Source organism: Telmatherina bonti, assembly GCF_933228915.1.
Source record: "Telmatherina bonti genome assembly, chromosome: 7".
In the NCBI taxonomy this organism is placed as follows: Eukaryota; Metazoa; Chordata; class Actinopteri; order Atheriniformes; family Telmatherinidae; genus Telmatherina; species Telmatherina bonti.
The window spans coordinates 23240442-23312530 of record NC_136625.1 but is presented as its reverse complement, the minus strand read 5'-3'; the positions used below and the strand labels follow the sequence as shown (position 1 = coordinate 23312530).

The 72089-nt window shown below is 38.3% G+C and overlaps 1 protein-coding gene and 4 long non-coding RNA genes across 5 annotated transcripts; all 5 read right to left on the bottom strand.

Moving 5' to 3' along the window:
* Positions 1 to 855: 855 nt before the first annotated feature.
* On the bottom strand, positions 856 to 2687 carry LOC306758478 (uncharacterized protein; the record flags this gene model as incomplete). The annotated part of the gene is made up of 5 exons (XM_079243805.1): positions 856 to 1306; positions 1389 to 1492; positions 1704 to 1822; positions 1913 to 2047; positions 2411 to 2687. The coding sequence occupies 5 exons, from the start codon at positions 2685 to 2687 to the stop codon at positions 856 to 858; spliced, it is 1086 nt and encodes a 361-aa protein (XP_079099931.1).
* A 15289-nt stretch (positions 2688 to 17976) lies between these two features.
* LOC306758195 lies at positions 17977 to 18944 on the bottom strand. Its single transcript, XR_013771368.1, has 3 exons — positions 18683 to 18944; positions 18171 to 18305; positions 17977 to 18080 (listed from the first exon to the last, which is right to left on the bottom strand). It is a non-coding gene; the product is annotated as an uncharacterized lncRNA (long non-coding RNA).
* Positions 18945 to 34092: 15148 nt separating this feature from the next.
* LOC306758099 lies at positions 34093 to 35062 on the bottom strand. The gene is made up of 3 exons (XR_013771366.1): positions 34801 to 35062; positions 34287 to 34421; positions 34093 to 34196 (listed from the first exon to the last, which is right to left on the bottom strand). It is a non-coding gene; the product is annotated as an uncharacterized lncRNA (long non-coding RNA).
* Positions 35063 to 50273: 15211 nt separating this feature from the next.
* Positions 50274 to 51243, bottom strand: LOC306758714. The gene is made up of 3 exons (XR_013771392.1): positions 50982 to 51243; positions 50468 to 50602; positions 50274 to 50377 (listed from the first exon to the last, which is right to left on the bottom strand). It is a non-coding gene; the product is annotated as an uncharacterized lncRNA (long non-coding RNA).
* A 15287-nt stretch (positions 51244 to 66530) lies between these two features.
* Positions 66531 to 67482, bottom strand: LOC306758197. Its single transcript, XR_013771370.1, has 3 exons — positions 67221 to 67482; positions 66725 to 66859; positions 66531 to 66634 (listed from the first exon to the last, which is right to left on the bottom strand). It is a non-coding gene; the product is annotated as an uncharacterized lncRNA (long non-coding RNA).
* Positions 67483 to 72089: the final 4607 nt, after the last annotated feature.

The window sequence follows — 72089 nt, the reverse complement described above, 5'->3', positions numbered from 1 at the left end:
ATACCGTCCTTCTACAGTGTAATCCCACCCCTCACCTTCTGCATAGTCTGACAATTTAGCAGCCAATAAAATTATAGGGGGTGTCAAACCGCTGACACACTGAAATTAGATTGTGCTCAAACACTACACCATTAAAACCACTTCTGTTGTACAGAGGTTTTTGTGCTTTTCATAACAGTTAAAAACTTAATGACTTAGACATTTTAAGAACCATTTATTTTAAGCTTTAACTAAGCTAGATATGCAAATGAGCAGTCACCACCAGTTTCTTTCAAAACATTTATTGTTTCAGTTTGACTAGCCTTGGCGAGACGTGTGTGGAAAAAGCACATGTTCATAAGAAAGAAAAGGCAGGTGTTCAGGTGGATAAAAAGGCAGGGGAGTATCTGGAGCCTGGGCAACTGCAGATGGAGGCACTGTTGGCTTTGTTTCCAATCCATGATGCCATGGATAATGCACTTTAGGAACATCATAAGGATACACAGGCATCATGTTTGGATAATGGGGTCCAAAAGACCACGGAAAGTATGAAAGAGGCATCTGTGGAAAAGTTACAGTTTTTGGTTCTTGAGTGGTAGTTGGTTCAGTTGTTGTGGGGGAGGGGGGGACAAAAGGATAAGAAAACTGAGCATAAGGGGGATAATTTGGATATTCAGGCAGGTTTGCGGCATGATCAGTTGTTGCAGGATAGGAATGAGGAAACTGGATTTGAAAAGGGGTTTGCATGAGGCAAGTGATAAACTGGTGGCAAAACCTGAATCTGGGGATCCTGGCTTGCTTGAGGGGCAGATTGAACCTGGGCATCCTGATTTACCTTTGGGGCCATTTGAACCTGGTCATCATAGTGTTTATGATTCAAATGCAGCCAGAGGTGTTCAAGGGGATTAGGATGCCAGTGATGCTCCTGGGGCTTGTGGTGCCAGTGATGCTCCTGGGGCTTGTGGTGCCAGTGATGACCCAGGGGCTTGTGGTGCCAGTGATGACCCAGGGGCTTGTGGTGCCAGTGATGACCCAGGGGCTTGTGGTGCCAGTGATGACCCAGGGGCTTGTGGTGCCAGTGATGACCCAGGGGCTTGTGGTGCCAGTGATGACCCAGGGGCTTGTGGTGCCAGTGATGACCCAGGGGCTTGTGGTGCCAGTGATGACCCAGGGGCTTGTGGTGCCAGTGATGACCCAGGGGCTTGTGGTGCCTGTGATGACCCAGGGGCTCATGATGCTTATGGGGCTCATGATGCTTATGGGGCTCATGATGCTTATGGGGCTCATGATGCTTATGGGGCTCATGATGCTTATGGGGCTCATGATGCTTATGGGGCTCATGATGCTTATGGGGCTCATGATGCTTATGAGGCTCATGAGGCTCATGATGCTTAAAGGGCCAGTGGTGCTTATGAGGCAAATAGTGCTTTTGAGGCTCATCTGTTTCAGGTTTGGGACACAAGAGGGACACTGGATTCCCATGCCACTTCAGTGGTAGTACATAGCTTCCACCCTGTAAGATGAAAGCAAATTAGAGCAAGGTATCACAATCTTGTCATAAGTGTCACCCAGTTAGTAGTAAGCTTAACTACACTAAAAGGTTAGCAGTCAACTAGAGCAACGCTGGCATCTTGTAGCCAAAAATCAGTTATCAGGGCCAACAAGGTTTTTACCCTAAATGGATTACAAAGTCAACACTTTAATTGTATATCAGCAAATATTACCTGTTGAACCACATGGCAGCCATCATATGGAACCGTCATAATAAATACCAGGGAGTTACCATGCATGTTATAGCCACATTTTGGGGGGACCAAGGACACAGGCAGATGTGATTTGTCCTCTAAGGGCAATAAGAGATTTGCACCATAATGCTAGCCTTGGCATAAACATATCATTTTGAAATGCAACAGTCACTGAAGCTCAAAAATACCTTGTTCCACTGTAAGATGAGAAGCTTCAGGTCCAAGGTACCTAAACTTCATGTGATCTCCTAAACAGTGCAGAGATGTTCCCATGTGGTTCCATTTGTCTTTTGACGACACATAATCTTTTAAATTGGACCAGCCTGTTGCAGGGGACAAAAAAAAAAAAAAAAAAAAGCTCAACTTAAACCAAAATAGCCTTTTTTTGGTGAATGAGAGAGAAAGAAAAAAAAAAAGAAAAAAGTGTAACCAAACTCAATAGAAACCTCGAAGTAGCTTGAGGGGGACGCTCGACAAACTGAAACAGAACCTAAAGGATAACGGCAGCATTATCTGCCATTGAAAAGCTTTCCTATTGGCAAAGTGAAAGCAATTAGACAAATGGTGTATATTCTACTTTCCAACAGTTTGTGTTGCAATATTAAAATAGCAGTAGCTTTGCTTACTTGATGTATAAGAATTGGCATACTACTACAAAGCAAATAAACGGGATGAGGTGGACATGCCTGGGAAGTCCGCTTGATAAGCCGTTTCCTCTTCAGTAGCATTGGAGGAGGCTTTCCCGGTCCCTTCCGTTCCCCCTGAGCCTTTTCGCAGAACGTCTCTGAACACGATTTGTCCTTCTTGAACGCCCGCCGGAGTGGCGACAGCAGCATCTGCCGGTGGTTTTTGTTTCTCTGTTTTCTTTAGTCGAAGGCAGTCTGTTGTTTGCACTAAATGACATGTCAGAATCACGACTGCAGCCAAACAGACAGAGGCACTTTTCCTTTTTTCTTTACGCATCATTCAATAGTGCGTAACTCCTGAAAACACAGAGCTGGAATAACGTGTTTCGTCTCAACTATTTCTATTGACACGTTTTCCGACAGCAAGTGCGTCTGACGCTGCAACGCCCAATCAAATAACAGCACAGAAGGTGGTCTTTAATTATTTAAAATGGGTTACACCTGATGGAATGGAACAAACGCCCTGAGGCTGCGCATTAGTGATTGATTAATATTACTTGAGCTTGTAAAACCACTGGATGTTTCATATCTTACAAGTAAATAACCAGACATTTTTCTTTGACCTAGATAACAGTAAAATGCATGATTGCTCTGCCATCTGTTGGAGAAATGGTAATATGGCAGTGAATGACAAACTTATAACTGCAATGCTTATTCTCTTGATTATAATCAACACTGTCGTGTCATCAATGTTTTCTTAAACTTATACTGAAAAAGTAATATGATATATTAAAAAATAGATATAGCTGTAAAAAAAATCCTTGCTGCACGCTTTAATCTAATTCTGTTTAAATCTAAAAAGAAATGATGAGACTATTAATCAAGATTTAAACATGCATGGCAACTTATCTAAACAGGTAAACTAACCTTACAAGTGGTTTGTAAGCAGCTGGGTTACATATAGAACTCTTATGTTTCCACATTCAAGTTTGTGTATTTATTTATTTTATTTATTTTTTTTTTTATCACTGATCCCTTCAATGAAATCTGGATAAGTTGACAATTTATTTAGGCTATTTATGTACATGTCTATTTAACAGGAAGAAATACATAAAAATTGCATCAGAAAATTATAGAGTACGTGTACAGGTTTCTATTCAAGGCTAATTTATCTGTAATTTATCTAAAAAATTATTAAGAAATATTCTAAACTCAACCATAACATAACATTCCTAATAAAATCTTATTCCCCCCCCCCAAAAAAAACAAACAAAAAAGTCCACGTTTTAACTTGTTTTCTTTTAACACTTTTTGTAGGGTTTGTGTATATCATAACCTGTCAGAACATGACAATATGTTTATATGTAAGAACTGCTTCTTCTTCTCCAAGGATACTGACAACACAAGGAAGTTAGAATCAGTACTACACAGTTCACTGCCATTGTGGTGAGTACATGTCCTTGAGTTTTTCATTCTTGTACTGTTTTAGTAGTATATTACTCTCAAATTATTTTTTAAAGCTCACAGTGATGTTTGAAAGTTTCAAGCAGATGTTTCTTTTTACCCATTTAGATCTTTGTCACCAATTTTCCTGATGTTATGATTTTATTATGATTAGGAAACTAAAGACTTCTTTTCTTCTGATTTGAGTGTGTGATCATAATAAAGCATGCTCTTATCTGCTTTTAACAAAATAGAGTGGAAAACAGCAGTGACTATCAGTTATTCAACCGTGGAAAAATAACCACAGATATTGGTGTGACTACAATGGAAAGGAATAAGAAAATGATGACATCCTTCTCTTCCAGTCAGTCTGATCCACACATCTTTAAAAGTGACCAGAGTACTTAACTGTAAATTCATCATTTGAGCAGATCTTTTGTTTCCAATTTTAGTTGCTGCTGAATCATTAGAACAGAGTCTGCTGTTAGACTCCGATGAGCAAGTAAGAAATGTAAAAAGAAAATCGATCTATGAAAATGATACATTAGATCCCTAATATTTCAACTGAACTTTGCATTCTTCCCTGTGTTTGGTAAGAGGAACCAGGAGGGATCTCTGCAACCTGTAAATGACAAATCCATTTGCTGTACCGGTCCTGCAGGGGTTCTGAGAAACAACTGGGAGTCTGAATTCTGTAGGCTGAACTTGACAGCCACTCTTGTAGAGGTACTGAGATTAAATGTCTGTCTCTTGTGGTATAATTTCATCTAGGACACATCCATAGTTCTGCCACAGTATCACTGACCAATCCAACGTAACTGTTGTCCATAACAGCATCTACCAGAAAACCAAGTAGAATGCGAGTACTGTGGGAAAAAGACCAGCGATATACTGAATTTCACATTGTCACAGGAGCCTAAGGTGAGATACATCTACTTAAACAGTATCACTAGATGTACCTATCACACGTCTCACCATCTTGTATCCTCTTGATTCTGGACACATCCATAGTTCTGCTGTGCCCAGCAACAGGTCCTGCGTCAGATGCTGGTGAAGCTGAGATGTTTATTGGAGGGCACAAGCTACACAACAGTATGTGATCAGAAATCAAAGGAAGAGAAACCAGCCAAGGAGATGAAGCTACACGTCCGTGGCAGGAAGATGGAACACCGCAATAAGTTTATCAATGAATTACCAAATGGACTAAGGTACACACTGAAAGGACTGCATCACTCTGGATACAACCGTAAGCTGTAACATTAATCTAAGAAACTTTATTTTGCAGAGCACAAACAAAAATGAAAGTTTACAAAGATAACTCTGTTCCAGATGTAGAAAAGACCTGTGAGTAACATACACACAAACAGCCTCTTTCCGTGCTTCTCATGATGACAAAAACTGTTTTTACTTTGTCTTTGTGACTGATTATTATATGCTGGTGTTTAGATACCCCATCATTAAAGGTCCTCCGCTTCAGACTCTCTGCTGCTCCAGAAAAAGAGTGTTGGACAGTGCTGCAGGGCAACACTTCTGAAAAATACTTGAAAAATAAAGAGGAGGAAGAACATGTGTCAGTGCCTTGTTGTGATCACAGTCTAGCTCACTTTGGCTTATGTCGCCATCAGGTACACGCAAATCATCAAATTTGTTTAATTATTTATATGTAAACGTGTTTTCTTGCAAACAGAAATCACATTAATTTCTGTCATCTCATTTAATGTTCATAGTTTATGCATATGAAAACCACCAAGATTAGTTTTGTGTAAGAATAAATACTGATACCAGGTGGTCACGGTGTGCAGCAATATCAGTACCAACACAAGATTTTTGTCAATGTAAACTGTCCAGTTCCCATGATGCCATGCATCTTAGGGTTCTACTAGCTCAGGGTTACTTATTTAGGTCCTACGAGAGCTGCAGTTCAGCAGGTTTTTCACATCTCCCTTCTCTAACACTCTTGACTTAATGAGTTATTGTGCAGAACTTGATTGACTGTTAGATCAATTTCATTTAATTCAGGTGTGTTGAAGCAGGAATACCTTGAAAACTTGCTGAATTTTGGAAACCCCGAGTAACTATACTTTAGCTAAAAGTGGGGACAGGCAGCCAAATAGAGGGGAACACTCAGCATTCGTAGGTTAAGCTCTAAAATATTTTAATACTAAACCTTGAAAAACCCTGCAAAGCAGCCTACAAAAATAAGATTTGCTTTTCTGATTTCATAAAACCTTCTGGTGATAACCAATTAACATTTTTTCAATTGATTATCCTTTTTCTTTTTTAGGGATTTGGGCTTCTCCAGAAATGTTACTCCAATGGCAAGAAATTTATTACCATTTTTCCTGATGGCTCTGCTCAGGTCTTGTATCCCTTCACATGGAAACAATTATTAACAGATTCTAATAATGTGATGCCTCACTTTTCACATAAAGACCAGAATACCAAAGAGAAATGATAAAATAGGTCCTTCTAATCCTAACAAAAATCAGTCTAAAAGAAATGACTGTTCATGTCAAGTGCATGTGAAATGCATGCAACATTCATTCTGCAGTGGTTGTTTGTTTCCTTACCATGGTTACAGTTATCCCTCAGGCATTTTGGCCCTTGTTGTTGTGGTCACTGAGCAAAATGTAAGAGTCTGCATTGTGTTTGAGGACAGCAGTTCTTCCAGTAAACCAGTTAGAGCTGTGTTTCAGTCTGATGGCAGGGCGACGTGTTACCACAGCAATGGAAACATATGGTAATTAGCATTCATCATGATTTGCTTTTAAGTGCAGTCGTGATAAATACAATAAAAAGTAGCAATTTTTATTCATTTGTTTTAAAGCTGTTACCCAGACCACTTAATGGTTTCAATATGAGGAAGAAAAGGGATTGAAACGTAAGCAACTCATATATTATTTTTGTGCTCATACTGCAGGCTGACCTTAAACCGATCAGGTGGTCAGTGTTTGACAGATGTAGGTACCAGAACTTGTCAGTGGAGCTGGAGCAATGTCAACCATATTCCCTCTACCTTCCACCCCATCTTCCTGTCCCTTAACAAAATGGTTGGAATCCGAGTTTTGGGAAACAAAGAAGTGTTTGTGTCCTTCTTGGCAAAAGGTCAACAGGCAAAGTTCAATGTGGGTGCCTGCTGTACTCAGGTAAATATCCAGCATGGTTCCTCTTTTTAAACAGTAACATTTTAACCACAGTGAAAGTAATTATACACCAACTCAAAGCTTATAGTTTATCATTTATGGCCAAAATAGCACATAACGTAAAAACATATTCCTATGATTTCATACCAGATTTAAGCACTGCACTGGTTCATTTGACCATCAAAATACAACAAAGGTTTGCTTTGTTAAAGGAGGAATGTGAAATTCCTGGTTCAGCATCATCAGTTCAAAAGGAAGACATAGTAGTACTGGTAGCCAAGATCAGGATCCACATGGCAATCCAGCATCTCCACAAGTGTTTGAGGATGCCATTCCACCCACGGCTGTTCAAGAGCACACTTGCTCCCCATCTCCGTGCTGCTGCCCAGAGACTTCTGGAGGACCAAGCTGATGTGATAATGACTGATGATGATAGAGTCTTCATCTACGAGTATTTAAAGGATTGTTAATGTGCGGTAAATGAACTCAAAGTGCTTTATACTACACGGCACATTTAGCCATTCACACACATACCCCAAATGACACATATTGGTGAAACATCTTGCCGAAGAACACTTAGATGTGTAGTCAGGGTAAGCGTGGAACTGATCCTCGACCTTTGTGATATAATAGGTAAAACCCCTATGATTACACTGAAGAGGATTAATATCCTATACAAGTAGTTTTTGACATCAATTTAAATCTTATCATTTTACTGGGATTTGGTCAGGCTGAATTAAAACTACTGCATTAAAGAATAGTTCAAAAGTGATGTGTAATCTATATAACTTCTCTGTGTTCTACAATGAAAAATATTTACATCTATTAATCTTTTTTCAGCACATATTTAATGAATAAAGAACTAGATTTTCTTTCAACTGTCAGAGAATTAATGCAAGTTTTGTGTTTTCATGCCATGCTTTAATCTGACCAAAGACAAAACAGAACAGTGATTTTATAACATATTCAGAGGCTACAAAAGGGGCTTAGGCCTTTTTAATGCACGTTAGATGTGGTGCAGTACTGCAGTTGTGCTCATGCCTAACATGGTTTGCCTCAACTAAACAAATAGTGTAAAAGCCTATTGAACCCCTTATTACATTAGCTTGAGCAGATGGCCCATTGCCATACCAGATTATGTTTATTCCCAAATCATTTGGCCTAGAAGGACATTAATAAAAGTCATATCTAGGAATTTTACATCTCATACCTAAATTACAATGACTAAGTAGCAAATAAATAGTTAAATAAAATATATTTATAGCTAAAGCAAAATAAACTTATATTTAATCTGATCGGCACACATTGTAAACTTGATATTTCAAAAATCTGTACAATACATATATTTTTTCAAATCTAGAAACAAAATGAAAAACCATCAAATTGCCTGTTGATAATACAAGATGGAAAAAAGATGGTGTGTGGCTGCAGGGAAAATCCCAACACTTATAGGACTGCAGCTCTCAAGGACCAGAGTTGGTCACCAGGTCACCCCTGGTCTAGATGTAAAAACTTTTCCTGAGGAATGTGTAAATTACACTTTTCAGCCACATTGCAATGGTGCATACCAACAGCCAGCAGTTTGCTTTGCTTAAAAGCCAGGTGTCTTCTGACCTTCAGGACAGGGTACTAAAGGCAAATTACTTGTCTTAATACTAAAACTGTTGAGACTTGGGCCTTGTAGCTGATAGCATGGATTATGGACCACCGGAAAAACGGACCTCAGCATGCCTAACAGGAGGTCTGTCATTTTTAAAAAGCAGCATGGAAGTGCTGCAGGAGAATGTGCATTTGTTCACATCACATTTCCAATATAACTTGCTAGATGCTACTGTGAAACAATTAGTGAATAGGAACTGATCCAGGACTTGTCGAATGTGCCCCCACTATTTTTTTTTTTTTTAAACTATGTAAAGGACTGTGTTGCTGTGTAACATAAAAAGTGCTTTATAAATAACATTTGATTAAATCTTATTAAAAAAAATCTGCTCAACACCACAAAGGAAATGGTGAATTTTAACAGATGTGGGACTGCCAGAGACCCTGTGGCAATCAAAGGTGACAGTAGACCAAGTTACTGTGTATAACCCGATAGGTAAAGCTTCGTTTCAGAAGCCATCTGCGCGCACCGCCCTAAAAAGCAGATGTGTATCTATTTATGTTGCAACTTTGTGGAATTGACTAAGTGATGATTTTAAATTATTATTAATTCTGCTATGCATTGCTGGTAATCTAGCTCCAAATCATCTCTCTAAAAAGGCCATTAAATAAAACCCCTGGTGAAAGGGCCCACCATCTGTTTTGGGTATGTTTGGTTCTTTTATCATAATTGGTAGGTTGCATTTTTAAAGTAAATTTTTTCTAAATAAATGCCAGAGAGTGATGTGGGAAACAGGCCTGTCAAGCATTTGTGGCAGCATTTGCTGTGCAAGATGCTCGTAAAAATTATATTCATTGAAGGCCTTTTGAACATCAGGGGTAAGAAGGGCAAATAGTCTGAGTAAAATGTGATGATCTGTGTGAGGTTTCCATAGATTTGATTTTGTGGAAATAAGGGAAGTTGGTGCTAGGATCACATACATACAGCGGTAATGTAGGTAACCCAGGATAATGCCGAATACGAGACTATTTCAGATGTCTCTTGAAACGATGAAGATTCTACACGTTGTGAAGTAAACGAACTTAGGAGGGGTGAAGAACAGTCTCTGTGGTTGTCTAAACATGTGTTTTATCTGCACTATAGTGTCAAGTCCTGATAAAGGTGGCTGCAGTCTCCCGCCAGCTCATTGGTAATACATATCTTCCATTCTGGAACAAATTATACAACCATCAGAGCTTGTTCTACAATACTAAAACAAATTTTCAATTACAAAGTCAAAGAGCATATACCTCTTGTTTCACATTACAGCCATAATAAGGCACAACAAAAACAAGGCCTGGAGCATTCAGCCTCACTGAATAGCCATAAGCTTCAGGCACCTGGCTTAGAGGCAAAGGGTGGGTTTTTCCTAAAAAGAAAAGGACAAAAAGAGAGAATGACAGCGACTTGACAACCTTTTTTCCAAATAAAGCTTAGGTTAAAGCAGGTATTTGTCATACGCACATCCAGCTGTATTTCAGCTGCGCTGTCTCCTTCAACTACCAGCTTCATCGTGTTGTGGTCACAGTGAAGTAAAAAGTTCAAATGTCTCCACATTGCTTCCTCAGCCATTTCATCAGCCATGTCTTGAGGGAAAAAAAGGGAGGGAGCCAAACCCATTTTCAATATACACACTGTGCCACATTGTTGTGCAGTAATCCATTACTTTCTAAGACAGAGACTCCGACAGGAAATCAAATTCTTTTCCATTAATTAGCGTGTTTCCCTTCAATACTACTGAGGTTGCGGCCTTACTAGTAACTTTTTTTGTTTAACTACTTTGGTCAATACATGCAAAATAAAACAAGTTAAACTCAAAGCTATAGAGCACAGGACCAACATTGCCACTATAGGTTGGCATTTCTTTTGTCTGTTTTTACCTTCCATCACAGAACTACAAAATTCAAGGCAACAGAAAAGAGCTCAATATGATTGATGCTGAGCGTTTTAGTCACAACTTTTAACATTGTATATGTGAAAGAACCAGGTGAGTCAGCTGAAACCAATCAGATCAACAGCTTTCAGCTGTATTGATGACAACATGGGAGCTTGTGGAACTTTGATGTCTGATTCTATCATCTTCCCTATGCATTATAAATACATTTTTAGGATTGTTGTAATAATTTGATTGCAAAATAAGCTCTTAATCGATTTTTGTTAGTTTTTGCTTTCTGCTTATGAGTTGGACACTAGGATGTAATACCATGAAATTCACATGGCTGTGCTTTCCTGAAGAAGCATGCTGGCTCACTGTCATGCTGCAAATGGCTAATATGCACGCCCCAGTGTAAACTCATACATGTAGCAGCCTGTATTTACCACAGCACTGATGACAACTTTTCCTTCTCCTATCCTGTTAAATGAAATATTACTATTGATCACTGGGCTCTTGATGCTACAAAGCAGCCAAGTGTACAAGTCAGTGTGTATTTTCATGACTATCATTATTGTGAAAACTTGAATATTTAGAGACAAACCCAAAGACATTTCTAAGCTTAAGATTTTTATTCTAATTCATTTGTTCATTCATTCATTTGTTCGTTAATTCATTAATTCATTCAGTCATTTTCTTAACCGCTTTGTCCAGTTAAGGTTCACAAGGAACTGGAGCTTATTCTAGCACAGAACAGGTCACCAGTCTATCACAAAGCTAAATTTATTCTAAATTCACAGTTTAAAATGTCAAAGAAAATAAAATCACTTCATTTGATCACAACAATTTCAGATTTTATCTGCATTATAAAGTTATTATGGACAAAGCCACCGATTCCCAGTCCCTCAGAGTGAAAAGGGCTTTCTCAACTAGTGATCAAACCTACAGTCATATCCTGATTTTGTGGAGACCCACAGGGATTTTGGACAGATAAGAACATTTAACCCCCCCCCCCCCCCCCCCCCCCCCCCCCCCACTCATTTTTGTGCCAAAAAAAATGCTTAATTGTGATTGTTCATTCTAATATGTGTTTAACTTGATGATTTATTTAGTAGTTTCAGAGATACAAAACATACACTTATAATTACTACAGATGTTCTTGGAGGTCACTTTAATATGAGCAATCTACACAGGCACCTTAAGGTGGCTTAGGGGATCCTTGAGACTGAAACAAGGAAGTGTTCAGTAAGCCGCGTAGTTCATTGCATACAGCCACCTATTGAAATGCCTGTCATTTATGTCACAGAAATAAAGTAGATGTAATGTTTCTTTACACTCACACACACTTGGGAGTTGTTTGTGTTCAAGTGTGCAACAATTTACAGGACTGAAATAGAACATCCGATGGTATTTAGAGCTAACTCTAATTTGACAACAATTGAAATTATATTCAGTGGCTTTGAAATAACAGTTATTCAGACTTACTGTTGTTTGTTGAAACAATAAAATTGTTTAATTGAAAAAATTTCAAGAACTTATCAAGTCTGAAGATTACTTTCACGGGTCCAGTCTGTATCTACAATCAGGGTATTCCTGACCCTAATACTAGCCTAGGGAGAACTCGAGCAGGAATTTCCAAAACCTTCACACTTTTCACACCTTCTTTTAGTTTGGTTTCTGTTCATACTGCACTGAATAAAAAACAAACTGCCTGGACAACGTCCAATAGTTAAAACAACTGCTCACTATGGCACAATACTCCCACAAAAACACAGTTTTGCAGCTAGAAATTAGCCAACATAGATTAAGCTATATATACAGGAAGATGTTTTAATGCAGGTGGGTCACGTTTTTTTTTTTTTTCTTTCTCCTTCTTTGCTCTTAATTTTTATCGACATGACAGGTATTTTACTTCCCAAGTGCTGGAGTCCCCTTTGATGTAAAGCTTTGCAGGAGTAGCTGTTTCCAAACCTTGCGGTTATTGCGAGAAAAGTTCTCATTATCCTGACTTCGCAGCCATTTATGTATATCAGAAAAGAATGGATCTGAAAACCGGAATAGTTGATGATACTATGTCTATACAACATTCTCAGAATCAAAATAATCAAACCCCAAAGTGGCAAAATAACAGATAATGGTTCAGTGTGATATTACACAAGTTAAAAAAAACTTTAGATCAAGTTCAGCCTAAAAAAAAAAATACCTTCAAATATATTTTTGTGTTTTCCTCTTTTCCTTATTATTGTAAATTAAATTAATGACAAAACAACACCAATCACATGAAATATAAAAACTCAACTCAGTTCAACTCAACTTTATTTATAAAGCCCTTTAAAACAACCAGAGTTGAAACAAAGAACGAATAAATAAAAATAATGTTAAGAAAAGGAAGGGATGGGAGTTAAGATTACATAATGTCTTTACATGTGGATCAGGTCAGTTATAAATGTTTACTTGCCTAATCTTCTAATAAGCGGATGAGGCATGGTAGACGATCTTTAGGTATTTAGCAGCACGGCAACCAGTGGTGTAATCCAGGGTATACACAGGTATACAGAGTATACCCACTTCTTTTTCAGTCAGCATTGAGTATACCCACTTCTAAACTCCCTGTGATGCTGCTTTCTACAATTACAAACCCAGTACAGTACTAATACCCACATGTATTTGTGTCACCCAGCAGCTCTGCTAAGGTTAGCCTTAACCAGTTAGCCATCAGCTGCATTAACTTTAGCCTAAAGATAAACATAATAAAGATATATGTATATTTGTCTATGAGAACTGTCTCACCAGTCTGTGTTCACGTACTGGTTTAATCATTTCATAACTCTTCCTCTCTGAAACTGAAGAGCAGAACTGATGTGACAAGGAGCAGATATACTGATGGATTTTTGGGGTAAACTAAAGAGAGTAGTTTTTATTTGTCACTTTTTCTGAAAGTATTTTTCTGGGCTACTTTTTTTTTTTTAAGTCAAAAAATTGAGAGTATACACACTTCTTGAGGGTCCACTACACCACTGACTGCAACTTACAACAGTCTAGTGCTACCTGACTTCCAACAACTAACTTTTTTTTATTTACAGAGTTTCTTATGCCCATTTCTGAATTTTGCATGCTGGATAATGAAGTCCCTATATTACTAAACTCATACCATCACAATACATAAATGGGTCATGGGTGTGGATCAGTAAAACTGGACCTGTGCAGTACTCTGGTCTTGTGGTTTTTAATTTTACTCTGTTAAATACATGCTGTTGGCTTTACTTTTCCTCCTACCAAACAATAATCTGCATCACTTCCTTTGTTTCCTTGATGCTTCATAACATTTGCATGCATCGCTACCTTATTTCCATTATAATTTATTCACAAAAGAAAAGTGATATTTCAACAAACAATAATTGTAATTTGCAGGTGTTTCCACAGTGCTTAGCACATTAGCCTCAAGTCTTGTAAAATTTTGTTACTCTTGTGAGATTTTACAAAAGTTTCAGCTCATGCAAGGTAGATGTCGCGTTATTCTGGGATTTTCTACTTGCTGTGGAGAATTTGCTACGGCTTGTTGAAGCTTTCTCATTTTCTTCTAAAATTGAAATTTGCTGTTTGTTCCACACCTTGCAATCTTTACCGAAGATGAACTGATAATGATCCCCATGTCATGTCCAGGGACATGTAAATGTCAGAAGTGTTTCTCTTGCACTTTTGCGGAATGTTTATATATAAAAAATATCTGAAAAACCACCTCATGAGAGCATATAAACTTTCTTTTTAGCAATATTTATCACCTTTTTAAAAATGTATTTCCATTAGCATTGTTTTTTTTTTTGTTTTTTTTTTTGCAATATTTAGTTTTTGCACAATTTTAGGTGTAATGGAAACACACCTGTCTTTCTGGTTGCTGGATTGTCCATTTGCAAGTGAACCAACTCCCAGCTTTCAAGTAGACCAGAGTCCACAGAGTGGCCAGGTGCTCAAACAAATCCTATTATACCTGGAAGCAGACAAAGGTCAGTTTACAGCATGCCAAAACAGCAGCAGTGTGAATACAGATTTCCGTTTCTTTTCAGCACAGGTCAGGTTGACCTGTTGTATAGATCATTGCACTCTTACACACAGTAATTTTATAGTTAGTTGAACCAGTATGAGGGATGATAGAAAGTATGCTGAATGGATCTTGTGGACAGAAGTTGGTAGCTGCAGACCTCCATATGGCCACACTGTTAGCTCAAACCCAGATTCTCTATGAGCCAAAGTCTCTGCAGGCCTTTCCATTCTTCTGCAATGGACAACATCCTCAAACTCAACAGCAGCCATAATCAGTCAGAAAAACTAATTTCTCCACGAGCCTCACCCTCTTCTCACCCCATATGTCTTAACCCTCTATGGCATGGTGTTGCCCTCAGGCAACAAACCACTATTTTGGCCCACACACCGCCCCTCTAATTTTTTTAAAATCAAAACATCACATAAAAAGTCTCATAAGTTTGAGACCAATGAAATTTGAGCTGGGTGTGGCTTTGACCTTTTGTCTTGGGGTGAAACAGTCCTTTCTGGGAACACAGTCGACTTGGACACACTGCCAGAAGAAGGTAAGATAAATCTAACTTTTTAACATGTTTAAATTTAAACAACTTTGTATGAATAATTTCTGTGATGTGCATAAATAAGTGAAGAAGCATATTTGATTCATTAAAGATACTTTTTGTCTAAATTTATTGACTAAAATGGCAGTTTGTCATTCGTTGCCTCAGGGCAACATTGTGCAGTTAGACCACTTTTGTGTGAACTATAGTTATAGTGGGATGCATAGTTATCAACATAATCAATTTTTTGCTTTACTGTCTACTATTACTCACAGGAAATGGAAGCACGAATATTTTATGGATATAAAGAACATGATGAAGAAGAGTGGACTCCAGAATCAGGTTTGAGGGAGAGTTAGGAAATCAGGATTCAGTCAGTAGACTAACATACTTTATGGAATGAACATGTGCATGTATGTATGTGCGTACATGCATCAGTGGGTGAAGAGAGGTCTATGAAATGAAAAATACTTTATTAATCCCCACAGGGAAATTCAATACACACACACATATATGTATATATATATACACATACATATATATATATAGACAACATAGTCTGGAGCGTAAGAAAGGTCGTCCCAGTTCCACAATTGCTGCGGAGAACGAGGAAAAGAAGTGAAGAAGACCCACTACACCTATTCCGGTCTATGATGTGCGTCTGGATGCCACAGCCCACTGGATGGTAATGGATGAGAAAGGGAGATGCAAGCTACCAGGATGAATAGATACACCTAAAGCCAAGTGCCAAAAATGTGATGGCCACCTCTGTTTCACATCCACCAGCAACTACTTCAAGAAGTTTCATACAGAGTGACACAGACTGCTTTGTATAAAAGATAAACACAGTACCACAAAGAGCACACATACAGAAACAAACACACACTGCAGCTAATCTCTGATGCACTAATTGATCATTTGTGGCAATTTGTTTAAATAAAACTTGTTGCAATTGAAATAAAATTTTCTAAAGGATTACTTTTTTGTTCTTCATTCCAATAATATAAAAAACCTTGCCGTTTTAGTACCCTCATAGCATGTTGTTGCCCTGAGGCAACAAACCAAAATCTGGTGGTTGGGGGGGCCACAGATTTTCTGACTGATATATAAGGACTCCAAGCTCCCAAACTAGGGTGGAATATTTTTTTCCTCATAAAATAAAAAGTCATGCCATAGAGGGTTAACATACCGTCCTTCTACAGTGTAATCCCACCCCTCACCTTCGGCATAGTCTGACAATTTAGCAGCCAATAAAATGATAGGGGGTGTCAAACCGCTGACACACTGAAATTAGATTGTGCTCAAACACTACACCATTAAAACCACTTCTGTTGTACAGAGGTTTTTGTGCTTTTCATAACAGTTAAAAACTTAATGACTTAGACATTTTAAGAACCATTTATTTTAAGCTTTAACTAAGCTAGATATGCAAATGAGCAGTCACCACCAGTTTCTTTCAAAACATTTATTGTTTCAGTTTGACTAGCCTTGGCGAGACGTGTGTGGAAAAAGCACATGTTCATAAGAAAGAAAAGGCAGGTGTTCAGGTGGATAAAAAGGCAGGGGAGTATCTGGAGCCTGGGCAACTGCAGATGGAGGCACTGTTGGCTTTGTTTCCAATCCATGATGCCATGGATAATGCACTTTAGGAACATCATAAGGATACACAGGCATCATGTTTGGATAATGGGGTCCAAAAGACCACGGAAAGTATGAAAGAGGCATCTGTGGAAAAGTTACAGTTTTTGGTTCTTGAGTGGTAGTTGGTTCAGTTGTTGTGGGGGAGGGGGGGACAAAAGGATAAGAAAACTGAGCATAAGGGGGATAATTTGGATATTCAGGCAGGTTTGCGGCATGATCAGTTGTTGCAGGATAGGAATGAGGAAACTGGATTTGAAAAGGGGTTTGCATGAGGCAAGTGATAAACTGGTGGCAAAACCTGAATCTGGGGATCCTGGGGTGCTGGTTGAGACACCTGAACCTGGGCATCCTGGCTTGCTTGAGGGGCAGATTGAACCTGGGCATCCTGATTTACCTTTGGGGCCATTTGAACCTGGTCATCATAGTGTTTATGATTCAAATGCAGCCAGAGGTGTTCAAGGGGATTAGGATGCCAGTGATGCTCCTGGGGCTTGTGGTGCCAGTGATGCTCCTGGGGCTTGTGGTGCCAGTGATGACCCAGGGGCTCGTGGTGCCAGTGATGACCCAGGGGCTCGTGGTGCCAGTGATGACCCAGGGGCTCGTGGTGCCAGTGATGACCCAGGGGCTCGTGGTGCCAGTGATGACCCAGGGGCTCGTGGTGCCAGTGATGACCCAGGGGCTCGTGGTGCCAGTGATGACCCAGGGGCTCATGATGCTTATGGGGCTCATGATGCTTATGAGGCTCATGATGCTTATGAGGCTCATGATGCTTATGAGGCTCATGATGCTTATGAGGCTCATGATGCTTATGAGGCTCATGATGCTTATGAGGCTCATGATGCTTATGAGGCTCATGATGCTTATGAGGCTCATGATGCTTATGAGGCTCATGATGCTTATGAGGCTCATGATGCTTATGAGGCTCATGATGCTTATGAGGCTCATGATGCTTATGAGGCTTAAAGGGCCAGTGGTGCTTATGAGGCAAATAGTGCTTTTGAGGCTCATCTGTTTCAGGTTTGGGACACAAGAGGGACACTGGATTCCCATGCCACTTCAGTGGTAGTACATAGCTTCCACCCTGTAAGATGAAAGCAAATTAGAGCAAGGTATCACAATCTTGTCATAAGTGTCACCCAGTTAGTAGTAAGCTTAACTACACTAAAAGGTTAGCAGTCAACTAGAGCAACGCTGGCATCTTGTAGCCAAAAATCAGTTATCAGGGCCAACAAGGTTTTTACCCTAAATGGATTACAAAGTCAACACTTTAATTGTATATCAGCAAATATTACCTGTTGAACCACATGGCAGCCATCATATGGAACCGTCATAATAAATACCAGGGAGTTACCATGCATGTTATAGCCACATTTTGGGGGGACCAAGGACACAGGCAGATGTGATTTGTCCTCTAAGGGCAATAAGAGATTTGCACCATAATGCTAGCCTTGGCATAAACATATCATTTTGAAATGCAACAGTCACTGAAGCTCAAAAATACCTTGTTCCACTGTAAGATGAGAAGCTTCAGGTCCAAGGTACCTAAACTTCATGTGATCTCCTAAACAGTGCAGAGATGTTCCCATGTGGTTCCATTTGTCTTTTGACGACACATAATCTTTTAAATTGGACCAGCCTGTTGCAGGGGACAAAAAAAAAAAAAAAAAAAAAAAAAAAGCTCAACTTAAACCAAAATAGCCTTTTTTTGGTGAATGAGAGAGAAAGAAAAAAAAAAGAAAAGAAAAAAAAAGTGTAACCAAACTCAATAGAAACCTCGAAGTAGCTTGAGGGGGACGCTCGACAAACTGAAACAGAACCTAAAGGATAACGGCAGCATTATCTGCCATTGAAAAGCTTTCCTATTGGCAAAGTGAAAGCAATTAGACAAATGGTGTATATTCTACTTTCCAACAGTTTGTGTTGCAATATTAAAATAGCAGTAGCTTTGCTTACTTGATGTATAAGAATTGGCATACTACTACAAAGCAAATAAACGGGATGAGGTGGACATGCCTGGGAAGTCCGCTTGATAAGCCGTTTCCTCTTCAGTAGCATTGGAGGAGGCTTTCCCGGTCCCTTCCGTTCCCCCTGAGCCTTTTCGCAGAACGTCTCTGAACACGATTTGTCCTTCTTGAACGCCCGCCGGAGTGGCGACAGCAGCATCTGCCGGTGGTTTTTGTTTCTCTGTTTTCTTTAGTCGAAGGCAGTCTGTTGTTTGCACTAAATGACATGTCAGAATCACGACTGCAGCCAAACAGACAGAGGCACTTTTCCTTTTTTCTTTACGCATCATTCAATAGTGCGTAACTCCTGAAAACACAGAGCTGGAATAACGTGTTTCGTCTCAACTATTTCTATTGACACGTTTTCCGACAGCAAGTGCGTCTGACGCTGCAACGCCCAATCAAATAACAGCACAGAAGGTGGTCTTTAATTATTTAAAATGGGTTACACCTGATGGAATGGAACAAACGCCCTGAGGCTGCGCATTAGTGATTGATTAATATTACTTGAGCTTGTAAAACCACTGGATGTTTCATATCTTACAAGTAAATAACCAGACATTTTTCTTTGACCTAGATAACAGTAAAATGCATGATTGCTCTGCCATCTGTTGGAGAAATGGTAATATGGCAGTGAATGACAAACTTATAACTGCAATGCTTATTCTCTTGATTATAATCAACACTGTCGTGTCATCAATGTTTTCTTAAACTTATACTGAAAAAGTAATATGATATATTAAAAAATAGATATAGCTGTAAAAAAAATCCTTGCTGCACGCTTTAATCTAATTCTGTTTAAATCTAAAAAGAAATGATGAGACTATTAATCAAGATTTAAACATGCATGGCAACTTATCTAAACAGGTAAACTAACCTTACAAGTGGTTTGTAAGCAGCTGGGTTACATATAGAACTCTTATGTTTCCACATTCAAGTTTGTGTATTTATTTATTAATTTTTTTTTATTTTTTATCACTGATCCCTTCAATGAAATCTGGATAAGTTGACAATTTATTTAGGCTATTTATGTACATGTCTATTTAACAGGAAGAAATACATAAAAATTGCATCAGAAAATTATAGAGTACGTGTACAGGTTTCTATTCAAGGCTAATTTATCTGTAATTTATCTAAAAAATTATTAAGAAATATTCTAAACTCAACCATAACATAACATTCCTAATAAAATCTTATTCCCCCCCCCCAAAAAAAACAAACAAAAAAGTCCACGTTTTAACTTGTTTTCTTTTAACACTTTTTGTAGGGTTTGTGTATATCATAACCTGTCAGAACATGACAATATGTTTATATGTAAGAACTGCTTCTTCTTCTCCAAGGATACTGACAACACAAGGAAGTTAGAATCAGTACTACACAGTTCACTGCCATTGTGGTGAGTACATGTCCTTGAGTTTTTCATTCTTGTACTGTTTTAGTAGTATATTACTCTCAAATTATTTTTTAAAGCTCACAGTGATGTTTGAAAGTTTCAAGCAGATGTTTCTTTTTACCCATTTAGATCTTTGTCACCAATTTTCCTGATGTTATGATTTTATTATGATTAGGAAACTAAAGACTTCTTTTCTTCTGATTTGAGTGTGTGATCATAATAAAGCATGCTCTTATCTGCTTTTAACAAAATAGAGTGGAAAACAGCAGTGACTATCAGTTATTCAACCGTGGAAAAATAACCACAGATATTGGTGTGACTACAATGGAAAGGAATAAGAAAATGATGACATCCTTCTCTTCCAGTCAGTCTGATCCACACATCTTTAAAAGTGACCAGAGTACTTAACTGTAAATTCATCATTTGAGCAGATCTTTTGTTTCCAATTTTAGTTGCTGCTGAATCATTAGAACAGAGTCTGCTGTTAGACTCCGATGAGCAAGTAAGAAATGTAAAAAGAAAATCGATCTATGAAAATGATACATTAGATCCCTAATATTTCAACTGAACTTTGCATTCTTCCCTGTGTTTGGTAAGAGGAACCAGGAGGGATCTCTGCAACCTGTAAATGACAAATCCATTTGCTGTACCGGTCCTGCAGGGGTTCTGAGAAACAACTGGGAGTCTGAATTCTGTAGGCTGAACTTGACAGCCACTCTTGTAGAGGTACTGAGATTAAATGTCTGTCTCTTGTGGTATAATTTCATCTAGGACACATCCATAGTTCTGCCACAGTATCACTGACCAATCCAACGTAACTGTTGTCCATAACAGCATCTACCAGAAAACCAAGTAGAATGCGAGTACTGTGGGAAAAAGACCAGCGATATACTGAATTTCACATTGTCACAGGAGCCTAAGGTGAGATACATCTACTTAAACAGTATCACTAGATGTACCTATCACACGTCTCACCATCTTGTATCCTCTTGATTCTGGACACATCCATAGTTCTGCTGTGCCCAGCAACAGGTCCTGCGTCAGATGCTGGTGAAGCTGAGATGTTTATTGGAGGGCACAAGCTACACAACAGTATGTGATCAGAAATCAAAGGAAGAGAAACCAGCCAAGGAGATGAAGCTACACGTCCGTGGCAGGAAGATGGAACACCGCAATAAGTTTATCAATGAATTACCAAATGGACTAAGGTACACACTGAAAGGACTGCATCACTCTGGATACAACCGTAAGCTGTAACATTAATCTAAGAAACTTTATTTTGCAGAGCACAAACAAAAATGAAAGTTTACAAAGATAACTCTGTTCCAGATGTAGAAAAGACCTGTGAGTAACATACACACAAACAGCCTCTTTCCGTGCTTCTCATGATGACAAAAACTGTTTTTACTTTGTCTTTGTGACTGATTATTATATGCTGGTGTTTAGATACCCCATCATTAAAGGTCCTCCGCTTCAGACTCTCTGCTGCTCCAGAAAAAGAGTGTTGGACAGTGCTGCAGGGCAACACTTCTGAAAAATACTTGAAAAATAAAGAGGAGGAAGAACATGTGTCAGTGCCTTGTTGTGATCACAGTCTAGCTCACTTTGGCTTATGTCGCCATCAGGTACACGCAAATCATCAAATTTGTTTAATTATTTATATGTAAACGTGTTTTCTTGCAAACAGAAATCACATTAATTTCTGTCATCTCATTTAATGTTCATAGTTTATGCATATGAAAACCACCAAGATTAGTTTTGTGTAAGAATAAATACTGATACCAGGTGGTCACGGTGTGCAGCAATATCAGTACCAACACAAGATTTTTGTCAATGTAAACTGTCCAGTTCCCATGATGCCATGCATCTTAGGGTTCTACTAGCTCAGGGTTACTTATTTAGGTCCTACGAGAGCTGCAGTTCAGCAGGTTTTTCACATCTCCCTTCTCTAACACTCTTGACTTAATGAGTTATTGTGCAGAACTTGATTGACTGTTAGATCAATTTCATTTAATTCAGGTGTGTTGAAGCAGGAATACCTTGAAAACTTGCTGAATTTTGGAAACCCCGAGTAACTATACTTTAGCTAAAAGTGGGGACAGGCAGCCAAATAGAGGGGAACACTCAGCATTCGTAGGTTAAGCTCTAAAATATTTTAATACTAAACCTTGAAAAACCCTGCAAAGCAGCCTACAAAAATAAGATTTGCTTTTCTGATTTCATAAAACCTTCTGGTGATAACCAATTAACATTTTTTCAATTGATTATCCTTTTTCTTTTTTAGGGATTTGGGCTTCTCCAGAAATGTTACTCCAATGGCAAGAAATTTATTACCATTTTTCCTGATGGCTCTGCTCAGGTCTTGTATCCCTTCACATGGAAACAATTATTAACAGATTCTAATAATGTGATGCCTCACTTTTCACATAAAGACCAGAATACCAAAGAGAAATGATAAAATAGGTCCTTCTAATCCTAACAAAAATCAGTCTAAAAGAAATGACTGTTCATGTCAAGTGCATGTGAAATGCATGCAACATTCATTCTGCAGTGGTTGTTTGTTTCCTTACCATGGTTACAGTTATCCCTCAGGCATTTTGGCCCTTGTTGTTGTGGTCACTGAGCAAAATGTAAGAGTCTGCATTGTGTTTGAGGACAGCAGTTCTTCCAGTAAACCAGTTAGAGCTGTGTTTCAGTCTGATGGCAGGGCGACGTGTTACCACAGCAATGGAAACATATGGTAATTAGCATTCATCATGATTTGCTTTTAAGTGCAGTCGTGATAAATACAATAAAAAGTAGCAATTTTTATTCATTTGTTTTAAAGCTGTTACCCAGACCACTTAATGGTTTCAATATGAGGAAGAAAAGGGATTGAAACGTAAGCAACTCATATATTATTTTTGTGCTCATACTGCAGGCTGACCTTAAACCGATCAGGTGGTCAGTGTTTGACAGATGTAGGTACCAGAACTTGTCAGTGGAGCTGGAGCAATGTCAACCATATTCCCTCTACCTTCCACCCCATCTTCCTGTCCCTTAACAAAATGGTTGGAATCCGAGTTTTGGGAAACAAAGAAGTGTTTGTGTCCTTCTTGGCAAAAGGTCAACAGGCAAAGTTCAATGTGGGTGCCTGCTGTACTCAGGTAAATATCCAGCATGGTTCCTCTTTTTAAACAGTAACATTTTAACCACAGTGAAAGTAATTATACACCAACTCAAAGCTTATAGTTTATCATTTATGGCCAAAATAGCACATAACGTAAAAACATATTCCTATGATTTCATACCAGATTTAAGCACTGCACTGGTTCATTTGACCATCAAAATACAACAAAGGTTTGCTTTGTTAAAGGAGGAATGTGAAATTCCTGGTTCAGCATCATCAGTTCAAAAGGAAGACATAGTAGTACTGGTAGCCAAGATCAGGATCCACATGGCAATCCAGCATCTCCACAAGTGTTTGAGGATGCCATTCCACCCACGGCTGTTCAAGAGCACACTTGCTCCCCATCTCCGTGCTGCTGCCCAGAGACTTCTGGAGGACCAAGCTGATGTGATAATGACTGATGATGATAGAGTCTTCATCTACGAGTATTTAAAGGATTGTTAATGTGCGGTAAATGAACTCAAAGTGCTTTATACTACACGGCACATTTAGCCATTCACACACATACCCCAAATGACACATATTGGTGAAACATCTTGCCGAAGAACACTTAGATGTGTAGTCAGGGTAAGCGTGGAACTGATCCTCGACCTTTGTGATATAATAGGTAAAACCCCTATGATTACACTGAAGAGGATTAATATCCTATACAAGTAGTTTTTGACATCAATTTAAATCTTATCATTTTACTGGGATTTGGTCAGGCTGAATTAAAACTACTGCATTAAAGAATAGTTCAAAAGTGATGTGTAATCTATATAACTTCTCTGTGTTCTACAATGAAAAATATTTACATCTATTAATCTTTTTTCAGCACATATTTAATGAATAAAGAACTAGATTTTCTTTCAACTGTCAGAGAATTAATGCAAGTTTTGTGTTTTCATGCCATGCTTTAATCTGACCAAAGACAAAACAGAACAGTGATTTTATAACATATTCAGAGGCTACAAAAGGGGCTTAGGCCTTTTTAATGCACGTTAGATGTGGTGCAGTACTGCAGTTGTGCTCATGCCTAACATGGTTTGCCTCAACTAATCAAATAGTGTAAAAGCCTATTGAACCCCTTATTACATTAGCTTGAGCAGATGGCCCATTGCCATACCAGATTATGTTTATTCCCAAATCATTTGGCCTAGAAGGACATTAATAAAAGTCATATCTAGGAATTTTACATCTCATACCTAAATTACAATGACTAAGTAGCAAATAAATAGTTAAATAAAATATATTTATAGCTAAAGCAAAATAAACTTATATTTAATCTGATCGGCACACATTGTAAACTTGATATTTCAAAAATCTGTACAATACATATATTTTTTCAAATCTAGAAACAAAATGAAAAACCATCAAATTGCCTGTTGATAATACAAGATGGAAAAAAGATGGTGTGTGGCTGCAGGGAAAATCCCAACACTTATAGGACTGCAGCTCTCAAGGACCAGAGTTGGTCACCAGGTCACCCCTGGTCTAGATGTAAAAACTTTTCCTGAGGAATGTGTAAATTACACTTTTCAGCCACATTGCAATGGTGCATACCAACAGCCAGCAGTTTGCTTTGCTTAAAAGCCAGGTGTCTTCTGACCTTCAGGACAGGGTACTAAAGGCAAATTACTTGTCTTAATACTAAAACTGTTGAGACTTGGGCCTTGTAGCTGATAGCATGGATTATGGACCACCGGAAAAACGGACCTCAGCATGCCTAACAGGAGGTCTATCATTTTTAAAAAGCAGCATGGAAGTGCTGCAGGAGAATGTGCATTTGTTCACATCACATTTCCAATATAACTTGCTAGATGCTACTGTGAAACAATTAGTGAATAGGAACTGATCCAGGACTTGTCGAATGTGCCCCCACTATTTATTTTTTTTTTAAACTATGTAAAGGACTTTGTTGCTGTGTAACATAAAAAGTGCTTTATAAATAACATTTGATTAAATCTTATTAAAAAAAAATCTGCTCAACACCACAAAGGAAATGGTGAATTTTAACAGATGTGGGACTGCCAGAGACCCTGTGGCAATCAAAGGTGACAGTAGACCAAGTTACTGTGTATAACCCGATAGGTAAAGCTTCGTTTCAGAAGCCATCTGCGCGCACCGCCCTAAAAAGCAGATGTGTATCTATTTATGTTGCAACTTTGTGGAATTGACTAAGTGATGATTTTAAATTATTATTAATTCTGCTATGCATTGCTGGTAATCTAGCTCCAAATCATCTCTCTAAAAAGGCCATTAAATAAAACCCCTGGTGAAAGGGCCCACCATCTGTTTTGGGTATGTTTGGTTCTTTTATCATAATTGGTAGGTTGCATTTTTAAAGTAAATTTTTTCTAAATAAATGCCAGAGAGTGATGTGGGAAACAGGCCTGTCAAGCATTTGTGGCAGCATTTGCTGTGCAAGATGCTCGTAAAAATTATATTCATTGAAGGCCTTTTGAACATCAGGGGTAAGAAGGGCAAATAGTCTGAGTAAAATGTGATGATCTGTGTGAGGTTTCCATAGATTTGATTTTGTGGAAATAAGGGAAGTTGGTGCTAGGATCACATACATACAGCGGTAATGTAGGTAACCCAGGATAATGCCGAATACGAGACTATTTCAGATGTCTCTTGAAACGATGAAGATTCTACACGTTGTGAAGTAAACGAACTTAGGAGGGGTGAAGAACAGTCTCTGTGGTTGTCTAAACATGTGTTTTATCTGCACTATAGTGTCAAGTCCTGATAAAGGTGGCTGCAGTCTCCCGCCAGCTCATTGGTAATACATATCTTCCATTCTGGAACAAATTATACAACCATCAGAGCTTGTTCTACAATACTAAAACAAATTTTCAATTACAAAGTCAAAGAGCATATACCTCTTGTTTCACATTACAGCCATAATAAGGCACAACAAAAACAAGGCCTGGAGCATTCAGCCTCACTGAATAGCCATAAGCTTCAGGCACCTGGCTTAGAGGCAAAGGGTGGGTTTTTCCTAAAAAGAAAAGGACAAAAAGAGAGAATGACAGCGACTTGACAACCTTTTTTCCAAATAAAGCTTAGGTTAAAGCAGGTATTTGTCATACGCACATCCAGCTGTATTTCAGCTGCGCTGTCTCCTTCAACTACCAGCTTCATCGTGTTGTGGTCACAGTGAAGTAAAAAGTTCAAATGTCTCCACATTGCTTCCTCAGCCATTTCATCAGCCATGTCTTGAGGGAAAAAAAGGGAGGGAGCCAAACCCATTTTCAATATACACACTGTGCCACATTGTTGTGCAGTAATCCATTACTTTCTAAGACAGAGACTCCGACAGGAAATCAAATTCTTTTCCATTAATTAGCGTGTTTCCCTTCAATACTACTGAGGTTGCGGCCTTACTAGTAACTTTTTTTGTTTAACTACTTTGGTCAATACATGCAAAATAAAACAAGTTAAACTCAAAGCTATAGAGCACAGGACCAACATTGCCACTATAGGTTGGCATTTCTTTTGTCTGTTTTTACCTTCCATCACAGAACTACAAAATTCAAGGCAACAGAAAAGAGCTCAATATGATTGATGCTGAGCGTTTTAGTCACAACTTTTAACATTGTATATGTGAAAGAACCAGGTGAGTCAGCTGAAACCAATCAGATCAACAGCTTTCAGCTGTATTGATGACAACATGGGAGCTTGTGGAACTTTGATGTCTGATTCTATCATCTTCCCTATGCATTATAAATACATTTTTAGGATTGTTGTAATAATTTGATTGCAAAATAAGCTCTTAATCGATTTTTGTTAGTTTTTGCTTTCTGCTTATGAGTTGGACACTAGGATGTAATACCATGAAATTCACATGGCTGTGCTTTCCTGAAGAAGCATGCTGGCTCACTGTCATGCTGCAAATGGCTAATATGCACGCCCCAGTGTAAACTCATACATGTAGCAGCCTGTATTTACCACAGCACTGATGACAACTTTTCCTTCTCCTATCCTGTTAAATGAAATATTACTATTGATCACTGGGCTCTTGATGCTACAAAGCAGCCAAGTGTACAAGTCAGTGTGTATTTTCATGACTATCATTATTGTGAAAACTTGAATATTTAGAGACAAACCCAAAGACATTTCTAAGCTTAAGATTTTTATTCTAATTCATTTGTTCATTCATTCATTTGTTCGTTAATTCATTAATTCATTCAGTCATTTTCTTAACCGCTTTGTCCAGTTAAGGTTCACAAGGAACTGGAGCTTATTCTAGCACAGAACAGGTCACCAGTCTATCACAAAGCTAAATTTATTCTAAATTCACAGTTTAAAATGTCAAAGAAAATAAAATCACTTCATTTGATCACAACAATTTCAGATTTTATCTGCATTATAAAGTTATTATGGACAAAGCCACCGATTCCCAGTCCCTCAGAGTGAAAAGGGCTTTCTCAACTAGTGATCAAACCTACAGTCATATCCTGATTTTGTGGAGACCCACAGGGATTTTGGACAGATAAGAACATTTAACCCCCCCCCACTCATTTTTGTGCCAAAAAAAATGCTTAATTGTGATTGTTCATTCTAATATGTGTTTAACTTGATGATTTATTTAGTAGTTTCAGAGATACAAAACATACACTTATAATTACTACAGATGTTCTTGGAGGTCACTTTAATATGAGCAATCTACACAGGCACCTTAAGGTGGCTTAGGGGATCCTTGAGACTGAAACAAGGAAGTGTTCAGTAAGCCGCGTAGTTCATTGCATACAGCCACCTATTGAAATGCCTGTCATTTATGTCACAGAAATAAAGTAGATGTAATGTTTCTTTACACTCACACACACTTGGGAGTTGTTTGTGTTCAAGTGTGCAACAATTTACAGGACTGAAATAGAACATCCGATGGTATTTAGAGCTAACTCTAATTTGACAACAATTGAAATTATATTCAGTGGCTTTGAAATAACAGTTATTCAGACTTACTGTTGTTTGTTGAAACAATAAAATTGTTTAATTGAAAAAATTTCAAGAACTTATCAAGTCTGAAGATTACTTTCACGGGTCCAGTCTGTATCTACAATCAGGGTATTCCTGACCCTAATACTAGCCTAGGGAGAACTCGAGCAGGAATTTCCAAAACCTTCACACTTTTCACACCTTCTTTTAGTTTGGTTTCTGTTCATACTGCACTGAATAAAAAACAAACTGCCTGGACAACGTCCAATAGTTAAAACAACTGCTCACTATGGCACAATACTCCCACAAAAACACAGTTTTGCAGCTAGAAATTAGCCAACATAGATTAAGCTATATATACAGGAAGATGTTTTAATGCAGGTGGGTCACGTTTTTTTTTTTTTTCTTTCTCCTTCTTTGCTCTTAATTTTTATCGACATGACAGGTATTTTACTTCCCAAGTGCTGGAGTCCCCTTTGATGTAAAGCTTTGCAGGAGTAGCTGTTTCCAAACCTTGCGGTTATTGCGAGAAAAGTTCTCATTATCCTGACTTCGCAGCCATTTATGTATATCAGAAAAGAATGGATCTGAAAACCGGAATAGTTGATGATACTATGTCTATACAACATTCTCAGAATCAAAATAATCAAACCCCAAAGTGGCAAAATAACAGATAATGGTTCAGTGTGATATTACACAAGTTAAAAAAAACTTTAGATCAAGTTCAGCCTAAAAAAAAAAATACCTTCAAATATATTTTTGTGTTTTCCTCTTTTCCTTATTATTGTAAATTAAATTAATGACAAAACAACACCAATCACATGAAATATAAAAACTCAACTCAGTTCAACTCAACTTTATTTATAAAGCCCTTTAAAACAACCAGAGTTGAAACAAAGAACGAATAAATAAAAATAATGTTAAGAAAAGGAAGGGATGGGAGTTAAGATTACATAATGTCTTTACATGTGGATCAGGTCAGTTATAAATGTTTACTTGCCTAATCTTCTAATAAGCGGATGAGGCATGGTAGACGATCTTTAGGTATTTAGCAGCACGGCAACCAGTGGTGTAATCCAGGGTATACACAGGTATACAGAGTATACCCACTTCTTTTTCAGTCAGCATTGAGTATACCCACTTCTAAACTCCCTGTGATGCTGCTTTCTACAATTACAAACCCAGTACAGTACTAATACCCACATGTATTTGTGTCACCCAGCAGCTCTGCTAAGGTTAGCCTTAACCAGTTAGCCATCAGCTGCATTAACTTTAGCCTAAAGATAAACATAATAAAGATATATGTATATTTGTCTATGAGAACTGTCTCACCAGTCTGTGTTCACGTACTGGTTTAATCATTTCATAACTCTTCCTCTCTGAAACTGAAGAGCAGAACTGATGTGACAAGGAGCAGATATACTGATGGATTTTTGGGGTAAACTAAAGAGAGTAGTTTTTATTTGTCACTTTTTCTGAAAGTATTTTTCTGGGCTACTTTTTTTTTTTTAAGTCAAAAAATTGAGAGTATACACACTTCTTGAGGGTCCACTACACCACTGACTGCAACTTACAACAGTCTAGTGCTACCTGACTTCCAACAACTAACTTTTTTTTATTTACAGAGTTTCTTATGCCCATTTCTGAATTTTGCATGCTGGATAATGAAGTCCCTATATTACTAAACTCATACCATCACAATACATAAATGGGTCATGGGTGTGGATCAGTAAAACTGGACCTGTGCAGTACTCTGGTCTTGTGGTTTTTAATTTTACTCTGTTAAATACATGCTGTTGGCTTTACTTTTCCTCCTACCAAACAATAATCTGCATCACTTCCTTTGTTTCCTTGATGCTTCATAACATTTGCATGCATCGCTACCTTATTTCCATTATAATTTATTCACAAAAGAAAAGTGATATTTCAACAAACAATAATTGTAATTTGCAGGTGTTTCCACAGTGCTTAGCACATTAGCCTCAAGTCTTGTAAAATTTTGTTACTCTTGTGAGATTTTACAAAAGTTTCAGCTCATGCAAGGTAGATGTCGCGTTATTCTGGGATTTTCTACTTGCTGTGGAGAATTTGCTACGGCTTGTTGAAGCTTTCTCATTTTCTTCTAAAATTGAAATTTGCTGTTTGTTCCACACCTTGCAATCTTTACCGAAGATGAACTGATAATGATCCCCATGTCATGTCCAGGGACATGTAAATGTCAGAAGTGTTTCTCTTGCACTTTTGCGGAATGTTTATATATAAAAAATATCTGAAAAACCACCTCATGAGAGCATATAAACTTTCTTTTTAGCAATATTTATCACCTTTTTAAAAATGTATTTCCATTAGCATTGTTTTTTTTTTTGTTTTTTTTTTTGCAATATTTAGTTTTTGCACAATTTTAGGTGTAATGGAAACACACCTGTCTTTCTGGTTGCTGGATTGTCCATTTGCAAGTGAACCAACTCCCAGCTTTCAAGTAGACCAGAGTCCACAGAGTGGCCAGGTGCTCAAACAAATCCTATTATACCTGGAAGCAGACAAAGGTCAGTTTACAGCATGCCAAAACAGCAGCAGTGTGAATACAGATTTCCGTTTCTTTTCAGCACAGGTCAGGTTGACCTGTTGTATAGATCATTGCACTCTTACACACAGTAATTTTATAGTTAGTTGAACCAGTATGAGGGATGATAGAAAGTATGCTGAATGGATCTTGTGGACAGAAGTTGGTAGCTGCAGACCTCCATATGGCCACACTGTTAGCTCAAACCCAGATTCTCTATGAGCCAAAGTCTCTGCAGGCCTTTCCATTCTTCTGCAATGGACAACATCCTCAAACTCAACAGCAGCCATAATCAGTCAGAAAAACTAATTTCTCCACGAGCCTCACCCTCTTCTCACCCCATATGTCTTAACCCTCTATGGCATGGTGTTGCCCTCAGGCAACAAACCACTATTTTGGCCCACACACCGCCCCTCTAATTTTTTTAAAATCAAAACATCACATAAAAAGTCTCATAAGTTTGAGACCAATGAAATTTGAGCTGGGTGTGGCTTTGACCTTTTGTCTTGGGGTGAAACAGTCCTTTCTGGGAACACAGTCGACTTGGACACACTGCCAGAAGAAGGTAAGATAAATCTAACTTTTTAACATGTTTAAATTTAAACAACTTTGTATGAATAATTTCTGTGATGTGCATAAATAAGTGAAGAAGCATATTTGATTCATTAAAGATACTTTTTGTCTAAATTTATTGACTAAAATGGCAGTTTGTCATTCGTTGCCTCAGGGCAACATTGTGCAGTTAGACCACTTTTGTGTGAACTATAGTTATAGTGGGATGCATAGTTATCAACATAATCAATTTTTTGCTTTACTGTCTACTATTACTCACAGGAAATGGAAGCACGAATATTTTATGGATATAAAGAACATGATGAAGAAGAGTGGACTCCAGAATCAGGTTTGAGGGAGAGTTAGGAAATCAGGATTCAGTCAGTAGACTAACATACTTTATGGAATGAACATGTGCATGTATGTATGTGCGTACATGCATCAGTGGGTGAAGAGAGGTCTATGAAATGAAAAATACTTTATTAATCCCCACAGGGAAATTCAATACACACACACATATATGTATATATATATACACATACATATATATATATAGACAACATAGTCTGGAGCGTAAGAAAGGTCGTCCCAGTTCCACAATTGCTGCGGAGAACGAGGAAAAGAAGTGAAGAAGACCCACTACACCTATTCCGGTCTATGATGTGCGTCTGGATGCCACAGCCCACTGGATGGTAATGGATGAGAAAGGGAGATGCAAGCTACCAGGATGAATAGATACACCTAAAGCCAAGTGCCAAAAATGTGATGGCCACCTCTGTTTCACATCCACCAGCAACTACTTCAAGAAGTTTCATACAGAGTGACACAGACTGCTTTGTATAAAAGATAAACACAGTACCACAAAGAGCACACATACAGAAACAAACACACACTGCAGCTAATCTCTGATGCACTAATTGATCATTTGTGGCAATTTGTTTAAATAAAACTTGTTGCAATTGAAATAAAATTTTCTAAAGGATTACTTTTTTGTTCTTCATTCCAATAATATAAAAAACCTTGCCGTTTTAGTACCCTCATAGCATGTTGTTGCCCTGAGGCAACAAACCAAAATCTGGTGGTTGGGGGGGCCACAGATTTTCTGACTGATATATAAGGACTCCAAGCTCCCAAACTAGGGTGGAATATTTTTTTCCTCATAAAATAAAAAGTCATGCCATAGAGGGTTAACATACCGTCCTTCTACAGTGTAATCCCACCCCTCACCTTCGGCATAGTCTGACAATTTAGCAGCCAATAAAATGATAGGGGGTGTCAAACCGCTGACACACTGAAATTAGATTGTGCTCAAACACTACACCATTAAAACCACTTCTGTTGTACAGAGGTTTTTGTGCTTTTCATAACAGTTAAAAACTTAATGACTTAGACATTTTAAGAACCATTTATTTTAAGCTTTAACTAAGCTAGATATGCAAATGAGCAGTCACCACCAGTTTCTTTCAAAACATTTATTGTTTCAGTTTGACTAGCCTTGGCGAGACGTGTGTGGAAAAAGCACATGTTCATAAGAAAGAAAAGGCAGGTGTTCAGGTGGATAAAAAGGCAGGGGAGTATCTGGAGCCTGGGCAACTGCAGATGGAGGCACTGTTGGCTTTGTTTCCAATCCATGATGCCATGGATAATGCACTTTAGGAACATCATAAGGATACACAGGCATCATGTTTGGATAATGGGGTCCAAAAGACCACGGAAAGTATGAAAGAGGCATCTGTGGAAAAGTTACAGTTTTTGGTTCTTGAGTGGTAGTTGGTTCAGTTGTTGTGGGGGAGGGGGGGACAAAAGGATAAGAAAACTGAGCATAAGGGGGATAATTTGGATATTCAGGCAGGTTTGCGGCATGATCAGTTGTTGCAGGATAGGAATGAGGAAACTGGATTTGAAAAGGGGTTTGCATGAGGCAAGTGATAAACTGGTGGCAAAACCTGAATCTGGGGATCCTGGGGTGCTGGTTGAGACACCTGAACCTGGGCATCCTGGCTTGCTTGAGGGGCAGATTGAACCTGGGCATCCTGATTTACCTTTGGGGCCATTTGAACCTGGTCATCATAGTGTTTATGATTCAAATGCAGCCAGAGGTGTTCAAGGGGATTAGGATGCCAGTGATGCTCCTGGGGCTTGTGGTGCCAGTGATGCTCCTGGGGCTTGTGGTGCCAGTGATGCTCCTGGGGCTTGTGGTGCCAGTGATGCTCCTGGGGCTCGTGGTGCCAGTGATGACCCAGGGGCTCGTGGTGCCAGTGATGACCCAGGGGCTCATGATGCTTATGAGGCTCATGATGCTTATGAGGCTCATGATGCTTATGAGGCTCATGATGCTTATGAGGCTCATGATGCTTATGAGGCTCATGATGCTTATGAGGCTCATGATGCTTATGAGGCTCATGATGCTTATGAGGCTCATGATGCTTATGAGGCTCATGATGCTTATGAGGCTCATGATGCTTATGAGGCTTAAAGGGCCAGTGGTGCTTATGAGGCAAATAGTGCTTTTGAGGCTCATCTGTTTCAGGTTTGGGACACAAGAGGGACACTGGATTCCCATGCCACTTCAGTGGTAGTACATAGCTTCCACCCTGTAAGATGAAAGCAAATTAGAGCAAGGTATCACAATCTTGTCATAAGTGTCACCCAGTTAGTAGTAAGCTTAACTACACTAAAAGGTTAGCAGTCAACTAGAGCAACGCTGGCATCTTGTAGCCAAAAATCAGTTATCAGGGCCAACAAGGTTTTTACCCTAAATGGATTACAAAGTCAACACTTTAATTGTATATCAGCAAATATTACCTGTTGAACCACATGGCAGCCATCATATGGAACCGTCATAATAAATACCAGGGAGTTACCATGCATGTTATAGCCACATTTTGGGGGGACCAAGGACACAGGCAGATGTGATTTGTCCTCTAAGGGCAATAAGAGATTTGCACCATAATGCTAGCCTTGGCATAAACATATCATTTTGAAATGCAACAGTCACTGAAGCTCAAAAATACCTTGTTCCACTGTAAGATGAGAAGCTTCAGGTCCAAGGTACCTAAACTTCATGTGATCTCCTAAACAGTGCAGAGATGTTCCCATGTGGTTCCATTTGTCTTTTGACGACACATAATCTTTTAAATTGGACCAGCCTGTTGCAGGGGACAAAAAAAAAAAAAAAAAAAAAAAAAAAAAGCTCAACTTAAACCAAAATAGCCTTTTTTTGGTGAATGAGAGAGAAAGAAAAAAAAAAGAAAAGAAAAAAAAAGTGTAACCAAACTCAATAGAAACCTCGAAGTAGCTTGAGGGGGACGCTCGACAAACTGAAACAGAACCTAAAGGATAACGGCAGCATTATCTGCCATTGAAAAGCTTTCCTATTGGCAAAGTGAAAGCAATTAGACAAATGGTGTATATTCTACTTTCCAACAGTTTGTGTTGCAATATTAAAATAGCAGTAGCTTTGCTTACTTGATGTATAAGAATTGGCATACTACTACAAAGCAAATAAACGGGATGAGGTGGACATGCCTGGGAAGTCCGCTTGATAAGCCGTTTCCTCTTCAGTAGCATTGGAGGAGGCTTTCCCGGTCCCTTCCGTTCCCCCTGAGCCTTTTCGCAGAACGTCTCTGAACACGATTTGTCCTTCTTGAACGCCCGCCGGAGTGGCGACAGCAGCATCTGCCGGTGGTTTTTGTTTCTCTGTTTTCTTTAGTCGAAGGCAGTCTGTTGTTTGCACTAAATGACATGTCAGAATCACGACTGCAGCCAAACAGACAGAGGCACTTTTCCTTTTTTCTTTACGCATCATTCAATAGTGCGTAACTCCTGAAAACACAGAGCTGGAATAACGTGTTTCGTCTCAACTATTTCTATTGACACGTTTTCCGACAGCAAGTGCGTCTGACGCTGCAACGCCCAATCAAATAACAGCACAGAAGGTGGTCTTTAATTATTTAAAATGGGTTACACCTGATGGAATGGAACAAACGCCCTGAGGCTGCGCATTAGTGATTGATTAATATTACTTGAGCTTGTAAAACCACTGGATGTTTCATATCTTACAAGTAAATAACCAGACATTTTTCTTTGACCTAGATAACAGTAAAATGCATGATTGCTCTGCCATCTGTTGGAGAAATGGTAATATGGCAGTGAATGACAAACTTATAACTGCAATGCTTATTCTCTTGATTATAATCAACACTGTCGTGTCATCAATGTTTTCTTAAACTTATACTGAAAAAGTAATATGATATATTAAAAAATAGATATAGCTGTAAAAAAAATCCTTGCTGCACGCTTTAATCTAATTCTGTTTAAATCTAAAAAGAAATGATGAGACTATTAATCAAGATTTAAACATGCATGGCAACTTATCTAAACAGGTAAACTAACCTTACAAGTGGTTTGTAAGCAGCTGGGTTACATATAGAACTCTTATGTTTCCACATTCAAGTTTGTGTATTTATTTATTAATTTTTTTTTATTTTTTATCACTGATCCCTTCAATGAAATCTGGATAAGTTGACAATTTATTTAGGCTATTTATGTACATGTCTATTTAACAGGAAGAAATACATAAAAATTGCATCAGAAAATTATAGAGTACGTGTACAGGTTTCTATTCAAGGCTAATTTATCTGTAATTTATCTAAAAAATTATTAAGAAATATTCTAAACTCAACCATAACATAACATTCCTAATAAAATCTTATTCCCCCCCCCCCAAAAAAACAAACAAAAAAGTCCACGTTTTAACTTGTTTTCTTTTAACACTTTTTGTAGGGTTTGTGTATATCATAACCTGTCAGAACATGACAATATGTTTATATGTAAGAACTGCTTCTTCTTCTCCAAGGATACTGACAACACAAGGAAGTTAGAATCAGTACTACACAGTTCACTGCCATTGTGGTGAGTACATGTCCTTGAGTTTTTCATTCTTGTACTGTTTTAGTAGTATATTACTCTCAAATTATTTTTTAAAGCTCACAGTGATGTTTGAAAGTTTCAAGCAGATGTTTCTTTTTACCCATTTAGATCTTTGTCACCAATTTTCCTGATGTTATGATTTTATTATGATTAGGAAACTAAAGACTTCTTTTCTTCTGATTTGAGTGTGTGATCATAATAAAGCATGCTCTTATCTGCTTTTAACAAAATAGAGTGGAAAACAGCAGTGACTATCAGTTATTCAACCGTGGAAAAATAACCACAGATATTGGTGTGACTACAATGGAAAGGAATAAGAAAATGATGACATCCTTCTCTTCCAGTCAGTCTGATCCACACATCTTTAAAAGTGACCAGAGTACTTAACTGTAAATTCATCATTTGAGCAGATCTTTTGTTTCCAATTTTAGTTGCTGCTGAATCATTAGAACAGAGTCTGCTGTTAGACTCCGATGAGCAAGTAAGAAATGTAAAAAGAAAATCGATCTATGAAAATGATACATTAGATCCCTAATATTTCAACTGAACTTTGCATTCTTCCCTGTGTTTGGTAAGAGGAACCAGGAGGGATCTCTGCAACCTGTAAATGACAAATCCATTTGCTGTACCGGTCCTGCAGGGGTTCTGAGAAACAACTGGGAGTCTGAATTCTGTAGGCTGAACTTGACAGCCACTCTTGTAGAGGTACTGAGATTAAATGTCTGTCTCTTGTGGTATAATTTCATCTAGGACACATCCATAGTTCTGCCACAGTATCACTGACCAATCCAACGTAACTGTTGTCCATAACAGCATCTACCAGAAAACCAAGTAGAATGCGAGTACTGTGGGAAAAAGACCAGCGATATACTGAATTTCACATTGTCACAGGAGCCTAAGGTGAGATACATCTACTTAAACAGTATCACTAGATGTACCTATCACACGTCTCACCATCTTGTATCCTCTTGATTCTGGACACATCCATAGTTCTGCTGTGCCCAGCAACAGGTCCTGCGTCAGATGCTGGTGAAGCTGAGATGTTTATTGGAGGGCACAAGCTACACAACAGTATGTGATCAGAAATCAAAGGAAGAGAAACCAGCCAAGGAGATGAAGCTACACGTCCGTGGCAGGAAGATGGAACACCGCAATAAGTTTATCAATGAATTACCAAATGGACTAAGGTACACACTGAAAGGACTGCATCACTCTGGATACAACCGTAAGCTGTAACATTAATCTAAGAAACTTTATTTTGCAGAGCACAAACAAAAATGAAAGTTTACAAAGATAACTCTGTTCCAGATGTAGAAAAGACCTGTGAGTAACATACACACAAACAGCCTCTTTCCGTGCTTCTCATGATGACAAAAACTGTTTTTACTTTGTCTTTGTGACTGATTATTATATGCTGGTGTTTAGATACCCCATCATTAAAGGTCCTCCGCTTCAGACTCTCTGCTGCTCCAGAAAAAGAGTGTTGGACAGTGCTGCAGGGCAACACTTCTGAAAAATACTTGAAAAATAAAGAGGAGGAAGAACATGTGTCAGTGCCTTGTTGTGATCACAGTCTAGCTCACTTTGGCTTATGTCGCCATCAGGTACACGCAAATCATCAAATTTGTTTAATTATTTATATGTAAACGTGTTTTCTTGCAAACAGAAATCACATTAATTTCTGTCATCTCATTTAATGTTCATAGTTTATGCATATGAAAACCACCAAGATTAGTTTTGTGTAAGAATAAATACTGATACCAGGTGGTCACGGTGTGCAGCAATATCAGTACCAACACAAGATTTTTGTCAATGTAAACTGTCCAGTTCCCATGATGCCATGCATCTTAGGGTTCTACTAGCTCAGGGTTACTTATTTAGGTCCTACGAGAGCTGCAGTTCAGCAGGTTTTTCACATCTCCCTTCTCTAACACTCTTGACTTAATGAGTTATTGTGCAGAACTTGATTGACTGTTAGATCAATTTCATTTAATTCAGGTGTGTTGAAGCAGGAATACCTTGAAAACTTGCTGAATTTTGGAAACCCCGAGTAACTATACTTTAGCTAAAAGTGGGGACAGGCAGCCAAATAGAGGGGAACACTCAGCATTCGTAGGTTAAGCTCTAAAATATTTTAATACTAAACCTTGAAAAACCCTGCAAAGCAGCCTACAAAAATAAGATTTGCTTTTCTGATTTCATAAAACCTTCTGGTGATAACCAATTAACATTTTTTCAATTGATTATCCTTTTTCTTTTTTAGGGATTTGGGCTTCTCCAGAAATGTTACTCCAATGGCAAGAAATTTATTACCATTTTTCCTGATGGCTCTGCTCAGGTCTTGTATCCCTTCACATGGAAACAATTATTAACAGATTCTAATAATGTGATGCCTCACTTTTCACATAAAGACCAGAATACCAAAGAGAAATGATAAAATAGGTCCTTCTAATCCTAACAAAAATCAGTCTAAAAGAAATGACTGTTCATGTCAAGTGCATGTGAAATGCATGCAACATTCATTCTGCAGTGGTTGTTTGTTTCCTTACCATGGTTACAGTTATCCCTCAGGCATTTTGGCCCTTGTTGTTGTGGTCACTGAGCAAAATGTAAGAGTCTGCATTGTGTTTGAGGACAGCAGTTCTTCCAGTAAACCAGTTAGAGCTGTGTTTCAGTCTGATGGCAGGGCGACGTGTTACCACAGCAATGGAAACATATGGTAATTAGCATTCATCATGATTTGCTTTTAAGTGCAGTCGTGATAAATACAATAAAAAGTAGCAATTTTTATTCATTTGTTTTAAAGCTGTTACCCAGACCACTTAATGGTTTCAATATGAGGAAGAAAAGGGATTGAAACGTAAGCAACTCATATATTATTTTTGTGCTCATACTGCAGGCTGACCTTAAACCGATCAGGTGGTCAGTGTTTGACAGATGTAGGTACCAGAACTTGTCAGTGGAGCTGGAGCAATGTCAACCATATTCCCTCTACCTTCCACCCCATCTTCCTGTCCCTTAACAAAATGGTTGGAATCCGAGTTTTGGGAAACAAAGAAGTGTTTGTGTCCTTCTTGGCAAAAGGTCAACAGGCAAAGTTCAATGTGGGTGCCTGCTGTACTCAGGTAAATATCCAGCATGGTTCCTCTTTTTAAACAGTAACATTTTAACCACAGTGAAAGTAATTATACACCAACTCAAAGCTTATAGTTTATCATTTATGGCCAAAATAGCACATAACGTAAAAACATATTCCTATGATTTCATACCAGATTTAAGCACTGCACTGGTTCATTTGACCATCAAAATACAACAAAGGTTTGCTTTGTTAAAGGAGGAATGTGAAATTCCTGGTTCAGCATCATCAGTTCAAAAGGAAGACATAGTAGTACTGGTAGCCAAGATCAGGATCCACATGGCAATCCAGCATCTCCACAAGTGTTTGAGGATGCCATTCCACCCACGGCTGTTCAAGAGCACACTTGCTCCCCATCTCCGTGCTGCTGCCCAGAGACTTCTGGAGGACCAAGCTGATGTGATAATGACTGATGATGATAGAGTCTTCATCTACGAGTATTTAAAGGATTGTTAATGTGCGGTAAATGAACTCAAAGTGCTTTATACTACACGGCACATTTAGCCATTCACACACATACCCCAAATGACACATATTGGTGAAACATCTTGCCGAAGAACACTTAGATGTGTAGTCAGGGTAAGCGTGGAACTGATCCTCGACCTTTGTGATATAATAGGTAAAACCCCTATGATTACACTGAAGAGGATTAATATCCTATACAAGTAGTTTTTGACATCAATTTAAATCTTATCATTTTACTGGGATTTGGTCAGGCTGAATTAAAACTACTGCATTAAAGAATAGTTCAAAAGTGATGTGTAATCTATATAACTTCTCTGTGTTCTACAATGAAAAATATTTACATCTATTAATCTTTTTTCAGCACATATTTAATGAATAAAGAACTAGATTTTCTTTCAACTGTCAGAGAATTAATGCAAGTTTTGTGTTTTCATGCCATGCTTTAATCTGACCAAAGACAAAACAGAACAGTGATTTTATAACATATTCAGAGGCTACAAAAGGGGCTTAGGCCTTTTTAATGCACGTTAGATGTGGTGCAGTACTGCAGTTGTGCTCATGCCTAACATGGTTTGCCTCAACTAATCAAATAGTGTAAAAGCCTATTGAACCCCTTATTACATTAGCTTGAGCAGATGGCCCATTGCCATACCAGATTATGTTTATTCCCAAATCATTTGGCCTAGAAGGACATTAATAAAAGTCATATCTAGGAATTTTACATCTCATACCTAAATTACAATGACTAAGTAGCAAATAAATAGTTAAATAAAATATATTTATAGCTAAAGCAAAATAAACTTATATTTAATCTGATCGGCACACATTGTAAACTTGATATTTCAAAAATCTGTACAATACATATATTTTTTCAAATCTAGAAACAAAATGAAAAACCATCAAATTGCCTGTTGATAATACAAGATGGAAAAAAGATGGTGTGTGGCTGCAGGGAAAATCCCAACACTTATAGGACTGCAGCTCTCAAGGACCAGAGTTGGTCACCAGGTCACCCCTGGTCTAGATGTAAAAACTTTTCCTGAGGAATGTGTAAATTACACTTTTCAGCCACATTGCAATGGTGCATACCAACAGCCAGCAGTTTGCTTTGCTTAAAAGCCAGGTGTCTTCTGACCTTCAGGACAGGGTACTAAAGGCAAATTACTTGTCTTAATACTAAAACTGTTGAGACTTGGGCCTTGTAGCTGATAGCATGGATTATGGACCACCGGAAAAACGGACCTCAGCATGCCTAACAGGAGGTCTATCATTTTTAAAAAGCAGCATGGAAGTGCTGCAGGAGAATGTGCATTTGTTCACATCACATTTCCAATATAACTTGCTAGATGCTACTGTGAAACAATTAGTGAATAGGAACTGATCCAGGACTTGTCGAATGTGCCCCCACTATTTATTTTTTTTTTAAACTATGTAAAGGACTTTGTTGCTGTGTAACATAAAAAGTGCTTTATAAATAACATTTGATTAAATCTTATTAAAAAAAAATCTGCTCAACACCACAAAGGAAATGGTGAATTTTAACAGATGTGGGACTGCCAGAGACCCTGTGGCAATCAAAGGTGACAGTAGACCAAGTTACTGTGTATAACCCGATAGGTAAAGCTTCGTTTCAGAAGCCATCTGCGCGCACCGCCCTAAAAAGCAGATGTGTATCTATTTATGTTGCAACTTTGTGGAATTGACTAAGTGATGATTTTAAATTATTATTAATTCTGCTATGCATTGCTGGTAATCTAGCTCCAAATCATCTCTCTAAAAAGGCCATTAAATAAAACCCCTGGTGAAAGGGCCCACCATCTGTTTTGGGTATGTTTGGTTCTTTTATCATAATTGGTAGGTTGCATTTTTAAAGTAAATTTTTTCTAAATAAATGCCAGAGAGTGATGTGGGAAACAGGCCTGTCAAGCATTTGTGGCAGCATTTGCTGTGCAAGATGCTCGTAAAAATTATATTCATTGAAGGCCTTTTGAACATCAGGGGTAAGAAGGGCAAATAGTCTGAGTAAAATGTGATGATCTGTGTGAGGTTTCCATAGATTTGATTTTGTGGAAATAAGGGAAGTTGGTGCTAGGATCACATACATACAGCGGTAATGTAGGTAACCCAGGATAATGCCGAATACGAGACTATTTCAGATGTCTCTTGAAACGATGAAGATTCTACACGTTGTGAAGTAAACGAACTTAGGAGGGGTGAAGAACAGTCTCTGTGGTTGTCTAAACATGTGTTTTATCTGCACTATAGTGTCAAGTCCTGATAAAGGTGGCTGCAGTCTCCCGCCAGCTCATTGGTAATACATATCTTCCATTCTGGAACAAATTATACAACCATCAGAGCTTGTTCTACAATACTAAAACAAATTTTCAATTACAAAGTCAAAGAGCATATACCTCTTGTTTCACATTACAGCCATAATAAGGCACAACAAAAACAAGGCCTGGAGCATTCAGCCTCACTGAATAGCCATAAGCTTCAGGCACCTGGCTTAGAGGCAAAGGGTGGGTTTTTCCTAAAAAGAAAAGGACAAAAAGAGAGAATGACAGCGACTTGACAACCTTTTTTCCAAATAAAGCTTAGGTTAAAGCAGGTATTTGTCATACGCACATCCAGCTGTATTTCAGCTGCGCTGTCTCCTTCAACTACCAGCTTCATCGTGTTGTGGTCACAGTGAAGTAAAAAGTTCAAATGTCTCCACATTGCTTCCTCAGCCATTTCATCAGCCATGTCTTGAGGGAAAAAAAGGGAGGGAGCCAAACCCATTTTCAATATACACACTGTGCCACATTGTTGTGCAGTAATCCATTACTTTCTAAGACAGAGACTCCGACAGGAAATCAAATTCTTTTCCATTAATTAGCGTGTTTCCCTTCAATACTACTGAGGTTGCGGCCTTACTAGTAACTTTTTTTGTTTAACTACTTTGGTCAATACATGCAAAATAAAACAAGTTAAACTCAAAGCTATAGAGCACAGGACCAACATTGCCACTATAGGTTGGCATTTCTTTTGTCTGTTTTTACCTTCCATCACAGAACTACAAAATTCAAGGCAACAGAAAAGAGCTCAATATGATTGATGCTGAGCGTTTTAGTCACAACTTTTAACATTGTATATGTGAAAGAACCAGGTGAGTCAGCTGAAACCAATCAGATCAACAGCTTTCAGCTGTATTGATGACAACATGGGAGCTTGTGGAACTTTGATGTCTGATTCTATCATCTTCCCTATGCATTATAAATACATTTTTAGGATTGTTGTAATAATTTGATTGCAAAATAAGCTCTTAATCGATTTTTGTTAGTTTTTGCTTTCTGCTTATGAGTTGGACACTAGGATGTAATACCATGAAATTCACATGGCTGTGCTTTCCTGAAGAAGCATGCTGGCTCACTGTCATGCTGCAAATGGCTAATATGCACGCCCCAGTGTAAACTCATACATGTAGCAGCCTGTATTTACCACAGCACTGATGACAACTTTTCCTTCTCCTATCCTGTTAAATGAAATATTACTATTGATCACTGGGCTCTTGATGCTACAAAGCAGCCAAGTGTACAAGTCAGTGTGTATTTTCATGACTATCATTATTGTGAAAACTTGAATATTTAGAGACAAACCCAAAGACATTTCTAAGCTTAAGATTTTTATTCTAATTCATTTGTTCATTCATTCATTTGTTCGTTAATTCATTAATTCATTCAGTCATTTTCTTAACCGCTTTGTCCAGTTAAGGTTCACAAGGAACTGGAGCTTATTCTAGCACAGAACAGGTCACCAGTCTATCACAAAGCTAAATTTATTCTAAATTCACAGTTTAAAATGTCAAAGAAAATAAAATCACTTCATTTGATCACAACAATTTCAGATTTTATCTGCATTATAAAGTTATTATGGACAAAGCCACCGATTCCCAGTCCCTCAGAGTGAAAAGGGCTTTCTCAACTAGTGATCAAACCTACAGTCATATCCTGATTTTGTGGAGACCCACAGGGATTTTGGACAGATAAGAACATTTAACCCCCCCCCACTCATTTTTGTGCCAAAAAAAATGCTTAATTGTGATTGTTCATTCTAATATGTGTTTAACTTGATGATTTATTTAGTAGTTTCAGAGATACAAAACATACACTTATAATTACTACAGATGTTCTTGGAGGTCACTTTAATATGAGCAATCTACACAGGCACCTTAAGGTGGCTTAGGGGATCCTTGAGACTGAAACAAGGAAGTGTTCAGTAAGCCGCGTAGTTCATTGCATACAGCCACCTATTGAAATGCCTGTCATTTATGTCACAGAAATAAAGTAGATGTAATGTTTCTTTACACTCACACACACTTGGGAGTTGTTTGTGTTCAAGTGTGCAACAATTTACAGGACTGAAATAGAACATCCGATGGTATTTAGAGCTAACTCTAATTTGACAACAATTGAAATTATATTCAGTGGCTTTGAAATAACAGTTATTCAGACTTACTGTTGTTTGTTGAAACAATAAAATTGTTTAATTGAAAAAATTTCAAGAACTTATCAAGTCTGAAGATTACTTTCACGGGTCCAGTCTGTATCTACAATCAGGGTATTCCTGACCCTAATACTAGCCTAGGGAGAACTCGAGCAGGAATTTCCAAAACCTTCACACTTTTCACACCTTCTTTTAGTTTGGTTTCTGTTCATACTGCACTGAATAAAAAACAAACTGCCTGGACAACGTCCAATAGTTAAAACAACTGCTCACTATGGCACAATACTCCCACAAAAACACAGTTTTGCAGCTAGAAATTAGCCAACATAGATTAAGCTATATATACAGGAAGATGTTTTAATGCAGGTGGGTCACGTTTTTTTTTTTTTTCTTTCTCCTTCTTTGCTCTTAATTTTTATCGACATGACAGGTATTTTACTTCCCAAGTGCTGGAGTCCCCTTTGATGTAAAGCTTTGCAGGAGTAGCTGTTTCCAAACCTTGCGGTTATTGCGAGAAAAGTTCTCATTATCCTGACTTCGCAGCCATTTATGTATATCAGAAAAGAATGGATCTGAAAACCGGAATAGTTGATGATACTATGTCTATACAACATTCTCAGAATCAAAATAATCAAACCCCAAAGTGGCAAAATAACAGATAATGGTTCAGTGTGATATTACACAAGTTAAAAAAAACTTTAGATCAAGTTCAGCCTAAAAAAAAAAATACCTTCAAATATATTTTTGTGTTTTCCTCTTTTCCTTATTATTGTAAATTAAATTAATGACAAAACAACACCAATCACATGAAATATAAAAACTCAACTCAGTTCAACTCAACTTTATTTATAAAGCCCTTTAAAACAACCAGAGTTGAAACAAAGAACGAATAAATAAAAATAATGTTAAGAAAAGGAAGGGATGGGAGTTAAGATTACATAATGTCTTTACATGTGGATCAGGTCAGTTATAAATGTTTACTTGCCTAATCTTCTAATAAGCGGATGAGGCATGGTAGACGATCTTTAGGTATTTAGCAGCACGGCAACCAGTGGTGTAATCCAGGGTATACACAGGTATACAGAGTATACCCACTTCTTTTTCAGTCAGCATTGAGTATACCCACTTCTAAACTCCCTGTGATGCTGCTTTCTACAATTACAAACCCAGTACAGTACTAATACCCACATGTATTTGTGTCACCCAGCAGCTCTGCTAAGGTTAGCCTTAACCAGTTAGCCATCAGCTGCATTAACTTTAGCCTAAAGATAAACATAATAAAGATATATGTATATTTGTCTATGAGAACTGTCTCACCAGTCTGTGTTCACGTACTGGTTTAATCATTTCATAACTCTTCCTCTCTGAAACTGAAGAGCAGAACTGATGTGACAAGGAGCAGATATACTGATGGATTTTTGGGGTAAACTAAAGAGAGTAGTTTTTATTTGTCACTTTTTCTGAAAGTATTTTTCTGGGCTACTTTTTTTTTTTTAAGTCAAAAAATTGAGAGTATACACACTTCTTGAGGGTCCACTACACCACTGACTGCAACTTACAACAGTCTAGTGCTACCTGACTTCCAACAACTAACTTTTTTTTATTTACAGAGTTTCTTATGCCCATTTCTGAATTTTGCATGCTGGATAATGAAGTCCCTATATTACATACATAAATGGGTCATGGGTGTGGATCAGTAAAACTGGACCTGTGCAGTACTCTGGTCTTGTTAATTTTACTCTGTTAAATACATGCTGTTGGCTTTACTTTTCCTCCTACCAAACAATAATCTGCATCACTTCCTTTGTTTCCTTGATGCTTCATAACATTTGCATGCATCGCTACCTTATTTCCATTATAATTTATTCACAAAAGAAAAGTGATATTTCAACAAACAATAATTGTAATTTGCAGGTGTTTCCACAGTGCTTAGCACATTAGCCTCAAGTCTTGTAAAATTTTGTTACTCTTGTGAGATTTTACAAAAGTTTCAGCTCATGCAAGGTAGATGTCGCGTTATTCTGGGATTTTCTACTTGCTGTGGAGAATTTGCTACGGCTTGTTGAAGCTTTCTCATTTTCTTCTAAAATTGAAATTTGCTGTTTGTTCCACACCTTGCAATCTTTACCGAAGATGAACTGATAATGATCCCCATGTCATGTCCAGGGACATGTAAATGTCAGAAGTGTTTCTCTTGCACTTTTGCGGAATGTTTATATATAAAAAATATCTGAAAAACCACCTCATGAGAGCATATAAACTTTCTTTTTAGCAATATTTATCACCTTTTTAAAAATGTATTTCCATTAGCATTGTTTTTTTTTTTGTTTTTTTTTTTGCAATATTTAGTTTTTGCACAATTTTAGGTGTAATGGAAACACACCTGTCTTTCTGGTTGCTGGATTGTCCATTTGCAAGTGAACCAACTCCCAGCTTTCAAGTAGACCAGAGTCCACAGAGTGGCCAGGTGCTCAAACAAATCCTATTATACCTGGAAGCAGACAAAGGTCAGTTTACAGCATGCCAAAACAGCAGCAGTGTGAATACAGATTTCCGTTTCTTTTCAGCACAGGTCAGGTTGACCTGTTGTATAGATCATTGCACTCTTACACACAGTAATTTTATAGTTAGTTGAACCAGTATGAGGGATGATAGAAAGTATGCTGAATGGATCTTGTGGACAGAAGTTGGTAGCTGCAGACCTCCATATGGCCACACTGTTAGCTCAAACCCAGATTCTCTATGAGCCAAAGTCTCTGCAGGCCTTTCCATTCTTCTGCAATGGACAACATCCTCAAACTCAACAGCAGCCATAATCAGTCAGAAAAACTAATTTCTCCACGAGCCTCACCCTCTTCTCACCCCATATGTCTTAACCCTCTATGGCATGGTGTTGCCCTCAGGCAACAAACCACTATTTTGGCCCACACACCGCCCCTCTAATTTTTTTAAAATCAAAACATCACATAAAAAGTCTCATAAGTTTGAGACCAATGAAATTTGAGCTGGGTGTGGCTTTGACCTTTTGTCTTGGGGTGAAACAGTCCTTTCTGGGAACACAGTCGACTTGGACACACTGCCAGAAGAAGGTAAGATAAATCTAACTTTTTAACATGTTTAAATTTAAACAACTTTGTATGAATAATTTCTGTGATGTGCATAAATAAGTGAAGAAGCATATTTGATTCATTAAAGATACTTTTTGTCTAAATTTATTGACTAAAATGGCAGTTTGTCATTCGTTGCCTCAGGGCAACATTGTGCAGTTAGACCACTTTTGTGTGAACTATAGTTATAGTGGGATGCATAGTTATCAACATAATCAATTTTTTGCTTTACTGTCTACTATTACTCACAGGAAATGGAAGCACGAATATTTTATGGATATAAAGAACATGATGAAGAAGAGTGGACTCCAGAATCAGGTTTGAGGGAGAGTTAGGAAATCAGGATTCAGTCAGTAGACTAACATACTTTATGGAATGAACATGTGCATGTATGTATGTGCGTACATGCATCAGTGGGTGAAGAGAGGTCTATGAAATGAAAAATACTTTATTAATCCCCACAGGGAAATTCAATACACACACACATATATGTATATATATATACACATACATATATATATATAGACAACATAGTCTGGAGCGTAAGAAAGGTCGTCCCAGTTCCACAATTGCTGCGGAGAACGAGGAAAAGAAGTGAAGAAGACCCACTACACCTATTCCGGTCTATGATGTGCGTCTGGATGCCACAGCCCACTGGATGGTAATGGATGAGAAAGGGAGATGCAAGCTACCAGGATGAATAGATACACCTAAAGCCAAGTGCCAAAAATGTGATGGCCACCTCTGTTTCACATCCACCAGCAACTACTTCAAGAAGTTTCATACAGAGTGACACAGACTGCTTTGTATAAAAGATAAACACAGTACCACAAAGAGCACACATACAGAAACAAACACACACTGCAGCTAATCTCTGATGCACTAATTGATCATTTGTGGCAATTTGTTTAAATAAAACTTGTTGCAATTGAAATAAAATTTTCTAAAGGATTACTTTTTTGTTCTTCATTCCAATAATATAAAAAACCTTGCCGTTTTAGTACCCTCATAGCATGTTGTTGCCCTGAGGCAACAAACCAAAATCTGGTGGTTGGGGGGGCCACAGATTTTCTGACTGATATATAAGGACTCCAAGCTCCCAAACTAGGGTGGAATATTTTTTTCCTCATAAAATAAAAAGTCATGCCATAGAGGGTTAACATACCGTCCTTCTACAGTGTAATCCCACCCCTCACCTTCGGCATAGTCTGACAATTTAGCAGCCAATAAAATGATAGGGGGTGTCAAACCGCTGACACACTGAAATTAGATTGTGCTCAAACACTACACCATTAAAACCACTTCTGTTGTACAGAGGTTTTTGTGCTTTTCATAACAGTTAAAAACTTAATGACTTAGACATTTTAAGAACCATTTATTTTAAGCTTTAACTAAGCTAGATATGCAAATGAGCAGTCACCACCAGTTTCTTTCAAAACATTTATTGTTTCAGTTTGACTAGCCTTGGCGAGACGTGTGTGGAAAAAGCACATGTTCATAAGAAAGAAAAGGCAGGTGTTCAGGTGGATAAAAAGGCAGGGGAGTATCTGGAGCCTGGGCAACTGCAGATGGAGGCACTGTTGGCTTTGTTTCCAATCCATGATGCCATGGATAATGCACTTTAGGAACATCATAAGGATACACAGGCATCATGTTTGGATAATGGGGTCCAAAAGACCACGGAAAGTATGAAAGAGGCATCTGTGGAAAAGTTACAGTTTTTGGTTCTTGAGTGGTAGTTGGTTCAGTTGTTGTGGGGGAGGGGGGGACAAAAGGATAAGAAAACTGAGCATAAGGGGGATAATTTGGATATTCAGGCAGGTTTGCGGCATGATCAGTTGTTGCAGGATAGGAATGAGGAAACTGGATTTGAAAAGGGGTTTGCATGAGGCAAGTGATAAACTGGTGGCAAAACCTGAATCTGGGGATCCTGGGGTGCTGGTTGAGACACCTGAACCTGGGCATCCTGGCTTGCTTGAGGGGCAGATTGAACCTGGGCATCCTGATTTACCTTTGGGGCCATTTGAACCTGGTCATCATAGTGTTTATGATTCAAATGCAGCCAGAGGTGTTCAAGGGGATTAGGATGCCAGTGATGCTCCTGGGGCTTGTGGTGCCAGTGATGCTCCTGGGGCTTGTGGTGCCAGTGATGCTCCTGGGGCTCGTGGTGCCAGTGATGCTCCTGGGGCTCGTGGTGCCAGTGATGACCCAGGGGCTCGTGGTGCCAGTGATGACCCAGGGGCTCGTGGTGCCAGTGATGACCCAGGGGCTCATGATGCTTATGACCCAGGGGCTCATGATGCTTATGAGGCTCATGATGCTTATGAGGCTCATGATGCTTATGAGGCTCATGATGCTTATGAGGCTCATGATGCTTATGAGGCTCATGATGCTTATGAGGCTCATGATGCTTATGAGGCTCATGATGCTTATGAGGCTCATGATGCTTATGAGGCTCATGATGCTTATGAGGCTCATGATGCTTATGAGGCTCATGATGCTTATGAGGCTCATGATGCTTATGAGGCTTAAAGGGCCAGTGGTGCTTATGAGGCAAATAGTGCTTTTGAGGCTCATCTGTTTCAGGTTTGGGACACAAGAGGGACACTGGATTCCCATGCCACTTCAGTGGTAGTACATAGCTTCCACCCTGTAAGATGAAAGCAAATTAGAGCAAGGTATCACAATCTTGTCATAAGTGTCACCCAGTTAGTAGTAAGCTTAACTACACTAAAAGGTTAGCAGTCAACTAGAGCAACGCTGGCATCTTGTAGCCAAAAATCAGTTATCAGGGCCAACAAGGTTTTTACCCTAAATGGATTACAAAGTCAACACTTTAATTGTATATCAGCAAATATTACCTGTTGAACCACATGGCAGCCATCATATGGAACCGTCATAATAAATACCAGGGAGTTACCATGCATGTTATAGCCACATTTTGGGGGGACCAAGGACACAGGCAGATGTGATTTGTCCTCTAAGGGCAATAAGAGATTTGCACCATAATGCTAGCCTTGGCATAAACATATCATTTTGAAATGCAACAGTCACTGAAGCTCAAAAATACCTTGTTCCACTGTAAGATGAGAAGCTTCAGGTCCAAGGTACCTAAACTTCATGTGATCTCCTAAACAGTGCAGAGATGTTCCCATGTGGTTCCATTTGTCTTTTGACGACACATAATCTTTTAAATTGGACCAGCCTGTTGCAGGGGACAAAAAAAAAAAAAAAAAAAAAAAAAAAAAGCTCAACTTAAACCAAAATAGCCTTTTTTTGGTGAATGAGAGAGAAAGAAAAAAAAAAGAAAAGAAAAAAAAAGTGTAACCAAACTCAATAGAAACCTCGAAGTAGCTTGAGGGGGACGCTCGACAAACTGAAACAGAACCTAAAGGATAACGGCAGCATTATCTGCCATTGAAAAGCTTTCCTATTGGCAAAGTGAAAGCAATTAGACAAATGGTGTATATTCTACTTTCCAACAGTTTGTGTTGCAATATTAAAATAGCAGTAGCTTTGCTTACTTGATGTATAAGAATTGGCATACTACTACAAAGCAAATAAACGGGATGAGGTGGACATGCCTGGGAAGTCCGCTTGATAAGCCGTTTCCTCTTCAGTAGCATTGGAGGAGGCTTTCCCGGTCCCTTCCGTTCCCCCTGAGCCTTTTCGCAGAACGTCTCTGAACACGATTTGTCCTTCTTGAACGCCCGCCGGAGTGGCGACAGCAGCATCTGCCGGTGGTTTTTGTTTCTCTGTTTTCTTTAGTCGAAGGCAGTCTGTTGTTTGCACTAAATGACATGTCAGAATCACGACTGCAGCCAAACAGACAGAGGCACTTTTCCTTTTTTCTTTACGCATCATTCAATAGTGCGTAACTCCTGAAAACACAGAGCTGGAATAACGTGTTTCGTCTCAACTATTTCTATTGACACGTTTTCCGACAGCAAGTGCGTCTGACGCTGCAACGCCCAATCAAATAACAGCACAGAAGGTGGTCTTTAATTATTTAAAATGGGTTACACCTGATGGAATGGAACAAACGCCCTGAGGCTGCGCATTAGTGATTGATTAATATTACTTGAGCTTGTAAAACCACTGGATGTTTCATATCTTACAAGTAAATAACCAGACATTTTTCTTTGACCTAGATAACAGTAAAATGCATGATTGCTCTGCCATCTGTTGGAGAAATGGTAATATGGCAGTGAATGACAAACTTATAACTGCAATGCTTATTCTCTTGATTATAATCAACACTGTCGTGTCATCAATGTTTTCTTAAACTTATACTGAAAAAGTAATATGATATATTAAAAAATAGATATAGCTGTAAAAAAAATCCTTGCTGCACGCTTTAATCTAATTCTGTTTAAATCTAAAAAGAAATGATGAGACTATTAATCAAGATTTAAACATGCATGGCAACTTATCTAAACAGGTAAACTAACCTTACAAGTGGTTTGTAAGCAGCTGGGTTACATATAGAACTCTTATGTTTCCACATTCAAGTTTGTGTATTTATTTATTAATTTTTTTTTATTTTTTATCACTGATCCCTTCAATGAAATCTGGATAAGTTGACAATTTATTTAGGCTATTTATGTACATGTCTATTTAACAGGAAGAAATACATAAAAATTGCATCAGAAAATTATAGAGTACGTGTACAGGTTTCTATTCAAGGCTAATTTATCTGTAATTTATCTAAAAAATTATTAAGAAATATTCTAAACTCAACCATAACATAACATTCCTAATAAAATCTTATTCCCCCCCCCCCAAAAAAACAAACAAAAAAGTCCACGTTTTAACTTGTTTTCTTTTAACACTTTTTGTAGGGTTTGTGTATATCATAACCTGTCAGAACATGACAATATGTTTATATGTAAGAACTGCTTCTTCTTCTCCAAGGATACTGACAACACAAGGAAGTTAGAATCAGTACTACACAGTTCACTGCCATTGTGGTGAGTACATGTCCTTGAGTTTTTCATTCTTGTACTGTTTTAGTAGTATATTACTCTCAAATTATTTTTTAAAGCTCACAGTGATGTTTGAAAGTTTCAAGCAGATGTTTCTTTTTACCCATTTAGATCTTTGTCACCAATTTTCCTGATGTTATGATTTTATTATGATTAGGAAACTAAAGACTTCTTTTCTTCTGATTTGAGTGTGTGATCATAATAAAGCATGCTCTTATCTGCTTTTAACAAAATAGAGTGGAAAACAGCAGTGACTATCAGTTATTCAACCGTGGAAAAATAACCACAGATATTGGTGTGACTACAATGGAAAGGAATAAGAAAATGATGACATCCTTCTCTTCCAGTCAGTCTGATCCACACATCTTTAAAAGTGACCAGAGTACTTAACTGTAAATTCATCATTTGAGCAGATCTTTTGTTTCCAATTTTAGTTGCTGCTGAATCATTAGAACAGAGTCTGCTGTTAGACTCCGATGAGCAAGTAAGAAATGTAAAAAGAAAATCGATCTATGAAAATGATACATTAGATCCCTAATATTTCAACTGAACTTTGCATTCTTCCCTGTGTTTGGTAAGAGGAACCAGGAGGGATCTCTGCAACCTGTAAATGACAAATCCATTTGCTGTACCGGTCCTGCAGGGGTTCTGAGAAACAACTGGGAGTCTGAATTCTGTAGGCTGAACTTGACAGCCACTCTTGTAGAGGTACTGAGATTAAATGTCTGTCTCTTGTGGTATAATTTCATCTAGGACACATCCATAGTTCTGCCACAGTATCACTGACCAATCCAACGTAACTGTTGTCCATAACAGCATCTACCAGAAAACCAAGTAGAATGCGAGTACTGTGGGAAAAAGACCAGCGATATACTGAATTTCACATTGTCACAGGAGCCTAAGGTGAGATACATCTACTTAAACAGTATCACTAGATGTACCTATCACACGTCTCACCATCTTGTATCCTCTTGATTCTGGACACATCCATAGTTCTGCTGTGCCCAGCAACAGGTCCTGCGTCAGATGCTGGTGAAGCTGAGATGTTTATTGGAGGGCACAAGCTACACAACAGTATGTGATCAGAAATCAAAGGAAGAGAAACCAGCCAAGGAGATGAAGCTACACGTCCGTGGCAGGAAGATGGAACACCGCAATAAGTTTATCAATGAATTACCAAATGGACTAAGGTACACACTGAAAGGACTGCATCACTCTGGATACAACCGTAAGCTGTAACATTAATCTAAGAAACTTTATTTTGCAGAGCACAAACAAAAATGAAAGTTTACAAAGATAACTCTGTTCCAGATGTAGAAAAGACCTGTGAGTAACATACACACAAACAGCCTCTTTCCGTGCTTCTCATGATGACAAAAACTGTTTTTACTTTGTCTTTGTGACTGATTATTATATGCTGGTGTTTAGATACCCCATCATTAAAGGTCCTCCGCTTCAGACTCTCTGCTGCTCCAGAAAAAGAGTGTTGGACAGTGCTGCAGGGCAACACTTCTGAAAAATACTTGAAAAATAAAGAGGAGGAAGAACATGTGTCAGTGCCTTGTTGTGATCACAGTCTAGCTCACTTTGGCTTATGTCGCCATCAGGTACACGCAAATCATCAAATTTGTTTAATTATTTATATGTAAACGTGTTTTCTTGCAAACAGAAATCACATTAATTTCTGTCATCTCATTTAATGTTCATAGTTTATGCATATGAAAACCACCAAGATTAGTTTTGTGTAAGAATAAATACTGATACCAGGTGGTCACGGTGTGCAGCAATATCAGTACCAACACAAGATTTTTGTCAATGTAAACTGTCCAGTTCCCATGATGCCATGCATCTTAGGGTTCTACTAGCTCAGGGTTACTTATTTAGGTCCTACGAGAGCTGCAGTTCAGCAGGTTTTTCACATCTCCCTTCTCTAACACTCTTGACTTAATGAGTTATTGTGCAGAACTTGATTGACTGTTAGATCAATTTCATTTAATTCAGGTGTGTTGAAGCAGGAATACCTTGAAAACTTGCTGAATTTTGGAAACCCCGAGTAACTATACTTTAGCTAAAAGTGGGGACAGGCAGCCAAATAGAGGGGAACACTCAGCATTCGTAGGTTAAGCTCTAAAATATTTTAATACTAAACCTTGAAAAACCCTGCAAAGCAGCCTACAAAAATAAGATTTGCTTTTCTGATTTCATAAAACCTTCTGGTGATAACCAATTAACATTTTTTCAATTGATTATCCTTTTTCTTTTTTAGGGATTTGGGCTTCTCCAGAAATGTTACTCCAATGGCAAGAAATTTATTACCATTTTTCCTGATGGCTCTGCTCAGGTCTTGTATCCCTTCACATGGAAACAATTATTAACAGATTCTAATAATGTGATGCCTCACTTTTCACATAAAGACCAGAATACCAAAGAGAAATGATAAAATAGGTCCTTCTAATCCTAACAAAAATCAGTCTAAAAGAAATGACTGTTCATGTCAAGTGCATGTGAAATGCATGCAACATTCATTCTGCAGTGGTTGTTTGTTTCCTTACCATGGTTACAGTTATCCCTCAGGCATTTTGGCCCTTGTTGTTGTGGTCACTGAGCAAAATGTAAGAGTCTGCATTGTGTTTGAGGACAGCAGTTCTTCCAGTAAACCAGTTAGAGCTGTGTTTCAGTCTGATGGCAGGGCGACGTGTTACCACAGCAATGGAAACATATGGTAATTAGCATTCATCATGATTTGCTTTTAAGTGCAGTCGTGATAAATACAATAAAAAGTAGCAATTTTTATTCATTTGTTTTAAAGCTGTTACCCAGACCACTTAATGGTTTCAATATGAGGAAGAAAAGGGATTGAAACGTAAGCAACTCATATATTATTTTTGTGCTCATACTGCAGGCTGACCTTAAACCGATCAGGTGGTCAGTGTTTGACAGATGTAGGTACCAGAACTTGTCAGTGGAGCTGGAGCAATGTCAACCATATTCCCTCTACCTTCCACCCCATCTTCCTGTCCCTTAACAAAATGGTTGGAATCCGAGTTTTGGGAAACAAAGAAGTGTTTGTGTCCTTCTTGGCAAAAGGTCAACAGGCAAAGTTCAATGTGGGTGCCTGCTGTACTCAGGTAAATATCCAGCATGGTTCCTCTTTTTAAACAGTAACATTTTAACCACAGTGAAAGTAATTATACACCAACTCAAAGCTTATAGTTTATCATTTATGGCCAAAATAGCACATAACGTAAAAACATATTCCTATGATTTCATACCAGATTTAAGCACTGCACTGGTTCATTTGACCATCAAAATACAACAAAGGTTTGCTTTGTTAAAGGAGGAATGTGAAATTCCTGGTTCAGCATCATCAGTTCAAAAGGAAGACATAGTAGTACTGGTAGCCAAGATCAGGATCCACATGGCAATCCAGCATCTCCACAAGTGTTTGAGGATGCCATTCCACCCACGGCTGTTCAAGAGCACACTTGCTCCCCATCTCCGTGCTGCTGCCCAGAGACTTCTGGAGGACCAAGCTGATGTGATAATGACTGATGATGATAGAGTCTTCATCTACGAGTATTTAAAGGATTGTTAATGTGCGGTAAATGAACTCAAAGTGCTTTATACTACACGGCACATTTAGCCATTCACACACATACCCCAAATGACACATATTGGTGAAACATCTTGCCGAAGAACACTTAGATGTGTAGTCAGGGTAAGCGTGGAACTGATCCTCGACCTTTGTGATATAATAGGTAAAACCCCTATGATTACACTGAAGAGGATTAATATCCTATACAAGTAGTTTTTGACATCAATTTAAATCTTATCATTTTACTGGGATTTGGTCAGGCTGAATTAAAACTACTGCATTAAAGAATAGTTCAAAAGTGATGTGTAATCTATATAACTTCTCTGTGTTCTACAATGAAAAATATTTACATCTATTAATCTTTTTTCAGCACATATTTAATGAATAAAGAACTAGATTTTCTTTCAACTGTCAGAGAATTAATGCAAGTTTTGTGTTTTCATGCCATGCTTTAATCTGACCAAAGACAAAACAGAACAGTGATTTTATAACATATTCAGAGGCTACAAAAGGGGCTTAGGCCTTTTTAATGCACGTTAGATGTGGTGCAGTACTGCAGTTGTGCTCATGCCTAACATGGTTTGCCTCAACTAATCAAATAGTGTAAAAGCCTATTGAACCCCTTATTACATTAGCTTGAGCAGATGGCCCATTGCCATACCAGATTATGTTTATTCCCAAATCATTTGGCCTAGAAGGACATTAATAAAAGTCATATCTAGGAATTTTACATCTCATACCTAAATTACAATGACTAAGTAGCAAATAAATAGTTAAATAAAATATATTTATAGCTAAAGCAAAATAAACTTATATTTAATCTGATCGGCACACATTGTAAACTTGATATTTCAAAAATCTGTACAATACATATATTTTTTCAAATCTAGAAACAAAATGAAAAACCATCAAATTGCCTGTTGATAATACAAGATGGAAAAAAGATGGTGTGTGGCTGCAGGGAAAATCCCAACACTTATAGGACTGCAGCTCTCAAGGACCAGAGTTGGTCACCAGGTCACCCCTGGTCTAGATGTAAAAACTTTTCCTGAGGAATGTGTAAATTACACTTTTCAGCCACATTGCAATGGTGCATACCAACAGCCAGCAGTTTGCTTTGCTTAAAAGCCAGGTGTCTTCTGACCTTCAGGACAGGGTACTAAAGGCAAATTACTTGTCTTAATACTAAAACTGTTGAGACTTGGGCCTTGTAGCTGATAGCATGGATTATGGACCACCGGAAAAACGGACCTCAGCATGCCTAACAGGAGGTCTATCATTTTTAAAAAGCAGCATGGAAGTGCTGCAGGAGAATGTGCATTTGTTCACATCACATTTCCAATATAACTTGCTAGATGCTACTGTGAAACAATTAGTGAATAGGAACTGATCCAGGACTTGTCGAATGTGCCCCCACTATTTATTTTTTTTTTAAACTATGTAAAGGACTTTGTTGCTGTGTAACATAAAAAGTGCTTTATAAATAACATTTGATTAAATCTTATTAAAAAAAAATCTGCTCAACACCACAAAGGAAATGGTGAATTTTAACAGATGTGGGACTGCCAGAGACCCTGTGGCAATCAAAGGTGACAGTAGACCAAGTTACTGTGTATAACCCGATAGGTAAAGCTTCGTTTCAGAAGCCATCTGCGCGCACCGCCCTAAAAAGCAGATGTGTATCTATTTATGTTGCAACTTTGTGGAATTGACTAAGTGATGATTTTAAATTATTATTAATTCTGCTATGCATTGCTGGTAATCTAGCTCCAAATCATCTCTCTAAAAAGGCCATTAAATAAAACCCCTGGTGAAAGGGCCCACCATCTGTTTTGGGTATGTTTGGTTCTTTTATCATAATTGGTAGGTTGCATTTTTAAAGTAAATTTTTTCTAAATAAATGCCAGAGAGTGATGTGGGAAACAGGCCTGTCAAGCATTTGTGGCAGCATTTGCTGTGCAAGATGCTCGTAAAAATTATATTCATTGAAGGCCTTTTGAACATCAGGGGTAAGAAGGGCAAATAGTCTGAGTAAAATGTGATGATCTGTGTGAGGTTTCCATAGATTTGATTTTGTGGAAATAAGGGAAGTTGGTGCTAGGATCACATACATACAGCGGTAATGTAGGTAACCCAGGATAATGCCGAATACGAGACTATTTCAGATGTCTCTTGAAACGATGAAGATTCTACACGTTGTGAAGTAAACGAACTTAGGAGGGGTGAAGAACAGTCTCTGTGGTTGTCTAAACATGTGTTTTATCTGCACTATAGTGTCAAGTCCTGATAAAGGTGGCTGCAGTCTCCCGCCAGCTCATTGGTAATACATATCTTCCATTCTGGAACAAATTATACAACCATCAGAGCTTGTTCTACAATACTAAAACAAATTTTCAATTACAAAGTCAAAGAGCATATACCTCTTGTTTCACATTACAGCCATAATAAGGCACAACAAAAACAAGGCCTGGAGCATTCAGCCTCACTGAATAGCCATAAGCTTCAGGCACCTGGCTTAGAGGCAAAGGGTGGGTTTTTCCTAAAAAGAAAAGAACAAAAAGAGAGAATGACAGCGACTTGACAACCTTTTTTCCAAATAAAGCTTAGGTTAAAGCAGGTATTTGTCATACGCACATCCAGCTGTATTTCAGCTGCGCTGTCTCCTTCAACTACCAGCTTCATCGTGTTGTGGTCACAGTGAAGTAAAAAGTTCAAATGTCTCCACATTGCTTCCTCAGCCATTTCATCAGCCATGTCTTGAGGGAAAAAAAGGGAGGGAGCCAAACCCATTTTCAATATACACACTGTGCCACATTGTTGTGCAGTAATCCATTACTTTCTAAGACAGAGACTCCGACAGGAAATCAAATTCTTTTCCATTAATTAGCGTGTTTCCCTTCAATACTACTGAGGTTGCGGCCTTACTAGTAACTTTTTTTGTTTAACTACTTTGGTCAATACATGCAAAATAAAACAAGTTAAACTCAAAGCTATAGAGCACAGGACCAACATTGCCACTATAGGTTGGCATTTCTTTTGTCTGTTTTTACCTTCCATCACAGAACTACAAAATTCAAGGCAACAGAAAAGAGCTCAATATGATTGATGCTGAGCGTTTTAGTCACAACTTTTAACATTGTATATGTGAAAGAACCAGGTGAGTCAGCTGAAACCAATCAGATCAACAGCTTTCAGCTGTATTGATGACAACATGGGAGCTTGTGGAACTTTGATGTCTGATTCTATCATCTTCCCTATGCATTATAAATACATTTTTAGGATTGTTGTAATAATTTGATTGCAAAATAAGCTCTTAATCGATTTTTGTTAGTTTTTGCTTTCTGCTTATGAGTTGGACACTAGGATGTAATACCATGAAATTCACATGGCTGTGCTTTCCTGAAGAAGCATGCTGGCTCACTGTCATGCTGCAAATGGCTAATATGCACGCCCCAGTGTAAACTCATACATGTAGCAGCCTGTATTTACCACAGCACTGATGACAACTTTTCCTTCTCCTATCCTGTTAAATGAAATATTACTATTGATCACTGGGCTCTTGATGCTACAAAGCAGCCAAGTGTACAAGTCAGTGTGTATTTTCATGACTATCATTATTGTGAAAACTTGAATATTTAGAGACAAACCCAAAGACATTTCTAAGCTTAAGATTTTTATTCTAATTCATTTGTTCATTCATTCATTTGTTCGTTAATTCATTAATTCATTCAGTCATTTTCTTAACCGCTTTGTCCAGTTAAGGTTCACAAGGAACTGGAGCTTATTCTAGCACAGAACAGGTCACCAGTCTATCACAAAGCTAAATTTATTCTAAATTCACAGTTTAAAATGTCAAAGAAAATAAAATCACTTCATTTGATCACAACAATTTCAGATTTTATCTGCATTATAAAGTTATTATGGACAAAGCCACCGATTCCCAGTCCCTCAGAGTGAAAAGGGCTTTCTCAACTAGTGATCAAACCTACAGTCATATCCTGATTTTGTGGAGACCCACAGGGATTTTGGACAGATAAGAACATTTAACCCCCCCCCCCCCCCCCCCCCCACTCATTTTTGTGCCAAAAAAAATGCTTAATTGTGATTGTTCATTCTAATATGTGTTTAAATTGATGGTTTATTTAGTAGTTTCAGAGATACAAAACATACACTTATAATTACTACAGATGTTCTTGGAGGTCACTTTAATATGAGCAATCTACACAGGCACCTTAAGGTGGCTTAGGGGATCCTTGAGACTGAAACAAGGAAGTGTTCAGTAAGCCGCGTAGTTCATTGCATACAGCCACCTATTGAAATGCCTGTCATTTATGTCACAGAAATAAAGTAGATGTAATGTTTCTTTACACTCACACACACTTGGGAGTTGTTTGTGTTCAAGTGTGCAACAATTTACAGGACTGAAATAGAACATCCGATGGTATTTAGAGCTAACTCTAATTTGACAACAATTGAAATTATATTCAGTGGCTTTGAAATAACAGTTATTCAGACTTACTGTTGTTTGTTGAAACAATAAAATTGTTTAATTGAAAAAATTTCAAGAACTTATCAAGTCTGAAGATTACTTTCACGGGTCCAGTCTGTATCTACAATCAGGGTATTCCTGACCCTAATACTAGCCTAGGGAGAACTCGAGCAGGAATTTCCAAAACCTTCACACTTTTCACACCTTCTTTTAGTTTGGTTTCTGTTCATACTGCACTGAATAAAAAACAAACTGCCTGGACAACGTCCAATAGTTAAAACAACTGCTCACTATGGCACAATACTCCCACAAAAACACAGTTTTGCAGCTAGAAATTAGCCAACATAGATTAAGCTATATATACAGGAAGATGTTTTAATGCAGGTGGGTCACGTTTTTTTTTTTTTTCTTTCTCCTTCTTTGCTCTTAATTTTTATCGACATGACAGGTATTTTACTTCCCAAGTGCTGGAGTCCCCTTTGATGTAAAGCTTTGCAGGAGTAGCTGTTTCCAAACCTTGCGGTTATTGCGAGAAAAGTTCTCATTATCCTGACTTCGCAGCCATTTATGTATATCAGAAAAGAATGGATCTGAAAACCGGAATAGTTGATGATACTATGTCTATACAACATTCTCAGAATCAAAATAATCAAACCCCAAAGTGGCAAAATAACAGATAATGGTTCAGTGTGATATTACACAAGTTAAAAAAAACTTTAGATCAAGTTCAGCCTAAAAAAAAAAATACCTTCAAATATATTTTTGTGTTTTCCTCTTTTCCTTATTATTGTAAATTAAATTAATGACAAAACAACACCAATCACATGAAATATAAAAACTCAACTCAGTTCAACTCAACTTTATTTATAAAGCCCTTTAAAACAACCAGAGTTGAAACAAAGAACGAATAAATAAAAATAATGTTAAGAAAAGGAAGGGATGGGAGTTAAGATTACATAATGTCTTTACATGTGGATCAGGTCAGTTATAAATGTTTACTTGCCTAATCTTCTAATAAGCGGATGAGGCATGGTAGACGATCTTTAGGTATTTAGCAGCACGGCAACCAGTGGTGTAATCCAGGGTATACACAGGTATACAGAGTATACCCACTTCTTTTTCAGTCAGCATTGAGTATACCCACTTCTAAACTCCCTGTGATGCTGCTTTCTACAATTACAAACCCAGTACAGTACTAATACCCACATGTATTTGTGTCACCCAGCAGCTCTGCTAAGGTTAGCCTTAACCAGTTAGCCATCAGCTGCATTAACTTTAGCCTAAAGATAAACATAATAAAGATATATGTATATTTGTCTATGAGAACTGTCTCACCAGTCTGTGTTCACGTACTGGTTTAATCATTTCATAACTCTTCCTCTCTGAAACTGAAGAGCAGAACTGATGTGACAAGGAGCAGATATACTGATGGATTTTTGGGGTAAACTAAAGAGAGTAGTTTTTATTTGTCACTTTTTCTGAAAGTATTTTTCTGGGCTACTTTTTTTTTTTTAAGTCAAAAAATTGAGAGTATACACACTTCTTGAGGGTCCACTACACCACTGACTGCAACTTACAACAGTCTAGTGCTACCTGACTTCCAACAACTAACTTTTTTTTATTTACAGAGTTTCTTATGCCCATTTCTGAATTTTGCATGCTGGATAATGAAGTCCCTATATTACTAAACTCATACCATCACAATACATAAATGGGTCATGGGTGTGGATCAGTAAAACTGGACCTGTGCAGTACTCTGGTCTTGTGGTTTTTAATTTTACTCTGTTAAATACATGCTGTTGGCTTTACTTTTCCTCCTACCAAACAATAATCTGCATCACTTCCTTTGTTTCCTTGATGCTTCATAACATTTGCATGCATCGCTACCTTATTTCCATTATAATTTATTCACAAAAGAAAAGTGATATTTCAACAAACAATAATTGTAATTTGCAGGTGTTTCCACAGTGCTTAGCACATTAGCCTCAAGTCTTGTAAAATTTTGTTACTCTTGTGAGATTTTACAAAAGTTTCAGCTCATGCAAGGTAGATGTCGCGTTATTCTGGGATTTTCTACTTGCTGTGGAGAATTTGCTACGGCTTGTTGAAGCTTTCTCATTTTCTTCTAAAATTGAAATTTGCTGTTTGTTCCACACCTTGCAATCTTTACCGAAGATGAACTGATAATGATCCCCATGTCATGTCCAGGGACATGTAAATGTCAGAAGTGTTTCTCTTGCACTTTTGCGGAATGTTTATATATAAAAAATATCTGAAAAACCACCTCATGAGAGCATATAAACTTTCTTTTTAGCAATATTTATCACCTTTTTAAAAATGTATTTCCATTAGCATTGTTTTTTTTTTTGTTTTTTTTTTTGCAATATTTAGTTTTTGCACAATTTTAGGTGTAATGGAAACACACCTGTCTTTCTGGTTGCTGGATTGTCCATTTGCAAGTGAACCAACTCCCAGCTTTCAAGTAGACCAGAGTCCACAGAGTGGCCAGGTGCTCAAACAAATCCTATTATACCTGGAAGCAGACAAAGGTCAGTTTACAGCATGCCAAAACAGCAGCAGTGTGAATACAGATTTCCGTTTCTTTTCAGCACAGGTCAGGTTGACCTGTTGTATAGATCATTGCACTCTTACACACAGTAATTTTATAGTTAGTTGAACCAGTATGAGGGATGATAGAAAGTATGCTGAATGGATCTTGTGGACAGAAGTTGGTAGCTGCAGACCTCCATATGGCCACACTGTTAGCTCAAACCCAGATTCTCTATGAGCCAAAGTCTCTGCAGGCCTTTCCATTCTTCTGCAATGGACAACATCCTCAAACTCAACAGCAGCCATAATCAGTCAGAAAAACTAATTTCTCCACGAGCCTCACCCTCTTCTCACCCCATATGTCTTAACCCTCTATGGCATGGTGTTGCCCTCAGGCAACAAACCACTATTTTGGCCCACACACCGCCCCTCTAATTTTTTTTAAATCAAAACATCACATAAAAAGTCTCATAAGTTTGAGACCAATGAAATTTGAGCTGGGTGTGGCTTTGACCTTTTGTCTTGGGGTGAAACAGTCCTTTCTGGGAACACAGTCGACTTGGACACACTGCCAGAAGAAGGTAAGATAAATCTAACTTTTTAACATGTTTAAATTTAAACAACTTTGTATGAATAATTTCTGTGATGTGCATAAATAAGTGAAGAAGCATATTTGATTCATTAAAGATACTTTTTGTCTAAATTTATTGACTAAAATGGCAGTTTGTCATTCGTTGCCTCAGGGCAACATTGTGCAGTTAGACCACTTTTGTGTGAACTATAGTTATAGTGGGATGCATAGTTATCAACATAATCAATTTTTTGCTTTACTGTCTACTATTACTCACAGGAAATGGAAGCACGAATATTTTATGGATATAAAGAACATGATGAAGAAGAGTGGACTCCAGAATCAGGTTTGAGGGAGAGTTAGGAAATCAGGATTCAGTCAGTAGACTAACATACTTTATGGAATGAACATGTGCATGTATGTATGTGCGTACATGCATCAGTGGGTGAAGAGAGGTCTATGAAATGAAAAATACTTTATTAATCCCCACAGGGAAATTCAATACACACACACATATATGTATATATATATACACATACATATATATATATAGACAACATAGTCTGGAGCGTAAGAAAGGTCGTCCCAGTTCCACAATTGCTGCGGAGAACGAGGAAAAGAAGTGAAGAAGACCCACTACACCTATTCCGGTCTATGATGTGCGTCTGGATGCCACAGCCCACTGGATGGTAATGGATGAGAAAGGGAGATGCAAGCTACCAGGATGAATAGATACACCTAAAGCCAAGTGCCAAAAATGTGATGGCCACCTCTGTTTCACATCCACCAGCAACTACTTCAAGAAGTTTCATACAGAGTGACACAGACTGCTTTGTATAAAAGATAAACACAGTACCACAAAGAGCACACATACAGAAACAAACACACACTGCAGCTAATCTCTGATGCACTAATTGATCATTTGTGGCAATTTGTTTAAATAAAACTTGTTGCAATTGAAATAAAATTTTCTAAAGGATTACTTTTTTGTTCTTCATTCCAATAATATAAAAAACCTTGCCGTTTTAGTACCCTCATAGCATGTTGTTGCCCTGAGGCAACAAACCAAAATCTGGTGGTTGGGGGGGCCACAGATTTTCTGACTGATATATAAGGACTCCAAGCTCCCAAACTAGGGTGGAATATTTTTTTCCTCATAAAATAAAAAGTCATGCCATAGAGGGTTAACATACCGTCCTTCTACAGTGTAATCCCACCCCTCACCTTCGGCATAGTCTGACAATTTAGCAGCCAATAAAATGATAGGGGGTGTCAAACCGCTGACACACTGAAATTAGATTGTGCTCAAACACTACACCATTAAAACCACTTCTGTTGTACAGAGGTTTTTGTGCTTTTCATAACAGTTAAAAACTTAATGACTTAGACATTTTAAGAACCATTTATTTTAAGCTTTAACTAAGCTAGATATGCAAATGAGCAGTCACCACCAGTTTCTTTCAAAACATTTATTGTTTCAGTTTGACTAGCCTTGGCGAGACGTGTGTGGAAAAAGCACATGTTCATAAGAAAGAAAAGGCAGGTGTTCAGGTGGATAAAAAGGCAGGGGAGTATCTGGAGCCTGGGCAACTGCAGATGGAGGCACTGTTGGCTTTGTTTCCAATCCATGATGCCATGGATAATGCACTTTAGGAACATCATAAGGATACACAGGCATCATGTTTGGATAATGGGGTCCAAAAGACCACGGAAAGTATGAAAGAGGCATCTGTGGAAAAGTTACAGTTTTTGGTTCTTGAGTGGTAGTTGGTTCAGTTGTTGTGGGGGAGGGGGGGACAAAAGGATAAGAAAACTGAGCATAAGGGGGATAATTTGGATATTCAGGCAGGTTTGCGGCATGATCAGTTGTTGCAGGATAGGAATGAGGAAACTGGATTTGAAAAGGGGTTTGCATGAGGCAAGTGATAAACTGGTGGCAAAACCTGAATCTGGGGATCCTGGGGTGCTGGTTGAGACACCTGAACCTGGGCATCCTGGCTTGCTTGAGGGGCAGATTGAACCTGGGCATCCTGATTTACCTTTGGGGCCATTTGAACCTGGTCATCATAGTGTTTATGATTCAAATGCAGCCAGAGGTGTTCAAGGGGATTAGGATGCCAGTGATGCTCCTGGGGCTTGTGGTGCCAGTGATGCTCCTGGGGCTTGTGGTGCCAGTGATGACCCAGGGGCTCGTGGTGCCAGTGATGACCCAGGGGCTCGTGGTGCCAGTGATGACCCAGGGGCTCGTGGTGCCAGTGATGACCCAGGGGCTCGTGGTGCCAGTGATGACCCAGGGGCTCGTGGTGCCAGTGATGACCCAGGGGCTCATGATGCTTATGGGGCTCATGATGCTTATGGGGCTCATGATGCTTATGGGGCTCATGATGCTTATGGGGCTCATGATGCTTATGGGGCTCATGATGCTTATGGGGCTCATGATGCTTATGGGGCTCATGATGCTTATGGGGCTCATGATGCTTATGAGGCTCATGATGCTTATGAGGCTCATGATGCTTATGAGGCTCATGATGCTTATGAGGCTCATGATGCTTATGAGGCTCATGATGCTTATGAGGCTCATGAGGCTCATGATGCTTAAAGGGCCAGTGGTGCTTATGAGGCAAATAGTGCTTTTGAGGCTCATCTGTTTCAGGTTTGGGACACAAGAGGGACACTGGATTCCCATGCCACTTCAGTGGTAGTACATAGCTTCCACCCTGTAAGATGAAAGCAAATTAGAGCAAGGTATCACAATCTTGTCATAAGTGTCACCCAGTTAGTAGTAAGCTTAACTACACTAAAAGGTTAGCAGTCAACTAGAGCAACGCTGGCATCTTGTAGCCAAAAATCAGTTATCAGGGCCAACAAGGTTTTTACCCTAAATGGATTACAAAGTCAACACTTTAATTGTATATCAGCAAATATTACCTGTTGAACCACATGGCAGCCATCATATGGAACCGTCATAATAAATACCAGGGAGTTACCATGCATGTTATAGCCACATTTTGGGGGGACCAAGGACACAGGCAGATGTGATTTGTCCTCTAAGGGCAATAAGAGATTTGCACCATAATGCTAGCCTTGGCATAAACATATCATTTTGAAATGCAACAGTCACTGAAGCTCAAAAATACCTTGTTCCACTGTAAGATGAGAAGCTTCAGGTCCAAGGTACCTAAACTTCATGTGATCTCCTAAACAGTGCAGAGATGTTCCCATGTGGTTCCATTTGTCTTTTGACGACACATAATCTTTTAAATTGGACCAGCCTGTTGCAGGGGACAAAAAAAAAAAAAAAAAAGCTCAACTTAAACCAAAATAGCCTTTTTTTGGTGAATGAGAGAGAAAGAAAAAAAAAAAGAAAAAAGTGTAACCAAACTCAATAGAAACCTCGAAGTAGCTTGAGGGGGACGCTCGACAAACTGAAACAGAACCTAAAGGATAACGGCAGCATTATCTGCCATTGAAAAGCTTTCCTATTGGCAAAGTGAAAGCAATTAGACAAATGGTGTATATTCTACTTTCCAACAGTTTGTGTTGCAATATTAAAATAGCAGTAGCTTTGCTTACTTGATGTATAAGAATTGGCATACTACTACAAAGCAAATAAACGGGATGAGGTGGACATGCCTGGGAAGTCCGCTTGATAAGCCGTTTCCTCTTCAGTAGCATTGGAGGAGGCTTTCCCGGTCCCTTCCGTTCCCCCTGAGCCTTTTCGCAGAACGTCTCTGAACACGATTTGTCCTTCTTGAACGCCCGCCGGAGTGGCGACAGCAGCATCTGCCGGTGGTTTTTGTTTCTCTGTTTTCTTTAGTCGAAGGCAGTCTGTTGTTTGCACTAAATGACATGTCAGAATCACGACTGCAGCCAAACAGACAGAGGCACTTTTCCTTTTTTCTTTACGCATCATTCAATAGTGCGTAACTCCTGAAAACACAGAGCTGGAATAACGTGTTTCGTCTCAACTATTTCTATTGACACGTTTTCCGACAGCAAGTGCGTCTGACGCTGCAACGCCCAATCAAATAACAGCACAGAAGGTGGTCTTTAATTATTTAAAATGGGTTACACCTGATGGAATGGAACAAACGCCCTGAGGCTGCGCATTAGTGATTGATTAATATTACTTGAGCTTGTAAAACCACTGGATGTTTCATATCTTACAAGTAAATAACCAGACATTTTTCTTTGACCTAGATAACAGTAAAATGCATGATTGCTCTGCCATCTGTTGGAGAAATGGTAATATGGCAGTGAATGACAAACTTATAACTGCAATGCTTATTCTCTTGATTATAATCAACACTGTCGTGTCATCAATGTTTTCTTAAACTTATACTGAAAAAGTAATATGATATATTAAAAAATAGATATAGCTGTAAAAAAAATCCTTGCTGCACGCTTTAATCTAATTCTGTTTAAATCTAAAAAGAAATGATGAGACTATTAATCAAGATTTAAACATGCATGGCAACTTATCTAAACAGGTAAACTAACCTTACAAGTGGTTTGTAAGCAGCTGGGTTACATATAGAACTCTTATGTTTCCACATTCAAGTTTGTGTATTTATTTATTTTATTTTTTTTTTTTTTTATCACTGATCCCTTCAATGAAATCTGGATAAGTTGACAATTTATTTAGGCTATTTATGTACATGTCTATTTAACAGGAAGAAATACATAAAAATTGCATCAGAAAATTATAGAGTACGTGTACAGGTTTCTATTCAAGGCTAATTTATCTGTAATTTATCTAAAAAATTATTAAGAAATATTCTAAACTCAACCATAACATAACATTCCTAATAAAATCTTATTCCCCCCCCCCCAAAAAAACAAACAAAAAAGTCCACGTTTTAACTTGTTTTCTTTTAACACTTTTTGTAGGGTTTGTGTATATCATAACCTGTCAGAACATGACAATATGTTTATATGTAAGAACTGCTTCTTCTTCTCCAAGGATACTGACAACACAAGGAAGTTAGAATCAGTACTACACAGTTCACTGCCATTGTGGTGAGTACATGTCCTTGAGTTTTTCATTCTTGTACTGTTTTAGTAGTATATTACTCTCAAATTATTTTTTAAAGCTCACAGTGATGTTTGAAAGTTTCAAGCAGATGTTTCTTTTTACCCATTTAGATCTTTGTCACCAATTTTCCTGATGTTATGATTTTATTATGATTAGGAAACTAAAGACTTCTTTTCTTCTGATTTGAGTGTGTGATCATAATAAAGCATGCTCTTATCTGCTTTTAACAAAATAGAGTGGAAAACAGCAGTGACTATCAGTTATTCAACCGTGGAAAAATAACCACAGATATTGGTGTGACTACAATGGAAAGGAATAAGAAAATGATGACATCCTTCTCTTCCAGTCAGTCTGATCCACACATCTTTAAAAGTGACCAGAGTACTTAACTGTAAATTCATCATTTGAGCAGATCTTTTGTTTCCAATTTTAGTTGCTGCTGAATCATTAGAACAGAGTCTGCTGTTAGACTCCGATGAGCAAGTAAGAAATGTAAAAAGAAAATCGATCTATGAAAATGATACATTAGATCCCTAATATTTCAACTGAACTTTGCATTCTTCCCTGTGTTTGGTAAGAGGAACCAGGAGGGATCTCTGCAACCTGTAAATGACAAATCCATTTGCTGTACCGGTCCTGCAGGGGTTCTGAGAAACAACTGGGAGTCTGAATTCTGTAGGCTGAACTTGACAGCCACTCTTGTAGAGGTACTGAGATTAAATGTCTGTCTCTTGTGGTATAATTTCATCTAGGACACATCCATAGTTCTGCCACAGTATCACTGACCAATCCAACGTAACTGTTGTCCATAACAGCATCTACCAGAAAACCAAGTAGAATGCGAGTACTGTGGGAAAAAGACCAGCGATATACTGAATTTCACATTGTCACAGGAGCCTAAGGTGAGATACATCTACTTAAACAGTATCACTAGATGTACCTATCACACGTCTCACCATCTTGTATCCTCTTGATTCTGGACACATCCATAGTTCTGCTGTGCCCAGCAACAGGTCCTGCGTCAGATGCTGGTGAAGCTGAGATGTTTATTGGAGGGCACAAGCTACACAACAGTATGTGATCAGAAATCAAAGGAAGAGAAACCAGCCAAGGAGATGAAGCTACACGTCCGTGGCAGGAAGATGGAACACCGCAATAAGTTTATCAATGAATTACCAAATGGACTAAGGTACACACTGAAAGGACTGCATCACTCTGGATACAACCGTAAGCTGTAACATTAATCTAAGAAACTTTATTTTGCAGAGCACAAACAAAAATGAAAGTTTACAAAGATAACTCTGTTCCAGATGTAGAAAAGACCTGTGAGTAACATACACACAAACAGCCTCTTTCCGTGCTTCTCATGATGACAAAAACTGTTTTTACTTTGTCTTTGTGACTGATTATTATATGCTGGTGTTTAGATACCCCATCATTAAAGGTCCTCCGCTTCAGACTCTCTGCTGCTCCAGAAAAAGAGTGTTGGACAGTGCTGCAGGGCAACACTTCTGAAAAATACTTGAAAAATAAAGAGGAGGAAGAACATGTGTCAGTGCCTTGTTGTGATCACAGTCTAGCTCACTTTGGCTTATGTCGCCATCAGGTACACGCAAATCATCAAATTTGTTTAATTATTTATATGTAAACGTGTTTTCTTGCAAACAGAAATCACATTAATTTCTGTCATCTCATTTAATGTTCATAGTTTATGCATATGAAAACCACCAAGATTAGTTTTGTGTAAGAATAAATACTGATACCAGGTGGTCACGGTGTGCAGCAATATCAGTACCAACACAAGATTTTTGTCAATGTAAACTGTCCAGTTCCCATGATGCCATGCATCTTAGGGTTCTACTAGCTCAGGGTTACTTATTTAGGTCCTACGAGAGCTGCAGTTCAGCAGGTTTTTCACATCTCCCTTCTCTAACACTCTTGACTTAATGAGTTATTGTGCAGAACTTGATTGACTGTTAGATCAATTTCATTTAATTCAGGTGTGTTGAAGCAGGAATACCTTGAAAACTTGCTGAATTTTGGAAACCCCGAGTAACTATACTTTAGCTAAAAGTGGGGACAGGCAGCCAAATAGAGGGGAACACTCAGCATTCGTAGGTTAAGCTCTAAAATATTTTAATACTAAACCTTGAAAAACCCTGCAAAGCAGCCTACAAAAATAAGATTTGCTTTTCTGATTTCATAAAACCTTCTGGTGATAACCAGTTAACATTTTTTCAATTGATTATCCTTTTTCTTTTTTAGGGATTTGGGCTTCTCCAGAAATGTTACTCCAATGGCAAGAAATTTATTACCATTTTTCCTGATGGCTCTGCTCAGGTCTTGTATCCCTTCACATGGAAACAATTATTAACAGATTCTAATAATGTGATGCCTCACTTTTCACATAAAGACCAGAATACCAAAGAGAAATGATAAAATAGGTCCTTCTAATCCTAACAAAAATCAGTCTAAAAGAAATGACTGTTCATGTCAAGTGCATGTGAAATGCATGCAACATTCATTCTGCAGTGGTTGTTTGTTTCCTTACCATGGTTACAGTTATCCCTCAGGCATTTTGGCCCTTGTTGTTGTGGTCACTGAGCAAAATGTAAGAGTCTGCATTGTGTTTGAGGACAGCAGTTCTTCCAGTAAACCAGTTAGAGCTGTGTTTCAGTCTGATGGCAGGGCGACGTGTTACCACAGCAATGGAAACATATGGTAATTAGCATTCATCATGATTTGCTTTTAAGTGCAGTCGTGATAAATACAATAAAAAGTAGCAATTTTTATTCATTTGTTTTAAAGCTGTTACCCAGACCACTTAATGGTTTCAATATGAGGAAGAAAAGGGATTGAAACGTAAGCAACTCATATATTATTTTTGTGCTCATACTGCAGGCTGACCTTAAACCGATCAGGTGGTCAGTGTTTGACAGATGTAGGTACCAGAACTTGTCAGTGGAGCTGGAGCAATGTCAACCATATTCCCTCTACCTTCCACCCCATCTTCCTGTCCCTTAACAAAATGGTTGGAATCCGAGTTTTGGGAAACAAAGAAGTGTTTGTGTCCTTCTTGGCAAAAGGTCAACAGGCAAAGTTCAATGTGGGTGCCTGCTGTACTCAGGTAAATATCCAGCATGGTTCCTCTTTTTAAACAGTAACATTTTAACCACAGTGAAAGTAATTATACACCAACTCAAAGCTTATAGTTTATCATTTATGGCCAAAATAGCACATAACGTAAAAACATATTCCTATGATTTCATACCAGATTTAAGCACTGCACTGGTTCATTTGACCATCAAAATACAACAAAGGTTTGCTTTGTTAAAGGAGGAATGTGAAATTCCTGGTTCAGCATCATCAGTTCAAAAGGAAGACATAGTAGTACTGGTAGCCAAGATCAGGATCCACATGGCAATCCAGCATCTCCACAAGTGTTTGAGGATGCCATTCCACCCACG